The sequence below is a fragment of the Gorilla gorilla genome, chromosome 6 (genome assembly GCF_029281585.2).
Source record: "Gorilla gorilla gorilla isolate KB3781 chromosome 6, NHGRI_mGorGor1-v2.1_pri, whole genome shotgun sequence".
Classification (NCBI taxonomy): Eukaryota; Metazoa; Chordata; class Mammalia; order Primates; family Hominidae; genus Gorilla; species Gorilla gorilla.
In genome coordinates, this window is record NC_073230.2 from 6572605 (window position 1) to 6633552 (window position 60948).

General features: G+C 38.9%; 1 non-coding gene across 1 annotated transcript; it reads left to right on the forward strand.

Annotated features, from left to right (window-relative positions):
- Positions 1-36034: 36034 nt before the first annotated feature.
- LOC115935544 (U6 spliceosomal RNA) lies at positions 36035-36141 on the forward strand. Its single transcript, XR_004071152.1, has one exon. It is a non-coding gene; the product is annotated as a U6 spliceosomal RNA (small nuclear RNA).
- The last annotated feature ends 24807 nt before the right edge of the window (positions 36142-60948 follow it).

The window sequence follows — 60948 nt, forward strand, 5'->3', positions numbered from 1 at the left end:
CTATCTCTATAAACGTGGAAATAACTACACTGCTATCTGTATAAACATGGAAATATCTACACCGCCATCTCTATGAACATGGAAATATCTACATCGCCATCTCTGTGAACATGGAAATACCTACACCGCCATCTGTATGAACATGGAAATATCTACACCGCCATCTCTATGAACGTGGAAATATCTACACCGCTATCTGTATGAACTTGGAAATATTTACACTGCTATCTGTATAAAGTTGGAATTATCTACACCACTATCTCTATAAACTTGGAAATATCTACACCGCTATCTGTATAAACATGGAAATATCTACACCGCTATCTCTATGAACATGGAAATATCTACACTGCCATCTGTATAAACATGGAAATATCTACTCCGCTATCTGTATAAACATGGAAATATCTGCACCGCTATCTGTAAAAACATGGAAATATCTACACCGCTATCTGTATAAACGTGGAAATATCTACACCGCTCTCTCTATAAACATGGATATATATACACCGCTATCTATATAAACAAGGAAATATCTACACCTCCATCTCAATAAGATGGAAATATATACACCGCTATCTGTATGAACATGAAAACATCTACAGCACTATCTGTATAAACATGGAAGTATCTACATCGCTATCTTTATAAACATGGAAGTATCTACACCGCCATCTCTATAAACATGGAAATTTCTACACCACCATCTCTATAAACATGGAAATATCTCCACAGTTATCTGTAAAACAGGGAAATATCAACACAGCTATCTCTATAAACACAGAAATATCTACACTGCCATGTATATAAACATGGAAATATCTACACAGTTATCTGTATAAACCTGGAAATATCTACAACGCTATCTCTATAAACATGGAAATATTTATACCACCATTTGCATGAACATGGAATTACCTACACTGCGATCTGTATGAACATGGAAATATCTACACTGCCATCTGTATAAAGATGGAAGTATCTACACCACTATCTGTAGAAACATGGAAATATCTACACCACTATCCATGTAAACATGGAAATATCTACACCGTTATCTGTATAAACATAGAAATATCTGCACCGCTATCTGTGTAAATATGGAAATATCTACATCGCTCTCTGTATAAACATGGAAATATCTTCACCGCCATCTGCATAAACATGGAGATAGCTACACTGATATCTCTATAAACATGAAAATATCTACAACGCTATCTGTTTAAACATGGAAATGCCTACACCGCCATCTGTATGAACATGGAAATATCTACACCGCCATCTCTATGAACATGGAAATATCTACATCGCCATCTGAATGAACATGGAAATATCTACACAGCTATCTCTATAAACTTGGAAATATTTACACCACCATTTGTATGAACATAGAATTATCTACACCGCCATCTGTATGAACATGCAAACATCAACACCGCCATTTGTATGAATATGGATATATCTACACCGCTATCTGTATAAACTTGGAAATATCTACACCGCCATTGGTATGAACATAGAAATATGTAAACCGCTATGTGTATAAACATGGAAATATCTACACCGCTATCAGTATATACATGGAAAACTCTACACTGCTATCTCTACAAACATGGAAATAACTACACTGCTATCTCTATAACATGGAAATATCTACACCGCCATCTACATAAACATGGAAATATCTACACCGCCATCTGTATGAAGATGGAAATATCTACACAGCCATCTGTGTAAAGGTGGAAATGTGTACACTGCTATCTGTATGAACATGGAAATATCCACACCGCTATCTATATAAACATGGAAAAATCTACACCGCTATCTCTATAAGCATGGAATTATCTACACAGCTATCTGTAAACGAGAAAATATCTAGACAGCCATCTCTATAAACATGGAAGTAACTACACCGCTATCTATATATACATGGAAATATCTACACCGCTCTTTGTATGAACTTGGAAATATCTACACCGCTATGTGTATCAACATGGAAATATCTACACTGATATCTGTATAAACATGGAAATATGTACACTGCCCTCGGAATAAACAAGGAAATATCTACACCGCCAAATCTATAAATATGGAATTATCTACACTGCCATCTGTAAGAACATGGAAATATCTACACTGCCTTCCGTATGAACATGGAAATATCTACACCGCCATCTCTATGAACATAGACGCACCTACTGCGCCAAGTGTATGACCATGGAAATATCTACACCGCCGTCTGTATGAACATGGAAAGATCTTCACCGCCATCTATATGAACATGGAAATATGTACACCGCCATCTTGAAGAACATGGAAATACCTACACCGCTATCTCTATGAGCATGTAAATAGCTTCACCGCTATCTGTATGAACATGGGAATATCTACACCGCTATCTGTATGAAGATGGAAATATCTACACCGGTATATGTATGAACATGGAAAAACCTACACCGCTATCTCAATGAACGTGGAAATAACTACACTGCTGTCTCTTTGAACATGGAAATATCTAGACCGCCATCTGTATGAACCTGGAAATATCTACACCGACATCTGTAAAAACATGGAAATATCTACACCGACATCTGTAAACACGGAAATATCTACACGGCCATCTGTGTGAAAATGGAAATATCTACACCGCTATCTCTATAAACATGGAAATATCAACACCGCTGTCAGTGTAAACATGGAAATACCTACACCGCTATCTGTATAAACATGCAAATATCTACACTGCTATCTGCATAAATATGGAAATACTTACACCGCCATCTGTACAAACATGGGAATATCTTCACTGCCATCTGTATAAACATGGAAATATCTACACCGCCATCTGTATAAACATGGAAATATCTACACCGCCATGTCTATAAACATGGAAATATCTACACCGCTATCTCTATAAACATGGAAATATCTACACAGCTATGTTTATAAACATATGAATATCTATGCCACTATGTCTATAAACATGGAAATATCTAAACCACAATCTGTATAAACATGGAAATATCTACACTGCCATCTCTATAAACATGGAAATATCTACACCGCCATCTGTATGAACATGGAAATATATACAACGCCATCTGTATGAACATGGAAATATCTCCATCACCATCTATATAAACATGGAAATATCTGCCCCGCCATCTGTTTAAGCATGGAAATATCTATACCGCTATATGTATAAACATGGAAATATCTACAATGCTATCTTTGTAAACATGGAAATATCTACACCGCTATCTCTATGAACATGGAAATATCTACACCGCGATCTGTATGAATATGGAAATATCTACACCGATAGCTGAATGAACATGGAAATGTCTACACCGCTATGTGTATGAACCTGGAAATATCTACACCGCTATCAGAATGAACATGGAAAGATCTGCACCGTTATCTGTATAAAGATGGAAATATCTACACCGCTGTCTCTTTAAACACGGAAATAACGACACCGCTATCTCTATAATCATGGAAATATCTACACCGCTGTCGGTAAAAACATTTAAATATCTACAATGCCATCTGTATGAACATGGAAATATCTACACCGCCTTCAGTATAAAGATGGAAATATCTATACCGCTATCTGTATAAGCACGGGAATATCTACACCGCCATCTGTATTAACACGGAAATATCTACAGTGCTATCTGTATAAACCTGGAAATATCTACACCACTATCTGTATAAATATGGAAATATCTACACCGCTATCTGTACAAACATGGAAAAACCTACACCGCTATATGTGTAAACATTTAAATATCTACACCGCTATCTGAATAAACATGGAAATATCTACAATGCTATCTCTATAAACATGGAAATATCTACACCGCCATCTCTATACACATGGAAAAACTACACTGCTATCTCTATAAACATGGAAATATCTACACCACCATCTGTATGAACATGGAAATAACTACACTGCCATCAGTATAAAGATGGAAATATCTACACTGCAATCTGTATAAACATGGGAATATCTACACAGCTATCTGTATAAACACGGAAATATCTACACCGCTATCTGTATAAACCTGGAAATATCTACACCGCTATATGTGTAAACATGGAAATATCTTCACCGATATCTGTACAAACATGGAAAGATCTACACCAATATCTGTATAAACATGGAAATATCTACACTGCCATTTCTGTAAACATGGAAATATCTACACCACCATCTCTATAAACATGGAAATAAGTACAACGCTATCTCTATAAACATGGAAATATCTACACCACCAACTGTATGGACATGGAACTATCGACACCGCCATCTGTATAAACATGGAAATAACTTCACCGCCATCTGTATGAACATGGAAATATCTATACCGCTATCTATATGAACATGGAAATATCTACACCGCTATCTGTATAAACATGGAAATATCTACACCGCTATCTCTATAAACATGGAAATAACAGCACCGCTATCTCTATAATCATGGAAATATCTACACCGAAATCTGTATGAACATGGAAATATCTACACAGCGATCTGTAGGAACATGAAAATAGCTACACTGCTATCAGTATGAACATGGAAATGTCTACACAGCTATCTGTACAAACATGGAAATATCTACACCGTAATCTGTATAAACATGGAAATATCTACACAGCCATCTGTTTAAACATGGAAATATCTATGCCGCTATATGTTCAAACATGGAAATATCAACAATTCTATCTCTATAAACATGAAAATATCTACACCGCCGTCTGTATAAACATGGAAATATCTACACCGCCATCACTATCAACATGGAAATATGTACACCGCTATCCCTATAAACATGGAAATATGTACACAACTATCTGTATAAACATGGAAATATCTACACGGCTATCTGTATGAACATGGAAATATCTACACCGCTATCTGTATGAACATGCAAATATCTACACCGCTATCTGTACGAACATGGAAATATCTACAACACTATGCCTATAAACATGGAAATAACTAAACCGCTATCTCTGTAAACATGGAAATATCTACACCACCATCTGTATGAACATGGAAATATCTACAATGCCATCTGGATGAACATGGAAATATCTACACCGCCATCTGTATAAAGATGGAAATATCTACACCGCTATCTGTATAAACATGGTAATATCTACACCGCTCTCTGTTTAAACACGGAAATATCTACACCGATTTCTGTATAAACGTGGAACTATCAACACCACTATCTGTATAAACATGGAAATATCTGCACCGCTATCTGTACAAACATGGAAATATCCACACCTCTATCTGTATAAACATGGAAATATCTACACCACCATCACTATAAACATGGAAATATCTACACCGCCATCTCTATAAACATGGAAATATCTACACCGCCATCTAAATGAACATGGAAATATCCACAACGCCATCTGTATGAACATGGAACTATCTACACCACCATCTACATGAACATGGAAGTATCTACACCGCCATCTGTTTAAACATGGAAATATCTATTCCACTATATCTGTAAACATGGAAATATCTACGACGCTATGTCTGTAAACATGGAAATATCTACACGGGTATCTGTATAAACGTAGAAATATCTACACCGCTATCTCTATAACCATGGAAATAACTACACCGCTATCTCTATAATCATGGAAATATCTACACCGCCATCTGTATGAACATGGAAATATCTACAACGCCATCTGTAAGAACATGGAAATATCTACACCGCCATCTGTATAAAGATGGAAATATCTACACCGCTATCTGTATAAACATGGGAATATCTACAACGCTATGTGTATAAACACAGAAATATCTACACCGCTATCTGTATAAAGATGGAAATATGTCCTCTGCTATCTGTATAAACATGGAAATATCTACACCACTTTCTCTATAAACATGGAAATATCTACACCGCCATCTGTATGAACATGGAAATATCTGCACCGCCATCTGTATAAAGGTGGAAATATGTACACCACTATCTGTATGAACATGGAAATATCTACACCGCTATCTATATAAACATGGAAATATCTACACCGCTATCCCTCTAAACATGGAAATATCTTCACCTCCATCTGTACGAACTTGGAAATATCTACAAAACCATCTGTATGAACATAGAAATATCTACACGGCTATATGTATAAACACGGGAATATCTACACCGCTCTCTGTAAATAGACGGAAATATCTACACCGCTTTCTATGTAAACATGGAAATATCAAAACCACTATCCGTATAAACATGGAAATTCCTGCACCGCTATCTGTACAAACATGGAAATATCTACACCACTATCTGTAAAAACATGGAAAAATCTACACCACCATCACTATAAACATGGAAATATCTACACAGCCATCTCTAAAAACATTGAAATATCTAAACCACCATCTGTATAAACATGGAAATATCTACACCGCCAACTGTATTAACATGGAAATATCTACATCACCATCTCTATAGACATGGAAATATCTACACCACCAACTGTATAAACATTTAACTATCTACACCGCTATCTGTATAAATATGGAAATATCTTCACCACTATCTGTATAAATATGGAAATAGCTACACCGCTACCTCTATAAACATGTAAATATCTACAACGCTATCTGTGTAAACATAGAAATGCCTACACCGCTATCTGTGTAAATATGGAAATGTCTAAACCGCCATCTGTATAAACATGGAAATATCTATACCGCCATCTCTATAAACATGGAAATACCTACACTGCCATCTGTATAAAGATGGAAATATCTACACCGCTTTCTCTATAAACATGGAAATATCTACACCGCCATCTGTACGAACATAGAAATTTCTACACCGCCATCTGTATAAAGGTGGAAATATTTACACCGCTATCTGTATGAACATTTAAATATCTACACCACTATCTATATAAACTTGGAAATATCTACACCGCTATCACTATAAAGGTGGAAATATGTACACCGCTATCAGTATGAACATGGAAATATCTACACCGCTATCTATACAAACATTGAAATATCTACACTTCTATCTCTATAAACATTGAAATATCTACACCGCTATCTGTATAAACAAGCAAATATCTAGACCACCATCTCTACAAACATGGAATATCTACAACACTATCTGTATAAACATGGAACTATCTACACCGCTATCTGTATAAACTTGGAAATATCTACACCGCTATCTGTATATACTTGGAAATATGTACACCGCTATGTGTATCAACATGGAAATATCTACACTGGTATCTCTATAAACATGGAAATATCTACACCGCCCTCGGTATAAACATGGAAATATCTACACCGCCATCTCTACAAATATAGAAATATCTACACCGCCATCTGTATGAACATGCAAATATCTACACTGCCATATGTATGAATGTGTACATATCTGCACCGCCATCTCTATGAACAAGGAAGAATCTACAGCGCCATCTGTATGAACATGGAAATATCTACACTACCATCAGTATGAACATGGAAATATCTTCACCGCCATCTGTATGAACATGGAAATATATACACCGTCATCTCGAAGAACATGGAAATAGCTACACCGCTATCTGTATGAACATGGAAATATCTGCACCGATATCTGTATGAACATGGAAATATCTACACCGCTATCTGAACATTTAAATATTTACACCACTATCTGTATAAACATAGAAATATCTATACCGCTATCTCTATGAACATGGAAATAACTACACCGCTATCTCTATAATCATGGAAATATCTACACCGCCATCTGTATGAACATGGAAATATCTACAACGCCATCTGTATGAACATGGAAATATCTACACCGCTATCTGTACAAACATGGAAAAACCTACACCGCTATATGTGTAAACATTTAAATATCTACACCGCTATCTGAATAAACATGGAAATATCTACAATGCTATCTCTATAAACATGGAAATATCTACACCGCCATCTCTATACACATGGAAAAACTACACTGCTATCTCTATAAACATGGAAATATCTACACCACCATCTGTATGAACATGGAAATAACTACACTGCCATCAGTATAAAGATGGAAATATCTACACTGCAATCTGTATAAACATGGGAATATCTACACAGCTATCTGTATAAACACGGAAATATCTACACCGCTATCTGTATAAACCTGGAAATATCTACACCGCTATATGTGTAAACATGGAAATATCTTCACCGATATCTGTACAAACATGGAAAGATCTACACCAATATCTGTATAAACATGGAAATATCTACACTGCCATTTCTGTAAACATGGAAATATCTACACCACCATCTCTATAAACATGGAAATAAGTACAACGCTATCTCTATAAACATGGAAATATCTACACCACCAACTGTATGGACATGGAACTATCGACACCGCCATCTGTATAAACATGGAAATAACTTCACCGCCATCTGTATGAACATGGAAATATCTATACCGCTATCTATATGAACATGGAAATATCTACACCGCTATCTGTATAAACATGGAAATATCTACACCGCTATCTCTATAAACATGGAAATAACAGCACCGCTATCTCTATAATCATGGAAATATCTACACCGAAATCTGTATGAACATGGAAATATCTACACAGCGATCTGTAGGAACATGAAAATAGCTACACTGCTATCAGTATGAACATGGAAATGTCTACACAGCTATCTGTACAAACATGGAAATATCTACACCGTAATCTGTATAAACATGGAAATATCTACACAGCCATCTGTTTAAACATGGAAATATCTATGCCGCTATATGTTCAAACATGGAAATATCAACAATTCTATCTCTATAAACATGAAAATATCTACACCGCCGTCTGTATAAACATGGAAATATCTACACCGCCATCACTATCAACATGGAAATATGTACACCGCTATCCCTATAAACATGGAAATATGTACACAACTATCTGTATAAACATGGAAATATCTACACGGCTATCTGTATGAACATGGAAATATCTACACCGCTATCTGTATGAACATGCAAATATCTACACCGCTATCTGTACGAACATGGAAATATCTACAACACTATGCCTATAAACATGGAAATAACTAAACCGCTATCTCTGTAAACATGGAAATATCTACACCACCATCTGTATGAACATGGAAATATCTACAATGCCATCTGGATGAACATGGAAATATCTACACCGCCATCTGTATAAAGATGGAAATATCTACACCGCTATCTGTATAAACATGGTAATATCTACACCGCTCTCTGTTTAAACACGGAAATATCTACACCGATTTCTGTATAAACGTGGAACTATCAACACCACTATCTGTATAAACATGGAAATATCTGCACCGCTATCTGTACAAACATGGAAATATCCACACCTCTATCTGTATAAACATGGAAATATCTACACCACCATCACTATAAACATGGAAATATCTACACCGCCATCTCTATAAACATGGAAATATCTACACCGCCATCTAAATGAACATGGAAATATCCACAACGCCATCTGTATGAACATGGAACTATCTACACCACCATCTACATGAACATGGAAGTATCTACACCGCCATCTGTTTAAACATGGAAATATCTATTCCACTATATCTGTAAACATGGAAATATCTACGACGCTATGTCTGTAAACATGGAAATATCTACACGGGTATCTGTATAAACGTAGAAATATCTACACCGCTATCTCTATAACCATGGAAATAACTACACCGCTATCTCTATAATCATGGAAATATCTACACCGCCATCTGTATGAACATGGAAATATCTACAACGCCATCTGTAAGAACATGGAAATATCTACACCGCCATCTGTATAAAGATGGAAATATCTACACCGCTATCTGTATAAACATGGGAATATCTACAACGCTATGTGTATAAACACAGAAATATCTACACCGCTATCTGTATAAAGATGGAAATATGTCCTCTGCTATCTGTATAAACATGGAAATATCTACACCACTTTCTCTATAAACATGGAAATATCTACACCGCCATCTGTATGAACATGGAAATATCTGCACCGCCATCTGTATAAAGGTGGAAATATGTACACCACTATCTGTATGAACATGGAAATATCTACACCGCTATCTATATAAACATGGAAATATCTACACCGCTATCCCTCTAAACATGGAAATATCTTCACCTCCATCTGTACGAACTTGGAAATATCTACAAAACCATCTGTATGAACATAGAAATATCTACACGGCTATATGTATAAACACGGGAATATCTACACCGCTCTCTGTAAATAGACGGAAATATCTACACCGCTTTCTATGTAAACATGGAAATATCAAAACCACTATCCGTATAAACATGGAAATTCCTGCACCGCTATCTGTACAAACATGGAAATATCTACACCACTATCTGTAAAAACATGGAAAAATCTACACCACCATCACTATAAACATGGAAATATCTACACAGCCATCTCTAAAAACATTGAAATATCTAAACCACCATCTGTATAAACATGGAAATATCTACACCGCCAACTGTATTAACATGGAAATATCTACATCACCATCTCTATAGACATGGAAATATCTACACCACCAACTGTATAAACATTTAACTATCTACACCGCTATCTGTATAAATATGGAAATATCTTCACCACTATCTGTATAAATATGGAAATAGCTACACCGCTACCTCTATAAACATGTAAATATCTACAACGCTATCTGTGTAAACATAGAAATGCCTACACCGCTATCTGTGTAAATATGGAAATGTCTAAACCGCCATCTGTATAAACATGGAAATATCTATACCGCCATCTCTATAAACATGGAAATACCTACACTGCCATCTGTATAAAGATGGAAATATCTACACCGCTTTCTCTATAAACATGGAAATATCTACACCGCCATCTGTACGAACATAGAAATTTCTACACCGCCATCTGTATAAAGGTGGAAATATTTACACCGCTATCTGTATGAACATTTAAATATCTACACCACTATCTATATAAACTTGGAAATATCTACACCGCTATCACTATAAAGGTGGAAATATGTACACCGCTATCAGTATGAACATGGAAATATCTACACCGCTATCTATACAAACATTGAAATATCTACACTTCTATCTCTATAAACATTGAAATATCTACACCGCTATCTGTATAAACAAGCAAATATCTAGACCACCATCTCTACAAACATGGAATATCTACAACACTATCTGTATAAACATGGAACTATCTACACCGCTATCTGTATAAACTTGGAAATATCTACACCGCTATCTGTATATACTTGGAAATATGTACACCGCTATGTGTATCAACATGGAAATATCTACACTGGTATCTCTATAAACATGGAAATATCTACACCGCCCTCGGTATAAACATGGAAATATCTACACCGCCATCTCTACAAATATAGAAATATCTACACCGCCATCTGTATGAACATGCAAATATCTACACTGCCATATGTATGAATGTGTACATATCTGCACCGCCATCTCTATGAACAAGGAAGAATCTACAGCGCCATCTGTATGAACATGGAAATATCTACACTACCATCAGTATGAACATGGAAATATCTTCACCGCCATCTGTATGAACATGGAAATATATACACCGTCATCTCGAAGAACATGGAAATAGCTACACCGCTATCTGTATGAACATGGAAATATCTGCACCGATATCTGTATGAACATGGAAATATCTACACCGCTATCTGAACATTTAAATATTTACACCACTATCTGTATAAACATAGAAATATCTATACCGCTATCTCTATGAACATGGAAATAACTACACCGCTATCTCTATAATCATGGAAATATCTACACCGCCATCTGTATGAACATGGAAATATCTACAACGCCATCTGTATGAACATGGAAATATCTACACCGCCATCTGTATAAAGATGGAAATATCTACACCGCTATCTGTATGAACGTGGAAATATCTTCACCGCTATCTGTATAAACATGGAAATAGCTAAACCGCTATCTCTATAAACATGAAATATCTACAATGCTGTCTGTGTAAACATGGAAATGCCTACACCGCTAACTGTGTAAATATGGAAATGTCTAAACCGCGATCTGTATAAACATGGAAATATCTACACCACCATCTCTATAAACATGGAAATATCCACACCGCTATCTCTATAAACATGAAAATATCTACACAACTATCTGTATAAACAAGGAAATATCTAGACCGCCATCTCTATAAACATGGAATATCTACACTATCCATTTAAACATGGAAATATCTACACCGATATTTGTATAAACTTGGAAATATCTACTCCGCTATGTGTATCAACATGGAAATATCTACACTGCTGTTTCTATAAACATGGAAATATCTTCAACGCCCTCTATATAAACTTGGAAATATCTACACCACTATCTGTATAAACAGGGAAATATCCACTCCTCTATCTTTATAAACATGGAAATATCTACACCGCTATCTGTATATACATGAAAATATCTACACGGCTATTTGTATAAACTTGGAAATATCTACACCGCTATGTGTATCAAATGGAAATATCTACACTGCTATCTCTATAAACATGGAAATATCTACAATGCTGTCTGTATTAAGATGGAAATATCAACACCACCATCTCTATAAAGATGGAAATATCTACAGCGCCATCTCTACGAACATGGAAATATCTACACCGCCATCTGTATAAACATGGAAATATCTACACCGCCATCTTTATAAACATGTAAATATCCACACCGCCATCTGTATAAACATGGAAATATCTACACCGCCATCTCTATAAACATGGAAATATCTACACCGCTATCTTTATACACTTGGAAATATCTACACCGCTATGTGTATCAACATGGAAATATCTGCACCGCTATCTGTGTAAACATGGAAATATCTTAACCTCCCTCTGTATAAACATGGAAATATCTATACCGCCATCTGTATAAACAGGGAAATATCTACAACGCTTCCTCTACAAACATGGAAATATCTACACCGCTATCTGTAAAAACATATAAATATCTACACCGCTATCTGTGTAAACATGGAATTACCATCACCGCTATGTGTATACACAGTTAAATATCTTCAATGCCATCTGTATACACATGGAAATATCTAGACCGCTCTCTGAATAAACATGGGAATATCTACACCGCTATCTGTATCAACATGGAAACATCTCCAACAATATCTCTATAAACATGAAAATATTTACACCGCAATCTGTATAAACATGGAAAAACCTACACCATTATCTGTTTAAACATGGAAATATCTACACCGCTATCTGTATAAACATGTAAACCTTTACACCGCTATCTGTAGAAAAATGGAAATATTCCACCGCTATCTCTATTAACATGGAAATATCTACACCGCTATCTCTATAATCATGGAAATTTTTACACCGCTATCTCTATAAACATGGAAATATTTACACGGATATCTCTATAAACATGGAAATATCTACACCGCTATCTCTATAAGCATGGAAATATCTACTCCGCTATCTGTATAAACATGGAAATATCTACACCGCTATCTCTATAAACATGTAAACATTTACACCGCTATCTCTATATACATGGAAATATTTACACTGCTATCTCTATAAACATGGAAATACCTACACCACTATCTCCATAAACATGTAAATATTTACACCGCTATCTCTATAAACATGTAAATATTTACACCATTATCTCTATAAACATGGAATATTTACACCGCTATCCCTATAAACATAGAAATATTTACACCGTCATTTCTATAAATATGTAGATATCTACACCGCTGTCTCTATAAACATGAAAATATCTACACCGCTATCTGTATAAACGTCGAAATATCTACACTGTTATCTCTCTGAACATGCAAATATCTACACTGATATCTTTATAAACATGAAAATATCTCCACTGCTCTCTGTATCAACACGGAAATATCTACACCGCTCTCTGTATAAACATGGAAATATCTACACCGCTGTGTCTATAAAGATGGAAATATCTACACCGCTGTCTGTATAAACGTTGAAATATCTACACCGCTGTCTGTATAAACATGCAGATACCTACACTGCTGTCTCTATGAACATGGAAATATCTACACCGCTATCTGTATAAACATGCAAATATCTACACCGCTATCTGTACAATCACGGAAATATCTACACTGCCAACTGTATAAACATGGAAATATCTACACCACAATCTCTATAAGCATGGAAATATTTACACCGCTATCTCTATCAACGTGGATATGTTTACACTGCTATCTCTATAAACCTGGAATTACACCGCTATCTCTATAAATATAGAAATATTTACACCGCTATCTCTATAAACATGGAAATACCTACACCGCTATCTGTATAAACATGGAAATGTTTACACTGCTATCTTTACAAATGTTGAAACATCTAGACTGCTATCTGTATAAACATGGAAATATCTACACCGCTCTCTGTATAAACATGGAAATATTTACACCGCTATCTGAATGAACATGGAAATATCTACACCGCTATCTGTATAAACATAGAAATATCTACACCACTATCTGTATAAACATGGAAATATCTACATCACAAACTGTACAAGCATGGAAACATCTACACCGCTATGTAAATAAACATGGAAATATCTACACCGCTACCTGTATACACATGGAAACACCTGCACCGCTATCTGCATAAACATGGAAATATCTACACTGCTATCTGTATAAACATGGAAATACTTACACCGCTATCTCTATTAACATGGAAACCTCTACTCCGCTATCTCTATAAGCATGGAAATATTTACACCGCTATCTCTATAAGGATGGAAATATTTTCACCGCTATCTCTCTAAACATGGAAATATTTACACCGTTAGCTCTATAAACAAAGAAATATTTACACCGCTATCTCTATGAACATGGAAATATCTGCACCGCTTTCTCTATAAGCATGGAAATATTTACACAGCTATCTCTATAAACATGGAAATACTTACACCTCCATCTCTAAAAAACATGGAAATATTTTCAGCGCTATCTCTATAAACATGGAAATATTTTCAATGCTATCTGTATAAACATGGAAAGATATACACCGCTATCCGTATAAACATGGAAATACTTACAACGCTCTCTCTATAAACATGGAAATATTCAAACCACTTTCTGTATAAACATGGAAATATTTACACCACTATTTCTATAATCATGAAAATATTTGCACCGCTATCTGTATAACCATGAAAATATTTACACCACTATCTCTATAAACATGGAAATATCTACACCGCCATCTCTATGAACATGGAAATATCTACACCGCCATCTCTGTAAACATGGAAATATCTACACTGCTATCTGAATAAACATGAAAATATCTACACTGCTATCTGTATAAACAAGGAAATATCTACACTGCTATCTGTATAAACAAGGAGATATCTACACCGCTATCTGTATAAACATGGAAATATCTACACCGCTATGTGTAAAAACATGTAAACATTTACACCGCTATCTGTGTAAACATGGAAATATTTACACCGCTCTCTGTGTAAACATGAAAATATCTACACCGTTGTCTGTATAAACATGGAAATATCTACACAGCCATCTGTATGAGCATGGAAATATCTACACCACTATCTGTATGAACACGGAAATATCTACACCCCCATCTGTATAAACATGGAAATATCTACACCACCATCTCTAAAAACACGGAAATATCTACACCGCTATCTCTATAAACACAGAAATATCTACACAGCTATGTGCATAAACATGGAAATATCTATGCCGCTATCTCTATAAACATGGAAATATCTACACCGCCATCCGTAAAAACATGGAAATATCTACACAGCCATCTCTATAAACATGGAAACATCTATACCGCTATATGTATAAACATGGAAATATCTACAAAGCTATCTGTGTAAACTTGGTAATATATACACTGCTATCTGTATAAACATGGAAATATCTACACCGCCATCTGTATGAACATGGAAATACCTACACCGCCATCTGTATAAACATGGAAACATCTACACCGCCATCTTTATAAACATGGAAATATCTACACCGCTATCTGTATAAACATGGAAATATCTGCACCGCTATCTGTATAAACATGGAAATATCTACACAGATATCTGTATAAACATGGAAATATCAACAGCTGTCTGCATAAACATGGAAATATCTACACCTATATCTCTATAAACATGGAAATATCTACAATCCTATCTCTATAAACATGGAAATATCTACTCCGCCATCTCTATAAACATGGAAATAACTGGACCGCTATCTCTAAAAACATGGAAATAACTACACCACCATTTGTATGAACATGGAAATATCTACATCGCCATCTGTATAAACACGGAAATATCTTCATCGCCATCTGTATGAACACGGAAATATCTATACCGTCATCTGTATGAACATGGAAATATCTACAACGCGATCTGTATGAACATGGAAATACCTACACTGCTATCTCTATGAACATGGAAATGTCTACACCACTATCTGTACGAACATTAAATATCTACACCGCTATCTGTATGAACATGGAAATACCTACGCCATCTGTATAAAGATGGAAATAACACCGCTATCTGTATAAACCTGGGAATATCTACACCGCTATCTGTATAAACACGGAAATATCTACACCGCTTTCTCTATAAACATGGAAATATCTACACCACTTTCGGTATAAACATGGAAATATCTGCACCGCTATGGGTACAAACATGGAAATATCTACACCGCTATCTGAATTAAGATGGAAATATCTACACCACCGTCTCTACAAAGATGGAAATATCTACCCCGCCATCTGTATGAACACGGAAATATCTACACTGCCATCTGTATGAACATGGAGATATCTCCACCGCCATATTTATGAACACGGAAATATCTACACCACCATATTTATGAACATGGAAACATCTACACCGCTATCTCTATAAGCATGGAAATATTTACACCACCATTTGTACGAACATGGAATTATCTACACCGCCATCTGTATGAACATGGAAATATCTACACCACCATCTGTATAAAGATGGAAATATCTACACCGCTATCTGTATAAACGTGGAAATATCTACACCGCCATCTGTATGAACATGGAAATGTCTACACCACTATCGGTATAAACATGGAAATATCTACACCGCTTTCTGTGTAAACATGGAAATACCTACACCGCTATCTGTATAAACATGGAAATATCTACACCGCTATCTGTATAAGTATGGAAATATGTACACCACCAACTGTATAAACATGGAAATATCTTCACAGCCATCTGTATACACATGGAAATATCTACAGCCCCATCTGTATAAACATGGAAATCTCTTCACCACCATCTCTATAAACATGGAAATATCTACACCGCTATCTCCATAAACATGGAAATAACTACACCGCTATGTGTATAATCATGGAAATATCTACACCGCCATCGCTATGAACATGGAAATATCTGTACCGCCATCTATATAAACATGGAAATATCTACACAGCCGTCTGTTTAAACATGGAAATATCTACACCGCTATCTGTATAAACATGGAAATATCTACACGGCCATCTGTATAAACTTGGAAATATCTTCACCGCCATCTGTATGATCATGGAAATATCTATACCGCCATCTGTATGAAGATGGAAATATTTACACCGTGATCTGTATGAACTTGGAGATACATGCACTGCAATCTGTATGTACATGGAAATATCTACACCGCCATCTGTATGAACATGGAAATATCTACACCGCTATCTCTATAAACATGGTAATATTTACACCACCATTTGCATGAACATGGAATTATCTACACCGAAATCTGTCTGAACGTGGAAATATCTACACCGCTAATTGTATAAAGATGGAAATATCTACACCGCTTTCTGTATAAAGATGCAAATATATACACGGCCATCTGTATGAACATGGAAATATCTACACCGCTATCTGTATAAACATGGAAATATCTACACCGCTATCTGTAAGAACTTGGAAATATCAACACCGCCATCTTTATAAATATGGAAATATCTACACCGCTATCTGTATAAACATGGAAATATCTATACCGCCATCTATATAAAGATGGAAATATCTACACCCCCGTCTGTATAAACATGGAAATATCAACACCACCATCTCTATAAACATGGAAATATCTACACCGCTATCTCTATAAACATGGAAATATCTACACAGCTATGTGTATAAACATAGAAATATCTATGCCGCTATCTCTATAAACATGGAAATATCTACACCGCCATCTCTATCAACATGGAAATAACTATACCGCTATATGTATAAACATGGAAATATCTACAACGCTATCTCTGTAAACTTGGAAATAACTACACCGCCATCTGTATGAACATGGAAGTACCTACACCGCCATCTGTATAAACATGGAAATATCTACACCACCATTTGTATAAAGATGGAAATATCTACACAGCCATCAGTATAAACCTGGAAATATCTACACCTGTATCTGTATAAATATGGAAATATCTACCCAGCTATCTGTATAAACAAGGAAATATCTACATGGCTATCTCTATAAACATGGAATTATCTACACCGCTATCTGTATAAACATGGAAATATCTACAACAGTATCTCTATAAACATGGAAATATCTACACCGCCAGCTCTGTAAACATGGAAATATCTACACCGACATCTCTATAAACATGGAAATAACTTTACCGCTATGTCTATAAACATGGAAATATCTACGCCACCATCTGTATGAACATGGAAACATCTACACCGCCATCTGTATAAACATGGAAATATCTTCACCGCCATCTGTATCAACATGGAAATAACTATACAGCCATCTGTATGAACATGGAAATACCTACACAGCGATCTCTATGAACATGGAAATGTCTACAACGCTCTCTCAATGAACATGGAAATGTCTACACCGCTATCTGTATAAACAAGGAAATATCAAGACCGCCATCTCTATAAACATGGGAATATATACACCGCTATCTGTATAAACATGGAAATATCTGCACCCCTATTTGTATAAACATGGAAATATCTACACCGCTATGTGTATCAACATGGAAATATCTACACTGCTATCTCTATCAACATGGAAATATCTAAACTACCATCGTTATAAACATGGAAATATCTACACCGCCATCTCTGTAAATATGTAAGTATCTACAACGACATCTGTTTGAACATAGAAATATCTACACTGCCATCCGTATGAACATGGAAATATCTAAACCGCCATCTCTGTGAACTTGGACGTATCTGCAGCGCCATCTATATGAACATGGAAATATCTCCATCTCCATCTGTATGAACATGGAAATATCTGCACCGCCATCTGTATGAACATGGATATATGTACACCGCCATCTCAATGAACATGGAAATATCTACACCGCTATCTGGATGAACATGGAAATATCTACACAGCTATCTGCATATACATGGAAATATCTACACAGATTTCTCAATAAATATGGAAATAACTTCAGTGCTATCTTTATAAACTTCGAAATATCTACACTGCCATCTGTATGAACATGGAAATGTCTACACCGCTATCAGTATGAACATAATGTCCACACCGCTATCTGTAAGAACATGGAAATATCTACACTGTTATCTGTATAAACATGGAAATATCTACACCGCTGTCTCTATAAAGATGGAAATAACTACTCCGCTATCTCCATAAACATGGAAATATCTACCCTGCCCTCAGTATAAACATGGAAATATCTACACCGCCGTCTCTGTAAATATGTAAATATCTACACCGACATCTGTATGAACATGGAAATATCTACAAGGCTATCTCTATAAACATGGAAATATTTACACCACCATGAGTACGAACATGGAGTTATCTACACCGCCATCTGTATGAACATGGAAATATCTACACCGCCATCTGTATAAAGATGGAAATATCTACACCGCTATCTGTATAAAGATGCAAATAGCTACACCGCCATCTGTATGAACATGGAAATATCTAAACCGCCATCTCCATGAACATGGAAATATCTACACCGCTATCTGTATGAACATGGAAATATCTACAAGGTTATCTCTATAAACATGGAAATATTTACACCACCATTAGTACGAACATGGAGTTATCTACACCGCCATCTGTATGAACATGGAAATATCTACACCGCCATCTGTATAAAAATGGAAATATCTACACCGCTATCTGTATAAAGATGCAAATAGCTACACCGCCATCTGTATGAACATGGAAGTATCTACACCGATATCTCTATAAACATAGAAATATCTACACCGCTATCTGTATAAACATGGAAATATCTACACCACCATCTGTATAAATATGGAAATATCTACACTGATATCTGTATAAACATAGAAATATCTACACCGCTATCTATATAAACATGGAAATATCTTCACTGCCATCTGTATAAAGATGGAAATATCTACACCGCCATCTGTATAAACATGGAAATATCTACACCACTATCTCTATAAACATGGAAATAACTACACTGCCATGTCTATGAACATGTAAATATCTACACAGCTATCAGTGTAAACCTGGAAATACCTACAACGCTATCTCTATAAACATGGAAATATCTACACCGCTATCTGTATAAGCATTGAAATATCTACACAGCTATGTGCATAAACAAGGGGATATCTACACTGCTATCTTTATAAACATGGAAATATCTAAAACACCATATGTATAAACATGGAAATATCTACACGGCCGTCTCTATAAACATGGAAATATCTTCACTGCCATCTGTATGACCATGGAAATATCTATACCGCCATCTGTATGAACATGCAAATATCTACACCGCCATCTGTATGAACATGGAAATATCTACACTGCTATCTGTATGAACATGGAAATATCTACACCACTATATGTATGAACTTAGAAATATCTACACCGTGATCTGTATGAACATGGAAATATCTACACCACTATCTGTAAGAACATGCAAACATCTACACTGCTATCTGTGTAAACATGGAAATATCTGCACCGCTATCTGTACAAACATGGAAATATCTACACCGCTATCTGCATAAGCATGGAAATATCTACATCGCTCTCTGTATGTACATGGAAATATCTACACCGCTATCTGTGTTAACATGGAAATGTCTACACCGCCATCTGTATAAACATGGAAATATCTACAGCGCCATGTGTATGAACATGGTAATATCTACACCGCTATCTGTATGAACATGGAAATATCTTCACCGCCATCTGTATGAAGATGGAAATATGTACAATGCCATCTCGATGAACATGGAAATATCTACACCGCTACTGTATGAACATGGAAATATCCACACCACTACCTGTATGAACATGGAAATATCTACACCGCCATCTGTATGAACATGGAAATATCTACACCACCATCTGTATAAAGGTGGAAATGTGTACACCGCTATCTGTATGAACATGGAAATATCTACACCGCTATCTATATAAACATGGAAATATCTACACTGCTATCTCTATAAACATGGAAATATCTACACGGCTATCTGCATAAACAAGAAAATATCTAGACTGCCATCACTATAAACATGGAAATATCCACACAGCTATCTGTATATACATGGAAATAACTGCACCGCTATTTTTATGAACTTGGAAATATCTACACCGCTATGTGTATCAACATGGAAATATCTACACTGCTATCTCTATAAACATGGAAATATCTACACTGCCATCTCTATAAATATGGAAATATCTACACCGCCATCTCTATAAATATGGAAATATCTACACCGCCATATGAACATGGAAATATCTACACCGCTATGTGTATAAACATGGAAATATCTTCGCCACTACCTCTATAAACATGGAAATATCTACACCACCATCTGTATAAACGTGGAAATATGTACACCGCCATCTATATGAACATGGAAATATCAACACCGCCATCTATATAAACATGGAAATATCTACACCGCCATCTGTTTAAACATGGAAATATCTATTCCGCTATATGTATAAACATGGAAATATCTACACCGCCATCTCTATAAATATTGAAATCTACACCGCCATATGTATGAACATGGAAATATCTACACTGAAATCCGTATGAGCATGGAAATATCTACAATGCCATCTCTATGAACATGGACGTATCTACAGGGCCATGTGTATGAACATGGAAATATCTACACCGCTATATGTATGAACGTGGAAATATTTTCACCGCCATCTGTATGAACATGGAAATATGTACACTACCATCTCGACGAACATGGAAATATCTACATCGCCATCTGTATGTACATAGAAATATCTACACCGCTATCTGTATGAACATGGCAATATCTACACCGACATCTACATAAACATGGAAATATCTACACCACCATCTGTATAAAGATGCATATATCGACACCACTATCTCTATAAACATGGGAATACCTACACCGCTATCTGTATAAACAAGGAAATATCTAGACCGCCATCTCTATAAACATGGAAATATCTACACTGCTATCTGTATAAACATGGCAATATCTACAAAGCTATTCGAATAAACTTGGAAATATCCACACCACTATGCGTATCAACATGGAAATATCTACACTGCTATCTCTATCAACATGGAAATATCTAAACTACCCTCGTTTTAAACATGTAAATACGCCGCCATTTCTGTAAATATGCAAATATTTACACCGACATCTGTTTGAACATGGAAATATCTACACAGCCATCCGTATGAACATGGAAATATCTACACTGCCATCTCTATGAACTTGGACGCATCTGCAGCGCCATCTATATGAACATGGAAATATCTACATCTCCATCTGTATGAACATGGAAATATCTGCACCGCCATCTGTATGAACATGGATATATGCACACCGCCATCTCGATGAACATAGAAATATCTACACCGCGATCTGTATGAACATGGAAATATCTACACCGCTATCTGTATGAACATGCAAACATCTACACCGCTATCTGTGTAAACATGGAAATATCTGCACCGCTATCTGTACAAACATGGAAATATCTACACCGCTATCTGCATAAACATGGAAATATCTACACCGCTATCTGTATAAACATGGAAATATCTTCACCGCTATCTGTATAAACATGGAAATCGCTACCCGCTATCTCTATTAACTTGTAAATATCTACAAAGCTATCTGTGTAAACATGGAAATGTCTACACCGCTATCTGTGTAAACATGGAAATATCTGCACCACTATCTGTATTAACATGGAAATATCCGCTCCGCTTTCTGTATAAACATGGAAATATCTACACCGCTATCTGCATAAACATGGAAATATCCACACCGCTATCTGTGTAAACATGGAAATCTCTACACCGCTATCTGTGTAAACATGGAAATGTCTACACCGCCATCTGTATAAACATGGAAATATCTACAGCGCCATGTGTATGAACATGGAAATATCTACACCGCTATCTGTATGAACATGGAAACACCTACACCGCTATCTCAATGAACATGGAAATAACTACACCACTATCTCTATGAACTTGGAAATATCTAGACCGCCATCTCTATAAACATGGAAATATCAACACCGCCATCTGTATAAACATGGAAATATCTACACCACTATCTGTACAAACATGGAAATATCTACACCACCATCTGTATAAAGATGGAAATATCTACACCGCTATCTGTAAAAACATGTAAATATCTTCATCGCTATCTGTATAAATATGGAAATATCTACACCGCTATCTGTATGAACATGGAAATATCTGCACCACTATCTTTACAAACATGGAAATATCTACACCGCTATCAATATAAACATGGAAATATCTACACCGCTATCTGTATAAAGGTGGAAATATGTACAGCGCTATCTGTATGAACATGGAAATACCTACAAAGCTATCTATATAAACATGAAAATATCTACACCGCTAACTCTATAAAAATGGAAATATCTACACCGTTATCTGTATAAGCAAGGAAATATCTAGACCGCCATCTCTATAAACATGGAAATATCTACACCACTATCTGTATAAACATGGAAATATCTACACCGCTATGTGTATCAACATGGATATATCTACAGTGCTGTCTCTATAAACATGGAAATATCTACACCGCTGTCTGTATAAACATGGAAGTATCTTCACCGCTATCTGTATAAACATGGAGGGATCTACACCGCTATCTCTATAAACATGTAAATATCTACACCGCTATCTGTATAAACTTGGAAATATCTACACCGCTATCTCTATAAACATGGAAATAACTGCACCGCTATCTGTATAATCATGGAAATATCTACAACGCCACCTGTATGAACATGGAAATATCTACAACGCCATCTGTATGAACATGGGAATAACTACACCGCTATCTCTGTAATCATGGAAATATCTACACCGCCATCTGTATGAACGTGGAAATATCTACACCGCCATCTGTATGAACATGCAAATATCTACACCGCTATCTCTATAAACATGGAAATATCTACATCTCAATCTGTATAAACAAGGAAATATCTAGACCGCCATCTCTATAAACAGAAATATCTACACCGCTATCTCTATAAACATGGAAATATCTACACTGATATCTGCAAAAACATCAAAGTATCTACACAGCTATCTCTGTAAACATGGAAATACCTACACTGCTAACTGTATAAACATGAAAATATCTACACCTCTATCTGTATAAACATGGAAATATCTACACCGCTATCTGTATAAACAGGGAAATATCTACACCGCTTCCTCTATAAACATGGAAATATCAACACCGCTATCTGTAAAAACATATAAATATCTACACTGCTATCTGTGTAAACATGGGATTACCTACACCGCTATGTGTATACACAGTTAAATATCTACAACACCATCTGTATAAACATGGAAATATGTAGACCGCTATCTGTATAAACATGGAAATATCTACACCGCTATATCTATAAACATGGAAGTATCTACCCTGCTATCTCTATAAACATAGAAAAATCTACACCACTCTCTGAATAAACATGGGAATATCTACACCGCTATCTGTATGAACATGGAAACATCTCCACCAATATCTCTATAAACATGAAAATATTTACACCACAATCTGTATAAACATGGAAATATATACACCATTATCTGTTTAAACATGGAAGTATCTACACCACTATCTGTATAAACATGTAAACCTTTACACCGCTATCTGTATAAAAATGGAAATATTCCACCGCTATCTCTAAAAAAATGGAAATATCTACACCGCTATCTCTATAATCATGGAAATTTTTACACCGCTATCTCTATAAACATGGAAATATTTACACCGCTATCTCTATAAACATGGAAATATCTACACCGCTATCTCTATAAGCATGGAAATATCTACACCGCTATCTGTATAAACATGGAAATATCTACACCGCTATCTCTATAAACATGGAAATATCTACACCGCTATCTGTATAAACATCGAAATATCTACACTGCTATCTCTGTGAACATGGAAATATCTACACTGCCATCTTTATAAACATGAAAATATCTCCACCGCTCTCTGTATCTACATGGAAATATCTACACCGCTCTCTGTATAAACATGGAAATATCTGCACCGCTGTCTCTAGAAAGACGGAAATATCTACACCGCTGTCTGTATAAACTTTGAAATATCTACGCCGCTGTCTGTATAAACATGCAGATACCTACACCGCTGTCTCTATGAACATGGAAATTTCTACACCGCTGTCTGTATCAACATGGAATTATATACACCGCTTAATCTATAAACATGGAAATATCTACACCGCTATCTGTATGAACATGGAAATATCTACACCGCTATCTCTGTAAACATGGAAATATCTACACCGCTATGTGCATAATCATGGAAATACCTACAGCGCTATCTCTGTAAACATGGAAATATCCACACCGCTATCTGTACAAACATCGAAGTATCTACACCGCTATCTCTATAAACATGGAAGTATCTACACCACTACCTGTATAAACATGGAAATATCTACACCGCTATCTGTATAAACATGGAAATATCTGCAGCGCTATCTGTATAAACATGGAAATATCTACACCGCTCTCTCTATAAACATGGAAATATCTACACTGCTCTCTGTATAAACATGGAAATATCTACACCGCTCTCTGTATAAACATGGAAATATCTACACTACTCTCTGTGTAAACATGGAAATATCTACACCGCTATCTCTATAAACATGGAAACATGTACACCACTATCTGTATAAACATGGAAATATCTACACCGCTACCTGTGTAAACATGGAAATATCTACACCGCTATTTATATAAACATGTAAACATTTACACCGCTCTCTGTAAAACATGGAAATATTTACACCGCTATCTCTATGAACATGGAAATATCTGTACCGCTATCTCTATAAGCATGGAAATATTTACACAGTTATCTCTATAAACATGGAAATACTTACACTGCTATCTCTATAAACATGGAAATATTTACAACGCTATCTCTATAAACATGGAAATATTTACACCGCTATCTGTATACACATGGAAATATCTACACTGCTATCTGTATAAATATTGAAATATTTATACCGCTATCTCTATGAACATGGAAACTTCTACAACGCTATCTCTATAAACATGGAAATATTTACACCGCTATCTCTATAAACATGGAAATATTTACACTGCTATCTCTATACACATGGGCATATTTACACCGCTATCTCTATAAACATGGAAATACTTACACCTCTATCTCTATAAACATGGAAATATTTTCAGCGCTATCCCTATAAACATGGAAATATTTTCACCGCTATCTGTATAAACATGGAAACATTTACACCGCTCTCTCTATAAACATGGAAATATCTACACCGCTATCTGTATAAACATGGAAATATCTGCACCGCTCTCTGTATAATCATGGAAACATCTACACCCCTCTCTGCATAAACATGGAAATATCTACACTGCTATCTGTATAAACATGGAAATATCTACACCTCTGTCTCTATAAACATGGAAATATCTACACCGCTATCTGTATAAACATGGAAATATCTACACCACTACCTGTATAAACATGGAAATATCTACACCGCTATCAGTATAAACATGGAAATATCTACACCGCTATCTGTATAAACATTGAAATATCTACACCGTTGTCTGTATCAACATGGAAATATCTACACCACTGTCCATATCAACATGTAAATATCTACACCGCTGTCTGCATAAGCATGGAAATATCTACACCGCTGTCTGTATCAACATGGAATTATCTACACCGCTGCCTCTATAAACATGGAAATATCTACACCGCTGTCTGTATAAACATGGAATTATCAGCACCGCTGTCTGTATAAACATGGAAATATCTATACCGCTGTCTGTATAAACATGGAAATATCTACACCACTGTCTGTATAAACATGGAAAAATCTACACCACTGTCTGTATTAACATGGAAATATCTACACCGCTGTCTCTATAAACATGGAAATATCGACACCGCTGTCTCTATAAACATGTAAACAGTTACACCGCTGTCTGTATAAACATGGTAATATATACACCGCTATCTCTATAAACATGGAAATATCTACACCGCTACCTCTATAAACATGGAAATATGTACACTGCTATCTCTATAATCATGGAAATATTTACACCATTATCTCTATAAACTTGGAAATATTTACACTGCTATCTCTATAAACATGGAAATATTTACACCACTATCTGTATAAACATGGAAATATTTACACCACTATCTCTATAAACATGGAAATATCTACACCGCTATCTCTATAAACATGTAAACATTTACACCGCTATCTGTATAAACATGTAAACATGTACACCGCTATCTCTATAAACATGGAAATATTTACACCGCTATCTGTATAAACATGGAAATATTTGCACCGCTCTCTTTATATCATGGAAATATTTACACCGCTATCTCTATAAACATGGAAATATTTACACCGCTATCTCTACAATCATGGAAATATTTACACCGCTATCTCCATAGACATGGAAATATCTACACCGCTATCTGTATAAATATGGAAATATCTACACCGCCATCTCTATGAAGATGCAAATATCTACACAGCTATCTGTATAAACATGGAAATATCTACACCGCTATCTCTATAAACATGGAAATATCTACACCGCTATCGGTATGAACATGGAAACATCTACTCCGCTATCTGTATAAACCTGGAAACATCTACACCGCTATCTGTATAAACATGGAAACATCTACGCCGCTACCTGTATAAACGTGGAAACATCTACACCTCTATCTCTATAAACATTAAAATATCTACACTGCTGTCTGTATAAGCATGGAAATATCTACACCGCTGTCTACACCTTCTTTCTACACCTTCTATCTACACCTTCTTTCTAGGACCCACTGACTCTCTTTTAATCTGATCTTCCATTCAGACTTCCCTCCCTGGCATTGTGGAGTTTCATCTGCAAGCTACTCCCTAGACAGTATTTTTGAAAAGGATGGCTTCATTCTTACAAAGTGATGTCAGACTTCTAGAGTGAATTTATTTTGGAGGTGTTTGTCAAGACCGAATACTACCAGGGAGCCCCCTAGAGCTCAGACTCATGTCCTCATGCAGGCATTGGAATTGGTGTGTTTTCAATGGCGTTTTACAAAACTCTGATTTTTTTTTGTTTTTGTTTTTGTTTTTTTGAGACAGAGTCTTGCTCTGTCGCCCAGACTGGAGTGCAGTGGTGCGATCTCGGCTCACTGTAACCTCCAACTCCTGGGTTCAAGCGATTGTCCTTCCTCAGCTGGGACTACAGCACACGCCACCCTGCCTGGCTAATTTTTTGTATTTTTAGTAGAGACGGGGTTTCACTTTGTTAGCAAGGATGGTCTCGATCTCCTGACATCGTGATCCGCCCGGCTTGGCCTCCCAAAGTGCTGGGATTACAGGTGTGAGCCACTGCGCCTAGCCTGCAAAGCTCTTTCTTAATAAAAGCTGAGACTGGTCTCAGAGAATACAACAGCAAGAAGAGAAAAATTCATCCCTGGTTCAATGACCACACAGGCAGGGATCAAGGTGGAAAGAGATGGTTGTTGGAGAGAATGTCATAGAGACCCATGTTTAACTCATTCATGTCCTCAAGTTGAACAGTGCTTTGTTGTTGGGGGCCGAATGCCTGAGGTCTCCAGGATGTGCAGTTCAGATGCCCAACACTTTCCAGACGGTAGATTAAAAGTCTCTGCTTAAATATTGAGGCTGGTGGTTCTGTTACTGAGAGCTGTACACTTAAGAGCCTCCAACACATGATTGTGGGTGTCCCACAATAAAACACTTGCTGCAATATTCAACCCCAGACTTGGCTTGAAGAGGAAGATCCCTTCTGATGGTGAGGAGGAGGATGCCGAACCATCCAAGGTCAAGGTGGAGACCCTGCATAAGCTGTGCTAGTCAATACAGGCAGGACTCCTTGCACCTCAGATAATTATCTGATTGGGACTCCATAGACCATAAGTTTAAAGAAGGTACTGCTCAAACCCAAGTGGATCATTTCTTGGGCAAAACTTAAAGACCCAATGAAGTGAAAACACCTATTATTTTGCTCTGGTTATGGGAAAGAGGATATCTCCTGTTAGCATACGGCAATGGTATACCTAGCAATTCAGATGCTAGTTTGTCTGGGAGCAGTCAGGAATCATGAACAGGAAGCAGAAGAGTCACCCCATTCCCTTGAATAAATGGGCTCTGATGACCCTGGAGGATGGAGCTCTAAATGAAAAAAATGGAACAGTCAGACTGGGTGCCAGATGTCAGCAGTGAGACAGATGGTGAGGCCAGGTAAAGTCAAATGCAGCACCCAACAACCTCTCTCATTCCTAATAAAAAGATAGTAAGGGCTCCTTTGAATGTCAGCTTATAAAGATTAGCCTACATCTGGCAGGCTCTCCAGAGGGGAGATTCTGGGACTCTGAGTCTGGAAAAAACATTACTGGAAACTAGGATCAGGGAAGAAGCTGTCCCCTCTCGTCATCCTCAGCCTTCATTCATGCTGCCACTGTAGAGCAGTCATATAGACTCTGAGCATGACATCCTCAGTGTTAGACAGAGCTTGTCTGGGGTCACAGCATGGTGAGAAAAGGAGCCAGAACTGGATAGAGAGGCGCTGGAGAGGACAGAGGGAGAGATGTTGGTTAACACTCAGTAAGGAGGGCTGCCCAATCCATACTTGAGCATGCGAAGCCTGGTATCACCTCATATATAGAAATATGACCCTGGGGACAGAGTTCTGAGACACAGCAGAGCAAAAAACCATGTCGTCTTTACCTCCAAGAAGAAAAGTTTAAGTGAAGTTGGAAGAGACTTTTGCAGGTACTGTGAAGAACACACTAGGGAGAAAGAGAAATAAACATTCTCTGCACTCTCTTGGAGGCTTTATTCTTCCAGATGCTTAGATTGCAAGTAATAATAACCCAGACTACATTAACAGGAAAAAGAACAAAGTATTAGCTCATAGAACTGAAAGCACAGGAATAAGTGCCTGTTTCAGGCAAAATTAGATCCAAGGCCTCCAACAATGTTTTCTGGAAATTGTTGCTCTGATTCTGCTTTCCTCTTGATGTGATTTGGATGTGTGTCACTGCCCAAATCTCATTTTGAATTATAATCTCCAATGTTAGCAGTAGGGCCTGGTGGGAAGTGATTTAAATCATGGGGGCAAATTTCTCATGAATTGTTCGGCACAGTCCCCTTGGTGCTGTCCTCAAAATAGTGAGCAAGTTCTCGAGAGATCTGGCCATTTAAAAGTGAATGAAACCGAGACAGCCAAGTGTAAAGGGGTCCCCAGAGAAACTCCAAATGGCCTGCGCACTGGGAGGGGTGCACACTGGGGTGGAGCCTCGGGAAGTTGGTGCTGTTTGCAGCCGGAAGGAGCCTGGCCCCTCCTCTTCCTGGGCAGAACGTGGGATTCAGTCTGCGAGGTGGGAAGCACACTAGCAGGGTTCTGGCTTTGTAGAAGGTCCCTGTTGGGGTTTTTTTCCCTTTTGCCCAATAATTTCCATTTATTCTCACCCTTCAAAGTGTCTGCAAGCCTGATCTCTCATGGCCATGTGACAAGAACCCAGCTCTTAGCTGAACTAAGGGAAAAGTCCTACAACAAAACCTCCCTCCCCACTCTCTATCTCTCTTCCTCCTGCTCCAACTATGAGAGAAGCCTGCTCTCCTTTCACCTTCCCCCATGATTGTGCAGCCTGAAGAACCATGAGCCAATTAAACCTCTTTTCTTATAAATTATCCAGTCTTAGGTATTTATTTATAGCAATGTGAGAATGAACTAATAGACTTCTCTATTAAGCTTCATTTTCAGGCAGGCTCCCTCACCCCTTCTGGAGAACATCAGCTACTCTAGGCTTACAGTCTACAGTTTAACAATCCCAGGGAAAAAACAAGACCCTTTTTCAATATTTCCAGCAAAAGTCCAGGCATTGATACCAATTGGTACAGCTTGGTCCTGTGCCCATCACTGGTTGGGCCAATTAGTGTGCCTAGAAGGACATGTGGTCTGATACATTAAGCTCACATCATGACCTTGCCTCTGACACCTGTAGGAGGGATGAGAGCTCCTCTTTATAGGACTGAATTGAGAGTGGGAGGGCTTAGCTCTCCAGAAGAAAACAGGTGCACTGTTCCTCAAAGAAGGAGTGTTGGGAAGGTGAAACAAGTGTTCACTCACCCAGTGGCCTAGGAAGCCACTTCTGCCATAAAATTGCAATACGGGTAAATGCTGGCGCTCTGAACACAGGCAGGGGTGGGCTTGAGTCCTTATGACTTATTAGTATGAGCTCAGTGAATGATTTCACTCCTCTAGGCCTCAGGTTTCTCACTGTAAAGTGAGAATACTGCCTTCTTTGTGGGTATACTGGGAGAGTGAAATGAAACAATATTAAATATTCATTCAAAGCTAAAACTAATAGTACCTTTTCCCAACCTCCCCTAGCAGCTTCAGCTTAGATTAAACTGAAAGTAGATTTTGTCTGCTTTCTTCATAACTATTTCCCTATTCTTTATAGAAAGTAGGCATCCTTGTATACAGTTGCCATAGTGTCAACATTTGTTGAATAAATGAATGAATGATGACAAAATTAATACATTTCTGGAGAATTCCTACCTTTCAAATATCAGCTCCCAAGCCCTAGCAAACAGAATGAATTATCCCCTCCTCTGTGTCTGCTGGTATTTTTAATTAACTCCTCTTCCAGCTCTTATCAGCCAGAATGTGAACCAGGACTGTGTGTGACTCAACTCAAGCTCCTACTGCCTAGCACCCAGCCCAGTTTATGTTGCTGAATAAAAAAGATCAGCTAGTCCAAACGCCTCACTTTGCAGATGTTCTAATAGAGCCCCAGAGAGGTTAATTTGCCAGAAGCCCCACAGCTTACCGAGTGATCCATGACTTCTAGTCTATTCTTTTTTCTACTTCATACTCAGGACTCAGTTTTTTTCATGCTGCCATGAGCAATGCACACTGCCAGGAATAAAGCGAAGTTCTTGGTCCTCTAGAAAGGAAGGGGCATCTTCAGTATGAAAAGTCATCATCCTTAAAGAGTGGCATCAAGTACCAAATGCAAGTGTAAGGGTCATTCACTTGCTTCATACCACATATAAACACATTTTTAGTTTCAACATTTTTGTTTTTATTTTTGTTTTTGCAACCTTTGCTTCTTTCCAATAACTCAGGCAAGGCTCAGCCATTCCTACCTATCCTCCCCACACATGCATACCCATTTCCCAACTATGGTTGGAGGAGGCCAACAGGCCTTATTCAGGCTGGAGACTGAATGCTAAGCCCACAGCAGTGGGTTGTTAATCTCCTCACACTATGCCATCCCTTTTTCTGTCTGAAGGAAGAGGTCCCAGCAGGTACTAAGCTAGCATCTCCCCTTCCCTGACTGCTCCTAAACCCAGTTTCCCAAAATCCACGTACCCTGCCCAGTTAAATTCTATTCAAACAGAATCCACCAGAAACACATTCAAGATTATTTATGCTATTTTCCTTCCTGGAGACTATGAAAAGACATTTCTCTTATTCATTTACTAATTCAACAAACATTTTAGCAGATACCTGTACTATGTGCCAGGCACTGAGCGTACGAGAACAAATAAATGAATCATGAAGAATGTATGCAGGGCTAAGGCAACTATGTAATCCCTTAATAGTTTTTGTATCAGAATCCCCAAAGCAGAACTTTCTCATTCACCAACCTCTCCCCGCACCCCTCCCCCTACAAACACCAATATTTAACTCAAAGAGCATGTCGTTAATATCTTTTTAATTAAGAGGAAAGATTCTTTCAAGGTAAGCTGAATCTTTTGGCTGCAAAAAGGTGTTCTTCTTATAAAAATAAAAAAACAGCAGGTAGGTCTCTCATATTGATAGAAAGAAGGTTGATGGTGATGTATTCACTGCTTCCTTAATACCAGGAGGAAGGGATGAATCTAAACTCAAAGTACGTGGAATGTTTTGATGTGAGAAGAAAGCAAAACATGTAAGACTCCATCAAAAATCCCGTTTGGAGGAGCTCAGAGGAGCAAGACATTTCTCCAAGACTCAGGTGCACAGCTAATATATCTGAATGAATTAACTCGGCTATGCATATTTTTCTTCCTCTCTTATTCCTAATGAATTCATTCATTTTGAAAATTTAATGACCCTAACTTAGTAGTGTTAAGCCAGGCTTCTAGAATGTTCCCTAGTATCCCAAAGCTCCTTCCTTGCTAATTGTAAAAAAGTTTCCTTTTCAATTTATAAAAAGAGACATCTTGGCTTCTCATTTGTGCAAATATGTCATTTTCGAGTGAGGAAACTGAGACCCAGAGTACACAGCTAAGTAGCTCTAGATCCAAGACCCAAGCGTCTTAACTACAAATTGAGAATTACACTTAAAGAAGTCCATTCGATAACTGTATTCCTTGAAATTTACATAACAGTCTACCAATCATTAAGGGTCTATTATGTACTAGGTACTTTACATATTTTTTTCTTTTAAGCCTCAAGTAAAACCTCCAAGATAGGGGTCACTAATGGATGCTGTTGAAGTGTTTAAATAATACCGTTATATAGCACTTAGGGTGTACTGAATACTTCCTACATATTATCTCCAATTTTCACAAAAACCCTGCAAAGTATCATCAACCTTGTTTTATAGATACAAGACCTGGGTCTCGGAGGGATAAAGCAACTTGCGAAGCTCACGCAGCTAGGACATGAGTAGGGCTGCATCCAGATCTCAAAGCCTGTGTGCTACCCCTGAAATGCTGCCCATGTAGGCAGCCATAGACCTATCTCAGCCCAAATAAATAGCATCAAAGACTCTTTCTCTCAGCGGGCCTATTGTACACCATAGAAACACTCCCCAGCATGAGGTAGCTAACTAGAGTGATGGTGCAACTGATAAGGTAGGTGACACTTCCAGGCAGGGCCGAGCTCTCAGCATAGTAGTGCCATGTAAGGGGACCTTGCATTATGGTTCTAGCTGGGCCTTGGCTTGTCAGAGCCTGGAATTTCGCCCTAACATTTCATTTAGGGGTGGCCAGTATCCTTAAATTTTGTTTAATTTTAGCTGTATCACAAAACAACTATCATATAATGATTATAACGATGATGATGCTGATAACTACCATTTATTGAGTCCTATGTTACATGATGTGCTTTATGTACTTTGTCTCTAATTACTATGGAGATTGACTTACCCACCTAAAATGAAGCCCATTTCTCTTTCAGGACACATCCACCTGTTGAATTGTGGTGTTTAAGAGATTTTTTTTCAGAACTGTTGCAGACAGAGGTGAGTTCCTATCTCCTTCTGCAATTACCTGCTGAATATCCTTGAGTGAGAGGTCATTGCCATAAAAATAACTTGCCAAAAGTTAATTTTCCTTATGCATAAGTCGTTGTTGTAGTCTGTTCAAGCTGCTATAACAAAATGCCATGGGCAGAAATTAATTACTCATGGCCCTAGAGGCTGGAAGTGCAAAGTCAAGACACTGGCAGATTTGGAGTCTGGTGAGGGTCTGCTTCCTGGATCATAGATGGCTGTCTTTTTCTGTGTTTTCACATGGTAAAAGGGGTGAGGAATCTATCTGGGGTCTCTTTTATAAGGCCACTTGCTCTTTTAAATAAGGGTCCCACGTTGTTGCCAAGTGTACAAAAATAGCAGAAAAGCTAAAATCAAAATGTTGGACTAAGATTAGATGCAGGAAAAGATGTAGACAGGATGTAAAAAAAACAAGTATGTAGAGTCATGAATGGCTCAAAGTCAGACACAACAGCATCACAAATAACAGTCTAAACACTGGTCATCTCTGAGATGTCTTCCACAGATTAATCTCACCCATTGCATACAGATGCTTCCATTTTATCTTAACATTTCGAGGTGATTCATTTTATTTTGAGGACCTACGTGCCATTCATTTTCTTCCACAGCTGCACCAACATACACACACATGCTCAAACATTAGTCTCAACCAAAAATTATATACACAAACAGACTGAAGCTGGGGATGCAGTCAGTCAGCCAGAAGTTGTTTGGTAAATTATCTATTCATTTGGAAGAAAAACAAAGTTAGATCCCTATCTCAAGCTACTGAATGAACAAAATTAAAACTCCAAAATGTAAACATTAAAAAAAACTATAAACATACCAGAGATGATACTTCAAGTTAGAGCAGCCTAAAAAGGTGGACAAATCCTCTCCCCGCCAAAACAAATATAAAAGTATAAAGTTGTTTTGCTCACTTCAGCAGCACGTGAACTAAAATTGGAATGATACAGAGAAGATTAGCATGGCCCCTGCACAAGGATGACACGCAAATTCATGAAGCATTTCATTTTTAAAAAAGTATAAAATTGTTTAAACAAGCGTTTTAGGACTGGAAATCAACCAAAAGCAAATAATAAACTAAAAAGGGTCTATTCATGAAATCTACCCAAATGTCATATAAGAACAGCAAGAGTCTGAACTTACTGATTATTTCCTTCTATCATCTCACATCTATAGACATAGATAGATGAGTAGAAATTATCCTTTCTGCAGCCAGGCGAGGTGGTTCACACCTGTAATCCCTGCACTTTGGGAGGCCGAGGCAGGTGGATCACCTGAGGTCAGGACTTCGAGACCAGCCTGGCCAACAATGATGAAACCCCACCTCTACTAAAAATACAAAAATTAGTCGGGCATGATGGCGGGTGCCTGTAATCCCAGCTACTTGGGAGGCTGAGGCAGGAGAATCACTTGAACACAAGAGGCAGAGGTTGCAGTGAGCCAAGATAGTGCCACTGCATTGTGGGCGACAAGAGCAAAACTCTACCTCAAAAAAAAGAAAGAAAGAAAGAAAGAAAAATTATCCTTTCTGAAGAACACAGAAAAAAAAGGCTGGAGAAAAATGATCAGAGCCTCAGAGACCTCTGGGACAACATCAAGCACACAAACATACGTATAATAAGAGTCCTGAAGGGGAGGAGAGCAGAAAAAAGGTTAAAAATTTTTTTTTGAAGAAATAATGCCCTGAAAACCTCCCAACTATGCTGAAAAACATTAATCAGCAGGTTCAAGAAGCGCCACAAACCTAGGTAAGAAAAACACAAAGAGATTTGCACATCATAGTTAAATTGCTAAAAGCCAAAGACAATTTAAAAATCTTGAATGCAGTAAGAGAAAAATAACTCCCATGTACAGAAGAACAACAACATATTTAACAGCTGAGTTTCCATCAGAATCAATAAAGGCCAAAAGGCAGTAGAACAACATATTCAAAAGACTCAAAGAAAACAGTGTCAACCAATATGTCCAGCAAAATCCAGCATATAAACAGAACCAAAGACAAAAACCACATGATTATCTCAATAAATGCAGAAAAGGCCTTTGACAAAATTCAACAGCACTTCATGCTAAAAACGCTCAATAAATTAGGTATTGATGGGACGTATCTCAAAATAATAAGAGCTATCTATGACAAACCCACAGCCAATATCATACTGAATGGGTAAAAACTGGAAGCATTCCCTTTGAAAACTGGCACAAGACAGGGATGCCCTCTCTCACCACTCCTAGTCAACATAGTTCTGGCCAGGGCAATCAGGCAGGAGAAAGAAATAAAAGGTATTCAATTAGGAAAAGAGGAAGTCAAATTGTCCCTGTTTGCAGATGACATGATTGTATATCTAGAAAACCCCATCGTCTCAACCCAAAATCTCCTTAAGCTGATAAGCAACTTCAGCAAAGTCTCAGGATACAAAATCAATGTGCAAAAATCACAAGCATTCTTATACACCAGTAACAGACAAACAGAGAGCCAAATCATGAGTGAACTCCCATTCACAATTGCTTCAAAGAAAATAAAATACCTAGGAATCCAACTTACAAGGGATGTGAAAGGCCTCTTCAAGAAGAACTACAAACCACTGCTCAATGAAATAAAAGAGGATACAAACAAATGGAAGAACATTCCATGCTCATGAATAGGAAGAATCAACATTATGAAAATGGCCATACTGCCCAAGGTAATTTATAGATTCAATGCCATCCCCACCAAGCTACCAATGATTTTCTTCACAGACTTGGAAAAAACTACTTTAAATTTTATATGGAACCAAAAAAGAGACTGCATTGCCAAGTCAATCCTAAGCCAGAAGAACAAAGCTGGATGCATCCCACTACCTGACTTCAAACTACACTACAAGGCTACAGTAACCAAAACAGCATGGTACCGGTACCAAAACAGAGATATAAACCAATGGAACAGAACAGAGCCCTCAGAAATAATACCACACATCTACAACTATCTGATCTTTGACAAACCTGACAAAAACAAGAAATGGGAAAAGGATTCCCTATTCAACAAATAGTGCTGGGAAAACTGGCTAGCCTTATGTAGAAAGCTGAAACTGGATCCCTTCCTTACACCTTATACAAAAATTAATTCAAGATGGATTAAAGACTTAAATGTTAGACCTAAAACCATAAAAACCCTAGTAGAAAACCTAGGCAGTACCATTCAGGGCATAGGCATAGGCAAGGACTACATGCCTAAAACACCAAAAGCAATGGCAACAAAAGCCACAATTGACAAATAGGATCTAATTAAACTAAAGAGCTTCTGCACAGCAAAAGAAACTACCATCAGAGTGAACAGGCAACCTACAGAATGGGATAAAATTTTTACAATCTACCCATCTGACAAAGTGCTAATATCCAGAATCTACAAAGAACTCAAACAAATTTACAAGAAAAAAAAACCCCATCAACAAGTCAGCAAAGGATATGAACAGACACTTCTGAAAAGAAGACATTTATGCAGCCAACAGACACATGAAAAAAATGCTCATCATCACTGGCCATCAGAGAAATGCAAATCAAAACCACAATGAGACACCATCTCACACCAGTTAGAATGGCGATCATTAAAAAGTCAGGAAACAACAGGTGCTGGAGAGGATGTGGAGAAATAGGAACACTTCTACACTGTTGGTGGGAATGTAAACTAGTTCAACCATTGTGGAAGTTGGTGTGGCGATTCCTCAGGGATCTAAAACTAGAAAAACCATTTGACCCAGCCATCCCATTACTGGGTATATACCCAAAGGACTATAAATCATGCTGCTATAAAGACACATGCACACATATGTTTATTGTGGCACTATTCATAATAGCAAAGACTTAGAACCAACCCAAATGTCCAACAATGATAGACTGGATGAAGAAAATGTGGCACATGTACACCATGGAATACTATGCAGCCATAAAAAATGATGAGTTCATGTCCTTTGTAGGGATATGGATGAAGCTGGAAACCATCATTCTCAGCAAACTATTGCAAGGACAAAAAACCAAACACCGCATGTTCTCACTCATAGGTGGGAATTGAACAATGAGAACACATGGACACAGGAAGGGGAACATCACACACTGGGGCCTGTTGTAGGGTGGGGGGGGAGGGATAGCATTGGGAGGTATACCTAATGTTAAATGACGAGTTAATGGGTGCAGCACACCAACATGGCACATGTATACATATGTAACAAACCTGCATGTTGTGCACATGTACCCTATAACTTAAAGTATAATAAAAAATATATATATATATAAAGAAGCTAAAATAAATTCATTCAAAGATATACAAAAACAGGCCGGGCACAGCAGCTCACGCCTGTTATCCCAGCATTTTGGGAGGCCGAGGCGGATGGGTCACTTCAGCTCAGGAGTTTGAGATCAGCCTGGCCAACATGGTGAAACCCCATCTCTACAAAAAATACAAAAATTAGCTGGGCGTGGTGGCAGTCACCTATAGTCCCAGCTACTCTGCAGACTGAGGCACAAGAATCACTTCAACTCCGGAGGTGGAGGTTGCAGTGAGCCAAGATCGTGCCACTGCACTCCAGCCTGGGTGACAGAGCGAGATTCTGCTCAAAAGAAAGATGAACAAAAACAGAATCTGTAGCTAGCAGAACTGTCCCATGAGAAATACTAAAGGAAGACTTTCAGGCTGAAAGAAAATGGTACCAGAAAATGAATCCGCAGAAAGAAATGAAGAGCAATGGAAATGATAAATATGTGGGTTAGCAGAAAGGGCTGTATGAACAGGTTTTTTTCTCTTTTTTTTATATGAGTTTGTTTTAAATGTTCTGTTTAAATATATATTTATAGATTATGTAAGTTCATATGATATATATATACATTTATTAATATAAAATAGTTTAAAATGTTTGTTTAAATATTATATGAATTCATAAGGCAATCACTCTATCACTGTTCTGTCGGATTTATGGCATATATAAGTATAATAAATATAGCATTAATGGCTCAAAGAATGGGGAAATTGAGCTATATTAGAACAAAGTTGTTATATTTTTCAAAATTCCCAGCATTAAGCTAAAGTAGATTGTGATAAGATATATACTATAATCCCTAGAGTAACCACAAAGAAAATTAAATTTCAAAATAGTTAATAAAATAACCTAGGACTTAAAATGTCTCACACTTAAAAAAAAAAAAGGATGTGTTTAACACAAGAGAAGGCAGCAAAATAGGATGGGGGGAAGAAAGACATGGGACATACAAAAACAAATAGTAAAATGGCAGATGTAAATCCAAAGATATCAACAATTAAATTAAATGTAATGGATTAAACACTCCAATCAAAAGGCAGTCATTATCAACATGTACGAAAAAGCACGGTCCAATACAGTCGTGTGCTACACCATGACATTTCAGTCAATGACAGGCCGCATACAGGAGGGTGGTCCCATAGGATTATAAAGAAGCTGAAAAATTTCTGTTGCCTCGTGATGTCATATCTGTGGTAACGCTGCAGCACAAAGCATTACTCATGAGTCTCTGGTGAAGCTGGTGTAAACAAATCTACTACCAGTCATATAAAAGTATAGCCCACATAATTATAGTTGCAGTCTCTAATGCTTGATAAAGATAATAAATGACTACGCTACTGGTTTATGTATACACCGTACTATACCCTTTTTTGTTCCTATTTTAGAGTGTACACCTACTTATTTTTTTTAACTGTAGAGCAGCCTCAGGCAGGTCCTTCAGGAGATATTCCCAAAGAAATTATTGCTGTCATAGGAAGTGACAGCTCCGTCCATGTTACTGACCCTGAAGACCTTCCAGTGGGACAAGATGTGGAGGTGGGAAACAGTGATATTGATGATCCCGACCCTCCCTGTAGAGCCCTAGACTAATGTGTGTGTTTGTCTCTTCGTTTTTAACAAAGAAGTTTGAAAAGTAGGAAAAAAAATTACAAATTTTAAAAATAAAAATTGAATAAGGCTATAAAGAAAGAAAATACTTTTGTACAGCTGTACAATATATGCTTTAAGCTAAGTGTTATTGCAAAAAAGTCAAAAAGTTAAAATATTAAAAAGGATAAAAGCCAAGCTTGGTGGCTCATGCCTGTAATCCCTGCACTTTGGGAGGCCGAGGTGGGCAGATCACAAGGTCAGGAGATTGAGATTATCCTGGCCAACATGGTGAAACCCCATCTCTACTAAAAATACAAAAATTAGCTGGGAGTGGCGCCACCTGCCTGTTATTCCAGCTACTCAGGAGGCTGAGGCAGGAGAATCGCTTGAACCCAGGAGGCAGAGGCTGCAGTGAGCCAAGATCACACCACTGCACTCCAGCTTGGCAACAGAGCTAGACTCTGCCTCAAAAAAATAAAAGGGTATAAATTTAAAAAGTTGTAGTATGTAATGTTATTTTATTATCGAAGAAAGAAAACCATTTTTAATAAATTAAGTGTAGCCTAAGTGTACAGTGTGTATAAAGTCTGCAGTAGGGTACAGTAATGTCCTAGGCATTCACATTCAATTACCATTCACTCACTGACTCACCCAAAGCAACTTTAGTCCTACAAGCTCCATTCATGGGAAGTGCTCTATACAGGTGTTACATTTTTTATCTTTTATATCATATTTTTACTCTATCTCTTCTATCTTTAGAAATGTTTATATACACAAATAGTCATGATTATGTTACAATTTCCTGCAGTGTTGAGTACAGTAACATGCCGTACAGGTTTGTAGCCTAGGATCACTAGGTTATACCCTATAGTCTAGGTGTGTAGCAGGCTATACCATCTAGGTTTCTGGAAAGGTACATTTCTCAAAACATCCCTGTCGTTAACTGACACATGACTACATAAGCTGTCTTCAAGAAAAGCACTTTTAATTCAGACAAAAGTAGTTACAAAGTAAAAGAATGGGGAAAATATAGCTGGCTCATGCCTGTAATCCCAGCACTTTGGGAGGACCAGGTGGGCGAATCGCTTGAAGTCAGGAGTTCGAGACCAGCCTGGCCAACATGGTGAAACCCCATCTCTACTAAAAATACAAAAATTAGCTGGGCCTGGTGGTGCACACTTGTAATCTCAGCTACTCAAGAGGCAGGAGGCTGAGGCAAGAGAATCGCTTGAACGTGGGAGGCCGAGGTTGCAGTGAGCTGAGATTGCACCAGTGCACTCCAGCCTGGGTGACAGAGAGAGACTCTGTCTCAAAAAAAAAAAAAAAGAATGGAGAAAATATATGTAAATCATACAAAATGTTACCATAAGGGAGTTGAAGTACTTATGTTAATATCAGAAAAAAATAGAATTTAAATCAAGAAATATTGGTAGGGATAAATAGCAACAATATTTCATAATGATAAAAGTATCAAAACATCAGAAACATAAAACAATTATAAAGACATAGGCATTGAATAACACATACATGCAGCAAACACTGACAGAATGGAAAGGAGAAATGGACAATTTAGTAATTGTAATTAGAAATTTTAAGTCCCTTCTCTAAGTAACTGATAGAATGGCTAGGCATAAAATGAATAAGGATATATAAATCTTGCACAACTGTCAACCAACTTTACCCAGCTAACATATAGAATGCTCCCACCCAACAGCAGGGTATACAGTCCTTTCACATCCACATGGAACATTTTCCAGGATAGAGCCTTTGCTGGATCACGAAACTAGTCTCAATAAACTTAAAAGGATTGAAGTCATCTGAAGTATGTCCTCCAACCCTGATGGAACTAAATTGAAAATTAACGACAGAAAGAAATTTGGTAAACCCTCAAACATTTGAAAAACATACTTCTAAATAACCATGGAGGCCAGGAGCGGTGGCTCATGCCTGTAATTCCAACAATTTGGGAGGCTGAGGAGGGTAGATTACCTGAGGTGAGGAGTTCAAGACCAGCCTGGCCAACGTGGCGAAACCCCATATCTACTAAAAATACAAAAATTAGCCAGCATGGTGGCACGCACCTGTAGTCGCAGCTACTCAGGAACCTGAGGCAGGAGAATTACTTGAACTGGGAGGCAGAGGTTGCAGTGAGCTGAGACTGAGCCACTGCACTCCAGTCTGGAAGACAGCATGAGACTCCGTCTGTGAAACCCCGTATCTACTAAAAATACAAAAATTATCTGGCATGGTGGCACACGCCTGTAGTCACAGCTACTCAGGAGGCTGAGGCAGGAGAATCACTTGAACCTGGGAAGTGGATGCTGCAGTGAGCCGAGGTCGTGCCATTGCACTCCTGTCTGGCCAATAAGAGCAAAACACCACCCCCCCCAAAATAAAATAATAAATAAATAAATAATTTAATAACCATGGGTCAAAGAAAAAAATCATAAGGTTAATTAGAAAACATTTCAAACTGAATGAAAACAAAACCACTGAAATCTCTGAGGGTAGCTAATGCAAGGCCTAAAAGAAAGTTTATAGCTTTAAATGCTTAAATTAGAAGGAAGAAAGATCTATAATCCATAATCTAATCTTTCACTTCAAAAGGTAGACAAAGAAGGGCAAATTAAACCCAAAGTAAAGTGAAGGAAACAATAGCAATCAAAATACAAATCAATAAAATAAAAACAGTAAGGAAGAAAGTCAAAAGCTGATTATTTGAAAAGAGAAATACAGTTGATAAAATTTTCTCTAGACTGACAAAGAAAAAAAGAAATAAGACATAAATTATGAAAATCAGGAATGAAAAGGGAATGTAGCTACTGACCCTACAGAAAGGATTTTAAGAGAATACTATGAACAGCTTTATGCCAGCAAATTACACAACATAGATGAAATGTATAAATTCCTAGAAAGACAAAAATTACCAAAACTGACTCAATCAGAAATTTAAAATCTGAGGAGACTGATAACAAATAAGAAATTGAATTAGTAACTTAAAATCTTCCCACAAAAAAAAAACTCTAGGCCCAGATGACTTTATTGGTCAATTGTATCCAATATTTAAGGAAGCGATCTTGCCAATCCTATACAAACTCTTCAGAAAATCTGTGTATTTGTTTATGAGGGCTGCCATCACAAAGTACTGCACTATGTGGCTTAAACTATGGAAATTTACTGTCTCACAGTTCTAGAGGCTACAAGTCCAAGATCAAGGTGTTGGTAGGTTGGTTCCTTCCAAGGACTGTGAGGGAAGGGTCTGTCCCAGGCCTCTTTCACTGGCTTGCAGAGTCATCTTCTGCCTGTCTTCACATTCTCTCCCCTCTGTCTGTGTCTGTGTCCAAATTTCCGCTTCTTACAAGGACACCAGTCGTATTGGATTGGGACCCACCCTAAAGACCTCATTTTAACTTGATTACCTCTATAGAAACCTCATCTCCAAATAAGAGCACATTCTGAGGCACTGGCACTTAGCATTTTAACGTATACATTTGGGAAGGAGGGCACAGTTCAACCGATACCAATAGGTGAGGAGGAAATATTTCCTAACTCATTCGATGAGGCCAGTATCATTACCCAGATACCAACACAATACAAAGATATCAGAAGTAGGAAAAACTATCAACTAAAATCTCTCATAAAAATAGATGCAAAAACTCTTTAAAAATAATACTAGCAAACTGAATACATAAACATATATTTTTAAGTACCCACCATGACAAAGTGGGAATTACCCCAGGAAAGTAAGGTTAGATTAACATCTTAAAATATATTAATATTACATACCATATTAATAAAGAATAAAAATCGCATGATTATCTCAATAGATATAGGAAAATCATTTGACAAAATCCATGATAAAATAAAAAGAACTTTCCACAAAGTAGAAAAAAGCAGAACTTCTTCAACCTTATAAAGAGCTTTTCTCAAGAAACCTGTATCTATGTGATATTTGATGGTGAAAGACTGAGATCAGAAACAAGACAAGCATGTCCATTCTTAACACTTCTACTGAAAATTTTACTGAAAGTTATAGCCAGGGATAGACTGGAAAAAAATAATAAAAGGCATCCAGACTGGGAAAAAAGAAATAAAACTGTCCTTAATCACAGAAGATGTGTGCAGAAAATCTGATGGAATCTATTTTAAAAAACCTGCTAGAACTAATGAGTAAGTTTAGGAAGGTTGCAGGATATAAAACCAATATAAAAAATCAATTGTATTTTATATGCTAGCAATGAACAATCTAAAATGATATTAAGGAAAAAAATTGCACTCACAATACAATAAAAAATAATAAAACACTTGGGAAAATATCAACAAAAGAAGTGTAAGACTCATACACTGAGAATTTCGAAACAATGTTTTGTGAAGATCTAAATAAATGGAGAAATATGTTATGTTCCATGGCATTTTATTATATTTATAGCATAGTTTTATTATAGTTATAAAATCAGTTTTTTTTCTTTTTAATGGAGTTCTTTTTCAAGTTTGATTTTTTCTTTTTTCTTTTCTTTTTTTTGTGTGTGTGTGTTTGTTTGTTTGTTGAGACACGGTTTCACTCTGTCACCTAGGCTGGAGTGCAGTGGCACGACCTCAGCTCACTGCAACCTCCACCTCCTGGGTTCAAGCCATTCTCCTACCTTAGCCTCCAGAGTAGCTGGGACTAAAGGTAGGCACCACTACGCCTGGCTAATTTTTGTATTTTTTTGTAGAGACAGGGTTTCACCATGTTGGTCAGGCTGGTCTCGAACCCCTGACCTCAAGTGATCCACCCACCTTGGCCTTCCAAAATGCTGGGATTACAGGCGTGAGCTACTATGCCCAGCCCCGAATTTGATTTTATTATACCAATATTATCTTCTCCCCTCCCACAGTTCCCCAATCACTTCTCTACACACTCTGGTCTGGCACAGTTTCAAATTTGTGGAGTTGATATCTGGGGCTCCTACTGGAAGGAGGATAAAAACAGAAGGAATTTGGCACGGGGCTCCTCCATCTTCCACACATGCGGCATTTGTTCTGAGAATGTCACCTCCCTCACAGTGCATGTCAGAATGGCACGCCAGCATGGGCCTCTGGTCTAGCACACAGAAAGGGTAAAAAGTACATATGGTGACCACTGTCACTTTGCAGATTTCCTGCCTCCCACTCACATGTCTGAGACCAGTTTTGCTACTGTTGCACCGCTAACCACAGAAGCCAGAAAGGGAAACTACTTTCTTTCTTTTTTTTCTTCTTTTTTTTTTTTTTTTGAGATGGAGTCTCACTTTGTCGCCAGGCTGGAGTGCAGTGGCACGATCTCGGCTCACCGCAACCTCCAACTCCCTGGTTCAAGCTATTCTCCTGCCTCAGCCTCCCAAGTAGCTGGGATTACAGGCATGCACCACCACACCCAGCTAATTTGTGTATTTTTAGTAGAGACAGGATTTCACCATGTTGGCCAGGCTGGTCTTGATCTCCTGACTGTGTGATCCACCCATCTTGGCCTGTCAAAGTGATGAGATTACAGGCGTGAGCCACTGCGCCCAGCCAGGGAAAATAAGTTTTCAATAGAGAATTTTCTATTAAGGAAGAGAGTGTTCTTTCAGCAAAGACAGGCTTTAGCCACACCTGTTTTTATAAGGATTTGAGGGGAGGGAAATATGCCAAGAGACAACTTCAGAAGTTTATAAAGACAAGAGCGACCTCTCCAAAACAGCTAGGAGAGTGGGTCTTTAGTGGTGAGGTCTTCATCTCTGTCTGATCTCTCTAGGCTGAAGGACAGATGTGAATTTGCTGTGAAGGGATATTCTTCTCAAGGACACTTACCGTCTGTTTCCTGGGGATCGGAAGGTAAGTCATCAGTGTCAAGAACCTTACTGGTAAAACAATAAAACAATGTATTCATTCGGATTTGTGCTCTTCAAGTGAGAGGGGTTCCAAAACAGCCTTTCTGTCTGGACCCCTCGATGGTAAACCAACCCGTGTGAGGTCTGCTCTTTACTGTGTGGACGAGGCCAGGGCTGTCATTTGACATCCGTGGCCACAGCCGGGAGTCGGCCAGCTCCGGTGCGATTGTACTTAATACATCAGTAGTCACGAGAAAACTGGCTAAGAAAACACGGAGCTTCAACTGGAACAAAATGTTATACGTGTAACACCCATGACCGTGTGGCTGTTTTATCCCCATTGCTCCTTTCTTTTCTGCAGAAGGTTCTTTTTAAATTTTAACGTATATTTGTCCAATTGTTTGGTAATGCATTTCCATGTTTTCAGAAATAGTGAATCAAATCTGGACTGGAACAACACTCCCTCACTTACCTCCTGCACCCAGCGCCTGCCTCGCTGTGGGAATGCCCCATCCTTGGTGTCTTAAAATTTGCAGAGCGTCTTTACTTGTACATGAGACATGTGCATATACAGAGCAAAAATTCTACATGACCTCACTTACGTGTGGACTCTAAAAATGTCACACTCACAGAAGTGGAGAGTAGAATGATGGTTACCAGAGGCTGGAGGGAGGGGCGGGCAGGGAAAGGGGAGAGGTTGGTCAATGGGTACAAAGTTATCATCAGTTAGAAGGATTAAGTTCTGGTGCTCTATTGCACCGCGTGATGACTATAGTTAATACTAATGTATTGTGTATTTGAAAAGACCTGAAGGAGAGGATTTTCAATGTTCTCACCACAAAGAAATGGTAACTATCGGAGGTGATGGATATGCTAATTAGCCTGGTGGTATCATTCCCCAGTGTATATGTGTATCAAAGCATCACACTGTATCCCATAAATCATGCAATTATTTTTTAATTAAATTTTTTTTAAAACTTAGGCCAGGCTTGGTGGCTCATGCCTATAATCCCAGCACTTTGGGAGGCTGAGGAGGGGGGATCATTTGAGGTCAGGAGTTTGAAACCAGCCTGACCAACACAGGGAAACCCCCTCTGTACTAAAAATACAAAAATCAGCCAGGTGTGGTGGCATGTGCCTGTAATCCTAGCTACTCAGGAGGCTGAGGCAGGAGAATCACTTGAACCCAGGAGGCAGAGGTTTCAGTGAGCCGAGATCACACCACTGTACTCCAGCTTGAGCGACAGAGTGCAGGCTCTGTCTCAAAAAAAAAAAAAAAAAACCTAAAAACTTCAAAAATAAATATGTATCTTATTGTCCCAAATGTTTCACACACCAAAAAACCATTCTGTTCTAAACCTTGTTTTTCTTTTCATTGAACAATAATTTTTGGAGAGCTTTCCAAAGCAGCACATACAGAAATTCATTTTTTGTAGCCCTATAGTATTTTATCTTTGCAAATTTATTTCAAAGCCTCTATTGAGGGACACGTGGACTGTTTACAATGCTTTACTATTATTAAAAAAAAAGAATGCTGCAGTGAATTACCTTACACATATATCTTTTGCGTTGTATCTATGGAATAAATTCCTAGAAATAGAATTGGGAGAGATATACATTTGCAATAAATATCACCAGACTGTCCTTTGTAGGCTTTGGCTTATCACTTTATAACATAAAAATTTTTATAAGATATATCCTTACCTCATACCGTATAAAAAATTAACTCAAAATGAAACAAAAGCCTACATGTAAGAGAATACACAGGGATAAATCCTGATGATCTCAGATTTGGCAATCGGTTCTTTGTTCTGAGAATCCTGACTCCCTCACAGTGTGTGTCAGAAGCTCAAGCAACAAGAGAAAAACATAGATGAAATGAACTTCAACAAAATTTTAAACTTTTGTGCATTGAAGAACTCTATCAAAAAAGTGAAATGACAACCCACAGAATGAGAGAATATGTTTGCCAACTGTATATATCTGTTCAGGGTCTGTCTAATATTGTCCTGTGATTTCCCAGATTTTTTTTTTTGAGATGGAGTCTCGCTCTGTTGCCCAGGTGGGAGTGCAGTGGCACGATCTCAGCTCACTGAAACCTCCGCCTCCCATGTTCAAGCCATTCTCCCACCTCAGCCCCCCAATTAGCTGGGATTACAGGCACACACCACCACACCTGGCTAATTTCTGTATGTTTAGTAGAGATGGGGTTTCACCATTTTGACCAGGCTGGTCTCAAACTCCTGACCTCAAGTGATTTGATCTCAAGTGATCTGCCCGCCTTGGCCTCCCAAAGTGCTGGGATTACAGGCGTGAGCCACTGCGCCTGGCCTTAAATTCTTTATGTCTATTTGGCATCTAGTAACTGCAAGGCCAGCAGACAAGTGTTTACCTCTCCCCTTCAAGAAGGGGCATTCCCCTCCAAGGATGGGGCATTCCCACACTGAGGCAAGGCTGGGTGCAGGAGGCAAGTGAGGGAGACTTGTTCCCGTCCACGTTTGATTCACTGTTTCCAAAAACATGGAAATGCATTATCAAACAATTGTACAAATATACGTCAAGTTGCCTGGAATTCTCCTTTCGTGTGCAGACAGGCTGATCCAAGTCTGTGCCTCCACCTACCTTCTATATAACTCTCACACACCAAACCAATACTTCCCTTATCCTAAATCATCCCAAGGCCAGGTTCCAGGCAACTAGAGACCACCCCCTATAGCCCAGGCTCACCCATGTTATTCAAAGTAGCCAGTCCTAAACTGATGGCCCGGCCCTGTCTTGCGTTTCCTGCAGAAACTCCAGTAAGGGCTATGGCCCATGCCTTCTCACTCATCTTTTGCCTCTTGACCATCCTAATGCTTTCGCTGTGGCCCTGCGTGTTGTGGCATGTCCCCTCCTCTCAGGAACTGTAAGAAAACTCTTCTTTCAGTAACATTGGCCTCTCCACATCATCATTCAGTCACCTCCATAAACTAAAATCCTGCCATTACAATTGAGACAAGTATCCATAATATATAAAGAATGGTCACAACTCAACAATAAAAACACAACCCAAATCAAACATGAGCAAAGATCTTGAACAGACAGTTCTCCAAGGAGGATATACAAATGGCCAGCAAGCCCAGGAAAAAGATGCCCAACATCATTAATCATCAGGGAAATGCAAACCAAAACCACCATGATTCGAACAATATGAATGTCATGAAGGCCGCTGAGCTGTACAATTAAAAATGCCTCAAATAGGCCAGGTGCAGTGGTTCACACCTGTAATCCCCGCTCTTTTGGAGGCCAAAGTGAAAGGATTCCTTGAGCCCAGGAGTTCAAGACCAGCCTGGGCAACATGGGGAGAACCCAGCTCTACAAAAAATAAAAAATTAGCTGGGTGTAGTGGTACATGCCAGTAGTCCCAGCTATTCGGAAGGCTGAGGTGGGAGGATCACTTGAGCCTGGGAGGTTGAGGCTGCAGTGAGCTGTGACTGCACCACTGCACTCCAGCCTGGGCAAGAGTGAGACTTTGTCTCACAACAACAACAACAACAACAATAGGCTAAAATTAAAACTTTTATGTGCTGCATATTTTACCACAGTAAGAAAAAAATAATTTTTTTAAAGCATTGTGTTAGTCAGGGTTCTCCAGAGAAATAGAACCAGTAGAATTTGTTTGCTTGTTTATAAGCTATTGATTGGCTCATCTAGAACCAGAAATACCATTTGACCCAGCAATCCCATTACTGGGTATATTATAAATCATTTTACTATAAAGACACATGCACACGTGTGTTTACTGCAGCCCTATTTACAATAGTAAAGACTCGGAACCAACCCAAATGCCCATCAATGACAGACTGGATAAAGAAAATGTGAGACATATAAATCATGGAATACTATGCAGCCATGAAAAAGAATGAGTTCATGTCTTTGGAGGGTCATGGATAAAGCTGGAAACCATCATTCTCAGCAAACTAACATAGGAACAAAAAACTAAACACCACATGTCTCACTCATGAGTGGGAGTTGAACAATAAGAACACATGGACACAGGGAGGGGAACATCACACACCAGGGCCTATTGGGGGTGGGGGGAAAGGGGAGGGAGAGCATTAGGAGAAAAATCTAATGCATGTGGGGCTTAAAACCTAGATGACAGGTTGATAGGTGCAGCAAACCACCGTGGCACATGTATACCTACGTAGCAAACCTGCATGTTCTATGCATATATCCCAGAATCTAAGTAAAATTAAATTAAATTAAATTAAAGAGATATTGATTGGATCACATCATTCTGGAGGCTAAGTCCCGCTGCGAACCACCTGTGAACTGGACCCCCAGGAAAGCCTGTGGTGTCCCAAAGTCCAAGAGGTGGAGAATCAATAGTGTAGATTCTAGTCCAGGTCTTAAGGCCTGAGAACCAGGAGTGGTGAGGGCTGGAGAAGATTGATGTCCCACCTCAGTAGTCAAGCAGAGTTAATTCAACCTTCCTCTGCCTTCTTGTTTTATTCAGGCCCTCGGTAGATTGATAATGCCCACCCATGTTGACCATCTTCTTTACTCAGTCCAACCATTCAAATGCTAATCTTTTCTGGGAACACCCTCACAAACACACCAGAAATAAGGTTTAACCAACCAGCTGGGTATCCCATCACCCAGTCAAGTTGACACATAAGAGTAACTATATCAAGCATAGACCATAAAAACGAAACCAAAACATCACAGTGATACACCACTTCGACTTACGACTAAGGCTGTATGAAAACAAGAAAACCCCTAAAAAACAGAGCGTAACAAATGTTGTTGAGGATGTGGAGAAACTGAGACACTCATACATTGCTGGTGGAAAGGAAAAATGGTGCAGCCACTGTAGAACAGCTGGGCAGTTCCTCAAAACATTAAATACTGAGTTACCATTCGATCCAGGAATTCTACTCCCAGGTATATATCCAGGAGAAATAAAAACGTGTCCACACAAAAACTTGAACACGAACATTCGCAGCAGCACTATTCATAATAGCCAAAAGGTGGAAACAACCCGAACACCCAACAACTAATGAATAGATCAACAAAATGTAGTTTGTCCACACAATGGAGTATTATTTGGTCATAAAAATAGGCCAGGCGCGGTGGCTCATGCCTGTAATCCCAGCACTTTGGGAGGCTGAGGCGGGTGGATCACTTGAGGTCAGCAATTCAAGACCAGCCTGGCCAAATGGGGAAACCCCGTCTCTACTAAAAATACAAAAATTAGCTGGGCGTGGTGGCGCATGCCTGTAATCTCAGCTACTCAGGAGGCTGAGGCAGAAGAATCGCTTGAACCTGGGAGGTGGAGGTTGCAGTGAGCCGAGATCAAGCCACTGCACTCCAGCCTGGGCGACAGAGCGAGACTCTCTCTCAAAAACAAACAAACAAACAAAACCCGTAAGATTCCAACCTTTTGGGCTCAGCAATTACACTCCCAGAAGTCATGCCTCAAATGCACTTTTCTGTCTTCTAGGTCTTTTCTCCTCTCTGTCCTAATCTCCTCTCCATGCCTCTAGTGATGCCAATAAATGGGTAATAATTCCCTTAAACTCCGTGGAATTAATTTCTTTTTGACTACAGGAATTCACAGTTCAAAACAAAATAACCCCAGATTCCTTAATAAATAGAAACCTTAAAGTTCCTTCTAAAAAGATTCACAGCTATAAAAGTAATAAATGAATCGCCCAAAATACTGCACTGTGGGTCGGGTTAATAATCCTACTGGACAGGAGCTGGCATGACTCAGTTTGGGCGGCCGAGCCCAGACATCAGCATATGTGCTACTGTAGTGCCCTCTTCTGGCCGAATACAAAATCAAATTTATGTGACCGCTTTTAGTCAAGTTTTCCATAGCTGCTTACAGGCACTGAGTTTCCTGCGACTTCCTGTTTATTGCCTCTGCTCTCCTCAAGTTCTCAGCTTTTTCTTGCATCAGCTAGGCTTGCCTCCTCCTCCTCAGGGAAGATCAAGATCCCCTGATATTCCTAATCTCAGCTCCCAAGATTTGCCCCTTCCACTACCCTGTTTCCTGGCTGTTTGCACCATAGCCTCCCACCTTGAGTAAGTCTAGTTCCATCTGTTCTCTCTTATCTATCTGCCTCCGTACTGGCCATTTACCATGTGCCAACATTGCATCTGGGCCTCTGCACTCACGACCTACCTGTCGTTCCCTCACTCACTGCCCCATCTCACCTATACTTGCCTGAGCACTCTCCGTTGATTCCTTGATCCGGGTTTTATAAAATGAGGTCTGTGGACAATCTACATTCTCTCCACCTGGCTGCTTGCTACCGGGCAGATTCCTGAGCTCCCTGAATCAGACCTTCTGGAATCCTGGAACCCGCATTTATAATAAATACCCTAAATAATTTTTATGTACATGCACACACATACACACAAACACACACACAACATAAAAACCACCCTGGGCTGGGCACAGTGGCTCACGCCTGTAATCCCAGCACTTTGGGAGGCCGAGGCGGGTGGATCATGAGGTCTGGGGATCGAGAACATCCTGGCTAACACGGTGAAACCCCGTCTCTACTAAAATACAAAAAATTAGCCAGGCGTGGTGGCGGGCACCTGTGGTCCCAGCTACTCGGGAGGCTGAGGCAGGAGAATGGCGTGAACCCGGGAGGCGGAGCTTGAAGTGAGCCGAGATCGCGCCACTGCATTCCAGCCTGGGTGACAGAGCGAGACTCTGTCTCAAACAACAACAACAACAACAACAACAACAACAAACAAACACCCTGATGTTTTTGTTTGTTTGTTTTACTAAGCCATATTATCTTGTCCAGAAACTTGCCATGGCTCCAAGCCATCTAAAGATTTAAATGCAAAAGACTCAGGTTGGCTTTCAAGGCTTTTGGTAAATTGTTTTATATATTTTTTGTCCTTTCCTGTAAGAGGATTATATTTCCCCTTTCCCAGGGATGGCAGGCATGGCCAGGTGACTTGCTTTGGCCAATGAAACGTGAACAGCTGTAACATATGCCACAGTCAAGCGGACACTACGAAAACCATTGAACAGTTCTCCCATATTTTCTTTCCCTTGGCCAGAATTGATGATAACCCAGATCGAAGCTGCTTCTGCAGCCTGACCCCAGAACAAAGGAACCATGGAGCAGAGCTACAGATACCCACAAGGGAAATGTAATGTAAGAGAGAAATAACCTTGTAGTATTGCTGTGATTTGGAGAGTCCTTTGTTACTGCAGTTTAACTGCCTAAGCCGACTGATACACAGTATTTCACAATTTGCTTTTCTAACTCTATTTCCCATTATTCCCTAACACTTATTCCAACTCCTGCAAGACTGAACTACTTGCTTTTCCCCAAAGATCAACAAATTTCTCCAACTCGATGCAGTTATTTGCTTCCTATCTCCTGCCTGCCAACAATACCTCTCAAAGTTTAATTTCAACCTTCAAGTTCATCTCAAGCGCTACTTTCTCTGTGCAGGGGTGTCTGATCTTTTGGCTTTCTGGGCCACACTTAAGATACACTAACACTAATGATGACTGGTGAGCTAAAAAAAAACAAAAAAACAAAAAATCTCATAATGTCTAAAGAGAGTTTATGAATTTGTGTTGGCCCACATGCAGCCTGCGGTACACAAGCTAGACAAGCTTGGTAAAAAGCCCTTCCCCATTCCTTTGATGCCAACTACTGTAAACTATGTTTATTGTTTTGACATATTTTCTTATCACCTCCGCCAAGAAAAAAATCATAAACTCCTTGACATTAAAGACTATCTTATTGGCCAAGTGCAGTCTCTCACACCTGTAATCCCAGCACTTTGGGAGGCCGAGACAGGCGGGATCACTTGAACTCAGGAGTTCGAGACCAGCCTGGCCAACATGGTGAAACTATGTCTACTAAAAATACAAAAATTAGCCAAGAATGGTAATGTGCTTCTGTAATCTAAGCTACTTGGGAGGCTGAAGCAGGAGAATCACTTGAAACCCAGGAAGCGGGGGTTGCAGTGAGCCGAGATCACACCACTGCACTCCAGCCTGGGAGACAGAGCAAAAAAAAAAGACTATCTTACTCACCACTGTATTCCTTGAAACTTTGCAAATAGTAGGTATCCACTCAAATATTTATCAAATTAGCACATTCAATTAGAGAACTGCTGTTTAATATGTTTATGATTTTTTTACAGGAAGATTTTAAAGAACATTTAACATACTCATTGGGGAAGCAAAATTAACATGCAAGAAGAATTAAAAATCATAGCAAATAGCAAAGATTCCTACTGAGTAAAATATGGGCCAGGCACGGTAGCTCACATCTGTAATCCTAGCACTTTGGGAAGCCAAGGCAGGCAGATTGCTTGAGGCCAGGAGTTCGAGACCAGCCTAGGCAAAATAGCAAGACCTCATCGCTACTAAAAATCAAAAAACTTAGCCAGGCTTGTTGGTGTGCACCTGTAGTCCCACCAACTTGAGAGGCTGAGGTGGGAGAATCACTTGAGCCCTAGTAGTGGAGGTTGCAATGAGCCAAGATCATGCCACTGTACTCCAGCCTGGGTGACAGAGCAAGACCCCATCTCAAAAAAATAAATAAATAAAAATAAAGTATAACTCAAAGTTTAATGAATCTCTTTCTCTCTCTCTCTGTAAAAATAAGCATGTCTTGACCTTCATCTCTCTCCCTGGATATACTCAACAGATCTTAAAGTAAAACTTCACCAAAGGGAAACAATGTGTCACACGACTCATGAGTTACGACCCCTATTGTTACAGTCCATATGCTAAAAGCAAGGATTTTTCTAATTATGGAACAAATTAGCTTATGTAAATTCTTAGGCGTAGGAAAAATGTATTTCCCTGCTTTTGATTAAAAGCCAACAAAATATAATTCCAATTTTAAAACAAATCCCCTTACCAAACCCCAACAGCAAAGTGCTGCCCCTACAAACCTCACAGCAAATAGTCCTTATTCTCAGTGACTAGCAGCTGCCTCTTTTCTCACTCCTCTCCAGCTTCAATTAACCTAATGCCGTCTGAGACATTTTGGCAGTAATTGCAAAGCTTCTTCCGGTTTGGGAATCTAATTTAATTAGATTGGCGAGATTTGATTTTAGATGTTTCTCCTCAATACCAATTCAAAACTTAATACTTACTTTGCTTTTGTTTCCTGGTAATAACTGGTTTACGGCCCTGAGAAGAAAAATTGGGGCCAATAAAACAAGCTGGATTAGCCTGGTTCTTCACTGACTCCACAATCGGCCTACCATTTGTGCAAAGTCCACTCCAGGAGAAAAATGCTTTGAAGGTAGGACTCTAACATCCTAATGTGTCCGGACTCAGTGGGTTGTTGGTCTCACTGACTTCCAGAATGAAGGCGTGGCCCCTCGCGGTGAGTGTTACAGTTCTTAAAGGCGGCATGTCCGGAATTTCTTCCTTCTGGTGGGGTTCGTGGTCTCGCCGGCTCAGGAGTGAAGCTGCGGACCTTCGCGGTGAGTGTTGCAGCTCTTAAGGCGGCGCGTCTGGAGTTGTTCATTCCTCCTGGTGGGTTCGTGCTCCCGCTGGCTTTAGGAGTGAAGCTACCGACCTTCACCGTGAGTGTTAGAGCTCATAAAGGCAGTGTGGACCCAAAGAGTGAGCAGCAGCAAGATTTATTGCAAAAAGCGAAAGAACAAAGCTTCCACAGCTTGGTAAGGGAACCCCGGCGGGTTGCCACTGCTGGCTCTGGCAGCCTGCTTTTATTCTCTTATCTGGCCCCACCCATATCCTGCTGATTGGTCCATTTTACAGAGAGCCGGTGGTCTGTTTTGACAGGGCACTGATTGGTGCGTTTACAATCCCTGAGCTAGACACAAAGGTTCTCCATGTCCCCACTAGATTGGCCAGATACAGAGTGTGGATTGGTGCATTCACAAACCCTGAGCTAGACACAGGGTGCTGATTGGTGTGTTTACAATCCCTGAGCTAGACACAAAGGTTCTCCATGTCCCCACTAGATTGGCCAGATACAGAGTGTGGATTGGTGCATTCACAAACCCTGAGCTAGACACAGGGTGCTGATTGGTGTGTTTACGAACCTTGAGCTAGATACACAGTGCCGATTGCTGTATTTACAATCCTTTAGCTAGACATAAAAGCTCTCCAAGTCCCCACCAGAGTCAGGAACCCAGCTGGCTTCACCCAGCGGATCCCGCACAGGGGCCACAGGTGGAGCTGCCCGCCAGTCCCGCGCCCTGCACCCGCACTCCTCAGCCCTTGGGTAGTTGATGGGACTGGGCACCGTGGAGCAGGGGGCGCTCTGGCCACACAGGAGCCCACGGAGCTGGGAAGGCTCAGGCATGGCGGGCTGCAGGTTCCAAGCCCTGCCCCGCGGGGAGGCAGCTAAGGCCCGGCGAGAAATCGAGCGCAGCGCCGGTGGGCCGGCACTGCTGGGGGACCCAGCACACCCTCCGCAGCCGCTGGCCCGGGTGCTAAGCCCCTCATTGCCCAGGGCCGGCAGGGCCCGCCGAGCCCACACCCACCCAGAACTCGCCCTGGCCCGCAAGCACCGCGCGCAGCCCCTGTTCCCGCCCTCGCCTCTCCCTCCACACCTCCCCGCAAGCTGGGGGAGCCGCCTCCAGCCTCGGCCAGCCCAGGAAGGGGCTCCCACAGTGCAGCGGCAGGCTGAAGGGCTCCTCAAGTGCCATCAAACTGGGAACCCAGGCAGAGGAGGCGGGGAGAGTGAGCGAGGGCTGTGACAGCTGCCAGCACGTTGTGACCTCTCACTAATCCAAAGACTGAAGATTAATTGTTGGCCAATATTGCTTCCTTTGTGGATCCATATCAGTCTAGTGTTCTCTATACTGACAGTCAGAAAATGTGAATTTTGTCAGCAGCCTAGATGTTAAGAAACATGGGGCATATAAGGGTGGTCAGGTAATTTAATGTCTAAACTATGACGCTTTTGAAACTGAAAGGGGCACTATTCATGATTGTCCTAGGACAGCAGGTAGAAACTAGGACTGTCCTTGGCAAACCCGCACACCTCGTCACCCTAGAGACCCTTGAAAAATGATGCTGTGGGCCGGGCGCGGTGGCTCACGCCTATAATCCCAGCACTTTGGGAAGCCAAGGAGGGCGGATCACGAGTTCAAGAGATCGAGACCATCCTGACCAACATGGTGAAACCCCGTCTCTACTAAAAATACAAAATTTAGCTGGGTGTGGTGGCTTGCGCCTGTAGTCCCAGCTACTCGGGAGGCTGAGGCAGGAGAATCGCTTGAGCCCAGGAGGTAGAGGTTGCAGTGAGCCGAGATCTCGCCACTGCACTCCAGCTTGGGCGACAGAGCAAGACTCCATCTAAAAAAAAAATGCTGTGATTAGGGAACTGATTTTAAATGTTTATCTCTAAAGGTTAGGATTGACAAATGACTAAGTGACTTTTCAAAATAATTAGTAGATGAAGAAAGAAGTTATAAGTAGCCAAGTAGTCAGATCAAGGCTTTAAGAACACTATCTCCTTAAGATTCTATTTTCAGTCTTTCAAGAAAAAAATTTAAGAAATTATTTTTACTCTTTCCCAAAGCTTCTATGAATACACTATCCTGAATGCTTTCATTCTTATCTTTTGTCACTGAAAAATATTTTTCATATTTTATATATGTTTGGTTTTAAAGAGGCAATAATGTTCTTCACATTTCCCTTTAGCTCAGCTTGGGAGAAGAAAAAGGGAATGGGGAGTAAGTAGAGGAGGGAAGGGATTCGAAATACTAGTCCAGGGCAGGTACTTTCCCCTAATTCCACTTTGTGGAGTGGACTCGACATGGATAAAGGTGATCTTGGTTCCAGAATATTTCTTGTACTGTGACATCTTCGCAGGCTGTGATTCTACTGTTGAAAGTAAGTGTTGTCCATACAATATGGTCCCCAGTGCAAATGTGCCAATTCTGAGCCTGCTTGACCTGAGGTCTGCGGCTCTGCTGTAAGTCAGGGGAGTCGACACCAGAGGGATACCACCAAGCTCCAAGCTCCTGTGCCAGCTGGCTTCCAGTCAGCTCCTGCCACTGGGAGTCAATGGCAAAAAGCAAAGCAAAGCGAGAGTATTTCTTTCCCTCCTTCTTTGCCTCCAGCTGCAGCACCCTGAAGGCCCCTGTGCTCTGCTGCGGTGGTTGTGCTTCCTCTGGGTGACCCTGGCCTTGAGCTTTATGACAGCTTCCTCCCTCCACCCCACCATCCTAGGGATAGCATTGGCTTTCTGCTGTTGCTAATTTCTATTCCAATTTTGGAGGAAAAGTTCAATGGAAGGGACTTATCATGAGACGGAATGTAGATCTCTTATTCAGGACCCTCCCAAGGGCAATTTGATTATTCAAAAATTTCACCTTTTGGCTTTAGACCTTAACATGCATAAGATGCAACTCAGTGTGTTTAATGTTTGGTCTCCAAAGCTGAGTGATGTGCTCCACAAGAAGACCTACTTTATCAAATACCCGAGACACATCTTAGAGACTAAGGTGTGAAAGAATGAATGAGTGAAAATGTTTTAATAAAAGGAAACTAGAAATCAAATATTTGTATAAGGACAGATTTGAGGTTTTTCTGTACTTTTAATGAGCTAGAAAATGCATACTATAAATAGAATATACAAATGATTTTACACAAATGAAGCATTAAAAATCACAAATCTTATATTTGGTTATCCACAGTCTATAAAATAATGTTCCCAAATTATATACTTTAAAATACACAATGTTTCAAGTTGCAGACAAAACCAGGGTAGTTTTGGCCCTAAATCACAGCTAACATAAGTAGGAATTATAATTAATTTTATAATTGTGTTTAAATTTTAAATACTCTAGAATCTGAAAATATTAAATATTAAATAGATGGAGGGATCAAATTATCAAGTTTTTTAACAAAATTGAGGTAAAAATCTGCATTAAATTCCACCAAGAAAAACATTTCTAAAACATTGTTTCCATAACTCATTATAAATATTTCATCTTCCGAAAGTACTCTTTGATTACCTCTGGACTTCTGGGTCTGGTAATTAAGTTGACTTAATATTTGCACATAGCTACTGATTACTCAATACAGGCCTATCAGATAAAACTAAAATGCTGCAACTTAATCAGAATGATGCAATCTTGTCTTATATAAATATACAAATCACAGTATGCTGACACTAGATAACTTCAGCTTTATTTGCCAAAGGGGATTTAGAATATACTACAAAATTGTATATAAAATAACCCTTTACAAGGATTTACTAGGATGACTGCAAAGAAAGGCAAATTAAATATACCTGGTCCCATACAAGAATTGTTGCCTAACCTCATCTACTAATTTGAATATGAAGACTCACTTTTTATTTCTTATTTTTTTGAAACAGGGTCTCGCTCTGTCACCCAGGCTGGAGTGCAGTGGTGTGATCTCAGCTCACTGCAACCTCTGCCTCTTGGGTTCAAGCGATTCTCCTACCTCAGCCTCACAAGTAGCTGGGACTACAGGCGTGCACCACCATGCCTGGCTAATTTTTTGTATTTTTAGTAGAGAAGGGGTTTCTCCATGTTGGTCACACTGGTTTTGAACTCCTAATCTCAGGTGATCCACCCGCCTCGGACTCCCAAAGTGCTGGGATTACAGGTGTGAGCCACCGCACCTGGCCTGAATATAAAGACTCATTTTAAATTATACTAGTTGAACCTTTATACTACAATGTATCCTGACACTCACTTTTTTAAACCATTATCAGATATTTCATGTTCTACTAGTAAAGGGAATTCGCATTTTCAATGTCCTGTCTGCATTCCTCCTAGCCTCTCTCTGCTCGGGTTTTGGAAAATAGATCTTTCAAATGCAATTGCAGTATCCAAGGAAATTCCTCCCACCCATGCCACCAGTGCTCATCCTGTGGGCACCCCACAGTCAGCAGTTTAAGACCATTCTGGATGAATGCAAATGCTTGATTCAATTTTCCCAAATCCCAATCAACTAGCTACAGTTTTTATTGTATGCAATCTTCCCAACATTGCAGTAAAGCAGTCTAGATGGCTGGGGAAAGGTAAAAGAACGCTGGTTGTGATTATTTTTTTCTAACAAAATGGAATTAAAAGATGAGAAAACCTCGTAGTATTTTAGTCTGGTACTTTTAGC